The sequence below is a fragment of the Hemitrygon akajei genome, unplaced genomic scaffold (genome assembly GCF_048418815.1).
Source record: "Hemitrygon akajei unplaced genomic scaffold, sHemAka1.3 Scf000059, whole genome shotgun sequence".
Taxonomy (NCBI): domain Eukaryota; kingdom Metazoa; phylum Chordata; class Chondrichthyes; order Myliobatiformes; family Dasyatidae; genus Hemitrygon; species Hemitrygon akajei.
This window is the reverse complement of record NW_027331945.1, coordinates 3,625,275-3,697,363: the sequence shown is the minus strand read 5'-3', so window position 1 is coordinate 3,697,363 and position 72,089 is coordinate 3,625,275. Positions and strand designations below refer to the sequence as shown.

Genomic DNA, 72,089 nt, shown 5'->3' with positions numbered 1-72,089 from the left:
TAGGTCAGTTGTTGAGAGCGCCCTCTTCTTTGTGGTGGCGTGTTGGGGAGGAAGCATTAAGAAGAAGGACGCCTCACGTCTTAATAAGCTGGTAAGGAGGGCGGGCTCTGTCGTGGGCAAAGTGCTGGAGAGTTTAACATCGGTAGCTGAGCGAAGGGCGCTGAGTAGGCTACGGTCAATTATGGAAAACCCTGAACATCCTCTACATAGCACCATCCAGAGACAGAGAAGCAGTTTCAGTGACAGGTTACTATCGATGCAATGCTCCTCAGACAGGATGAAGAGGTCAATACTCCCCAATGCCATTAGGCTTTACAATTCAACTGCCAGGACTTAAGAACTTTTTTTAAAGCTATTATTAATGCTTTTTTGAGTTAGTGATTTTAGATGCATATCTTATTATTACTGAGTTAAGTATTGTATGTAATGAGTTTTTGCTACAACAAGTGTATGGGACATTGGAAAAAAATGTTGAATTTCCCCATGGGGATGAATAAAGTATCTATCTATCTATCTATCTAAATTAGCAGCCTTATGACAGGCCCCTGTGGATAAAATTAAAATGGCCTGGGAGCAGGATTTAAATACCTCCTTATCTGATGAGAGCTGGGACTCAATTCTCAAATCGGTTAACTCAACCTCTCTTTATGCTCGCCATTGGCTTTTACAGTTTAAGATAGTTTAGATTTAGACATATGGGCTCTATGAACAATCTCGATTCTACCCTAACATTAGTCCGCTCTGTGATAAATGCAAGAGGGGCGAGGCCTCTCTCATTCATATGTTCCTGGTTCTGTCCTAGCTTGGAGAAATTTTGGAAAGATGTCTTCACTACGTTATCATATATTCTGAATCAGCACCTAGAACCAAACCCCTTAATTGCTTTGTTCGGTTTCTGGGGCGAGACAGATTTACGTCTGAGTCCGACCAAATGCCGAATATTATCCTTTGCCTCTCTCCTGGCTAGACGCTTGATCCTCCTTAGATGGAGAGATGTTGCCCCGCCCACTCATGCTCAATGGCTTAATAACATTATGGCCTGCTTGGACCTCGAAAAAATTCACTATTCAGTTCTTAATTCGGATCTAAAGTTCCATAAGGTCTGGGGACCTTTTATCGAGTACTTTCATAACCTTCCTCTTGACTAGGGTTTTTTTTCTTTTTCGGTCCCTTGCTTTCAGCTCCCTTTTTTTTTCTGGTAGTAGGCATTATTATCCTCTGTTGCTAAGTGTATTCACAGTCTGGGAGTTTGATTGTCCTGATTTATATTCTCTATATTGTGTTGTGGTTGGTCTGGAGTTTTTTTTTGTGTTGTGGGGCTTGGGGAGGATACTAAGTTTACTTGTCTTCAATTTAGGTGCTTTTAAAAAAATTCTCTTTCTTTGTAACATATTGTCATTGTATGCTTAATTTTGCACTGCATTAATGTTCCTCATTGTGATTTGGGTTTTTTTAATTTGTAAACTGTATAAAAAAACTAATTAAAAAAAAAAACATATAACACTTAATTTAATAATATGACAAAGTATTGCACGGTTGCATTCACTAATTATCATAAAATATAATTACCAAGCAAGTGAAATAACGTCGTTTGCTTCGAAGCCATAGGATTGTTAGTGAGAAAAAATTTACTTTTGCATTAGCGAGTAATCCACGGACCACCACAGTCACAGCTGCAGGATTTCACCAAAAACGATCAAATATCCTATCCTAATGTTATTAGTGGTATTCCCCCCCATCCACGAACCCCTATCCCCAACCCCCGCTTCCGTAAAATTCCCTCAATTTAATATGCAGCAGCTGTTAAATTCCCCGCTTGTTTATTTTGATTTTTTTACAGAGGTGCTGGAGTGGTGCTCCGGTGAGCTCCGGCAGCACTGCACCCCTGTTTAGATCCAAGTAACATGGACCCGGGGATCAAGCTGCCCGGGTTTACGAGGTGTTGAGCGAGTATTTCTGGTCTGGGATCAAGTGGTTTTTTTTCTGGAGTTCCTTTGGAAGCAATGCTGCTAATCTGAGGAGAGAATGAGTTTATATTCCATCCCTCTCAAGGAGAGGCTGTGAGTAAATGGGCTGTTCTGTGTTTGAACCAGTAGAAATAGACCTGGGGGGTTCAGTGTTTGAACTGTGTTTGGAAATTCCTCCTCGCTGTCACCTGTCTGTCAGACAGTGGAAATCAAACAGAAATTCAGGTTGCTGGAGATCTGCACTAAAAATGATAAATTCTGAATCCATTCTGACAAATGATTGTGAACCTGAATCTTTAAATTTATTGCTGTCCCCACAGCAGTTACTTACCTTTTGAGCGATTCTGGTGAATCCAGTTTCTTTTTATTGCATTCACTCTGGAATGGTTTAAATTTCCTGATTGTCTGTTATGCTTGGGAATGTGTTCAGTGCAGTTGTTGGTAACAAGGTTCACGTGAATAATCTCAGGAATGATCGGCTTTATGTATGAGGAGCATTTGATGGTTCTGGACCTGTGCTCAATAGAGTTCAGAGGGACGGTAGGAGTTGTGGAGGGATGTGTGGTTAAGTAAACCTACTGAATGCTGAAAAGCCTGGATACAGTGGACATGGAGAGGATGTTTCCATTAGACTGAGAGTCTGTGATCTGACAGCACAGTCTCAGAATAAAGATGCTTCCCTTCAAAACTGTGATGAGAAACATTTTTTCAGCCAAAAGATGGCTGATCTGTGGAATTTGTTGCCACAGAGGTTGGTTGAGGCTGCCATTTGGGTATATTTATGACAGAGATGAATATGTTCATGATTGCTAAGTAGCTTCACAGTTACAGGAGGAAGGCAGGAATATGGTGTTGGAATAAATCTCAGCCATGGTTGAGTGGTGGAGCAGACTCGATGGATCGAATCACCTAATTCTGTCCCTGCATCTTATATCTGACCATGACTGAATGATGACTCCTTGTCTGGGACGTGTTCAAAGCGCACTTGTCAGGTGAGACAAAAGCAGCATTGAAAGCTGAAAACACGGACATTGCAGTCATCCCCGGTGGTTTGATCTCCGTGCTCCAGCCACTAGATGTCAGTTTAAACAAACCAAAGAATTCATGCGTTGAGAGTGGAACGAATTTGACTCAAAAACAACCAATAAATACGACCTGTCTTCCCTGTATTCGTTTTTCCAAAGTTGGCACCCTCTGTATCAGCCGACCCCATAATTTTAGGACCAAAATTTGGGGCCTAATTCTCGGCTTATACACTGGAATTTATGGTATCTGTACAAAATAAAGTAGGGAATAGATGAGGTGAGAATGAATGTATCACTTAAGTCTGTCAGACCCAGTTGCAATAATGTACTGTCAGTATCCCAGCTCTTTAAAGTCACTCACATTCCCTCAGTGTTTGCTCATTTGAAGAACTTGCATCTTCTGAAGTAGCTTTTGGTTGGTTCTGAGTGTGGAGAGGGAAAGAGGGGTGTTTATATTTACTATCTTGCAAAAGGAGGTAATTGTTTGCAATTACTTGCTGCAAACTCACTACCCATACCCTGTACATTCTCAACCAGATTATTGACATAGATGACAAGTAGCAATGGGTGTCACCCTGGGGAGCTCCAGAAGGCACGGTCCTTGACTCCAATAAACAGCCTCCCATCATCACCAACACACACAAAATGCTGGTGGAACACAGCAGGCCAGACAGCATCTATAAGGAGAAACACTGTCGACCTCTGGTGCTTCCCCCCTCCCCCTTCCTTTCTCCCGAGGCCTCCCGTCCCATGATCCTTTCCCTTCTCCAGCTCTGTATCACTTTCACCAATCACCTTTCCAGCTCTTAGCTTTATCCCACCCCCTCCAGTCTACTCCTATCATTTCACATTTCCCCCTCCCCCCACTACTTTCAAATCTCTTAGTATCTTTCCTTTCAGACAGTCCTGACGAAGGGTCTTGGCCCAAAACGTCGACAGTGCTTCACCTTATAGATGCTGCCTGGCCTGCTGTGTTCCAACAGCATTTTGTGTGTGTTGTTTGAATTTCCAGCATCTGCAGATTTCCTCGTGTTTGCTCCCATCATCACCATCTGCTTCCTACCATCGAGCTGTTCCCAGACTCTGGGCTCTGTGACAAACACAATGGTAGCAGCAAGATTAGACAGTGATTAATATAAAGAGATATTTGTTGCTTCCTGAAAGCTGTCTGATGCAATGGACCAGATCCTCCCTTGCTCACAACTAAATCTGCCCTAGGACGCATTCTCCCGCGTCACACTGTGTCTGATAACCCACATCCCCAACCTCCCTCCACCCCATCGGTAGCCCCACAACTTTCCCACCATTTACCCCACACCCGTACACATAAACAGATCCTCATCACCGGCATCCACTCTCACAGCTTGGGGAACCACAACAAACTGATCCTACATTCCCGGCCCTGACAGTGCAGCCGTCTGGCTGGGTCCCGGCCCTGACGGTGCAGCCGTCTGGCTCGGTCCCGGCCCTGACTGTGCAGCCGTCTGGCTCGGTCCCGGCCCTTTCCCACTGCAACCGCCCTTCAATTTACACAAACCCGAGATCAGCTCCTTCCTCATCGCCGCCCAACCAGGCTCAGAGCTCGTTAAGGAGCCTCATGTGTGGTACTTTGTCAAAGGTCCGAAAATCCACGTACACAATATCTACCAATTCTCCTTTGTCCACCCTGCTTATTATTTCTCAAAGCATTCCACCAAATTTATCAGGCAACCGTTCATTGCCTATTCCAGTGGGAGTGATCCTGAGGCTGAGCCAGGATCCTCAAGTGTGGCACAAGGTCAGCCAAGTAGCAACAACCACTCCAACCCTCGTCCCCCCTCGAGAACCCGTCTGGTAGGGTGTGGTTCCATGACGCTGCCCTGTTCTTTCTCCCGGCAGCCAGGGATAGGCCCCGTTTCCACAAACCCAATAAGTTCCAATTAGTGGTTCAGGGGTATCATATTTTGACTCTTGGTACAGTTACTACTTCCCACTTGATAGGGTGCACTCTCATCCTGGTTACACCAACAAGTAGTACTAGCCACTGCTGGAGATGTAACTCTTATCCCCGGCCATAGTTTGGAGGGGTCTTGTGGAGGAGATCTAAGTCTCCAACCCTCAAAACAACACCATCCCCAGTCTCGCCTTCCAGACCTGGATATGGTGCAATTGACAATGTTACCATTACGGCTATCAGAAAACACCAGAACTGAATTTACTTCGCTAGTATTCAGGGGCACCAGTGACATGGGGATCGTAGTCTGACCCTGTTGGGGAATTTCGTCACTTACCCAACATGCGCCCCGCTCTACGTGCTTGGCGTAGGTGTGGTAGAGGGACAGGAAAGTGTTAAACTGGGGGCCTCCCGAGACAGGGGCAGGTTCCCTTAGGGTCATTAAAATCAGCATTAACCAGTACATTATTCAGCCCTTATCAGTTCTGCCAGTAACGTGTTTACAGTCCGTTTGATGTATCTGCCGGAGCTGCCCTTCCACCATCACTGCAGGAGGTGTTGTCAGTAGCACTTGGTACAGTCCTCTCCACCTCGGTCCCAACTTCTGACCATCCCAGTTCCTGAGCAGGACAAAATCTCCAGTCTTGATGGTGGAGTGGTGACCTTTAGTTTGGGTTTTGTCCTCTCGATAGGCCTGTCATACCTGTGAATGCAAGCTTTGGAGAGATTTAGTTAATTTGCATAAGTATTTTCCCATCTCCTCCCCCAAGGTGTGCATATCCAATGTTGCAGGTAAGCTCTCAGGGAGGAGCGGCAAACGAGGTCGGGGTCCCCATGGGTTCTCATTGGCTTCCCGTAGATAATTTCTGCAGGTGACAGCCCCGTCTTACTTGATGGTGTGATTCCCATATGGAATAGGACTAAGGGTAAAACCTTCAACCAGGTCAATCCAGTTTCTTGTGTAAGTTTTGCCAACTTATCTTTCAACTGGCTCCTTCCACTATGTCGCTGCATTCAGATGATAGGTGCAGTGGAACTGCTGTTTTATAGCAAGGAGTTTACAGATTTCCTCATTTATTTTGGCCCATTGTCCTAGCTGATCATTTCTGGAAGTCTATAGCAAGGAGTTATTTCTTTTAGCAATATGATCACAACAATTATAGTTGTAGGAACAGCTTCAATCCATCTGCTAAATCCATCTACTATCACTGAGCAATACCTATAACAGTGGACTCCAGGTAATTCTATAAAATCAAGTTGCAAACAAGAAAAAGGTCCACCAGGCAAGGGGGTAGTTCCGGAACCACAAGGCATCCCCTTTCCAGCATTTGTGTTTTTTTACAGTTTAAGCATGCTTTGGCTCGCTTTTCAGCTGCTTTCTGGAAATCAAGTTTGTAATAATGTATTAACCATCCCCTCCTTGCCCAAGTGTGTACAATTATGTACATGATCTACCAAAATAGGTAAGAACACGGAGGGAACACAGACCTTTCACGCAGGGGTCACCCATAAATTGGTCTGAGGTTCGAGGTGGCAACCCATTTGGGACCATAGTTTGCTCTCTCCTTCAGGGGCGTCCCCCTGTTAGTTACGTATTTCCCACAAGTCCGGCATACCCGTCCTTAGATTTTGTCTAATAGTAGCTTGCTGGGTTCCCGAGGGGAACTAAACGTGTGGTATTCAAGGCTGTCTGTTTGGCAGCTGCATCAGCCCTAGCATTATCCTTAAACATCTCATCACATTCCCCAGTATGGGCTGCACATTTAATAATAGTCAAAACTCGAGGTAGCTGTAGAGCGGTGAGTAAGTTGTTCACAAACGTAGCATTACTAATGCGGTGGCCAGAGGAAGTCAGGAATCCCCAAAGCCCCGTAGTCAGTTCATAACTGGAGTCCGTGTAAAAGTCCGCACATTAGTCTGTTGCTAGGATACAGGCAGAGTCAGAGCAAACAGCTCAGCCTTCTGGGCGGAGTCAGCCGATTCAAAAGAGTCCTCCTCAATTACAATGGCATGCAAAAGTTTGGGCACCCCTGGTCAAAGTTTCTGTTACTGTGAATAGTTAAACGAGTAAAAGTTGAACTGATTTCCAAAAGGCATAAGTTAAGATGACACACTTTTAAAATATTTTAAACAAGAAAACATTTTTATTTCCATCTTTTACAGTTTCAAAATAACAAAAAAGGAAAAGGGCCTGAAGCAAAAGTTTGGGCACCCTGCATGGTCAGTACTTAGTAACACCCCCTTTTGGCAAGTATCACAGCTTGTAAATGCATTTTGTAGCCAGCTAAGAGACTTTCAGTTCTTGTTTGGGGGATTTTCGCCCATTCTTCCTTGTGAAAGGCTTCTAGTTCTGTGAGATTCTTGAGCCGTCTTGCATGCCCTGCTCTTCTGAGGTCTATCCACAGATTCTCGATGATGTTTAGGTCGGGGGACTGTGAGGGCCTTGGCAAAACCTTCAGCTTGCACCTCATGAGGTGGTGCATTGTGGATTTTTAGTTATGTTTAGGATCATTATCTTGTTGTAGAAGCCATCCTCTTTTCATCTTCGGCTGTTTTTTTTACAGACAGTGTGATGTTTGCTTCCAGAATTTGTTGGTATTTAATTGAATTCGTTCTTCCCTCTACCAGTAAGTGTCCCCGTGCCACTGGTTGCAACACAAGCCAGAAGCATGTTCGATCCATCCCCATGATTAACAGTTGGAGAGGGGTTCTTCTCATGAAATTCTGCACCCTTTTTCCCCCAAACAATCCTTTGCTCATTGCAGTCAAAAGGCTCTATTTTAACTTCATTGGTCCACAGGACTTGTTTCCAAAATGCATCAGACTTGTTCAGATGTTCCTTTGAACCTTCTGAATAGAACTCTGGGCAAACCACAACCACTACTCTTGGCTTTAACCCAGGGCAAACTGAAACAATGATATGGGGAAGCACCAGTCCTGTCTGTTGCCAAAGGAAATCCGGAACTTCAGGCAGTAATGTGCTGCCCTCTTTTCCTTTAACCTCCCCAATCACCGTAACTGGGAACTCCTGTCCCTCGAGGGGTGCAAATACTGGCTTTCCTCAGTTGAGCACCCCGGAGGGTCATAGCACAGAGTCACATGAGTGTCGGCCACTGGCAGAAGGGGTTCAAACGCAGTGGAGTCCAGATTAAGTGCCCAGCACCGGGGGGGGGAAGGGGGGGTCGGTAACTGGGGAAGATGTTGGTTGTTCGCTAGTTCCAGGGTGATACCCTTGTCCGCGCAGAGAATCTCGACTTCCAACGGACAGAGCAAGTCACTCTCTGCTAGATTACACCCCCGACTGGTGGTGACTGTAAATTAAACCTCACACTGGGTCCCCTGGAATTCCACCTGCAGTGGCTGGGTACGTGAATACGTATGTGCCCTGCCTTTGAACCCAAACAGAATGATTGTCTGATAGCTGTTTTCCATCTTCTGATACTATTTCCTGATCGACAGTGGTTGTGGTTGCAATCAATCATAAACGGAACAGGAATTCCAGCAACTTGCAATATTACATTGGCCTCTTCCTGAGGGGTGGTACTCATGGTAGGAAATATCTTTGCTTGTCTACCCTAGCAGGGATGACAGTGGAACAACAATGGCAGGTATTTCTGGGAATAATACAGAAGGTGCAGGATCAGTTCAAAGAGGAGGAAAGATTCTAACTGGAGTAAGGGGCGACCGTGGCTGTCAAGGGAAATCAAAGATGGTATAAAAATAAAGGAGAAAAAGTATAACATAGCAAAGATGAGCAAGAAGCCAGAGGATTGGGAAACTTCTAAAGAGCAACAGAAGATAACTAAAAAGGCAATACGGGGAGAAAAGATGAGGCATGAAGGTAATATAAAGGACGATAGTAAAAGCTTCTTTAGGTATGTGAAGAGGAAAAAGTTCAGACCAAAGTTGGGCGCTTGAAGACAGAAATGGGTGAATTTATTGCGGGGAACAAGGAAATGGCAGACGAGTTGAACAGGTACTTTATATGTGTCTTCACTAGGGAAGACACGGACGATCTCCTGATATAATAGTGGCCAGAGGTCCTAGGGTAACGGAGGAACTGAAGGAAATTTATATTGGGCAGGAAATGGAGTTGGGTAGACTGATGGCACTGAAGGCTGATAAATCTCCAGGGCTGATGGTCTGCATCCCAGGGTACTTAAGGAGGTGGCTCTGTTATTAGTGATCATTTTCCAATGTTCGATAGATTCAGGATCAGTTCCTGAGAATTGGAGGGTCGCTAATGTTATCCCACTTTTTAAGAAAGAAGGGAGAGAGAAAACAGAGAATTATAGACCAATTAGCCTGACATTAGTGGTGGGGAAGAAGAGTCAATTATAAAAGATGAAATAGCGGCCCATTTGGATAGCAGTAACAGGATCGGTCCGAGTCAGCATGGATTTACAAAGTGGAAATCATGCTTGACTACTCTGGGATTTTTTGAGGATTTAACTATGAAAATGGACAAGGGAGAGCCAGTGGATGTAGTGTACCTGGACTTTCAGAAAGCCTTTGATGAAGTCCCACATAGATTAGTGGGCAAAATTAGAGCACATGTTATTGGGAGTAGGGTACTAACATGCATAGAAAATTGGTTGGCAGACAGGAAACGAAGAGTAGGGATTAACGGGTCCTTTTCAGAATGGCAGGCAGTGACCAGTGGGTTACCGCAAGGCTCGGTGCTGGGGCCACAGCTATTTACAATATACATTAATGATTTAGATGAAGGAATTAAAAGTAACATTACCAAATTTGCAGATGACACAAAGCTGGGTGGCAGTGTGAGGAGGATGTTATGAGAATGCACGTTGACTTGGATAGGTTGGGTAAGTGGGCAGATGCAGTTTAATGTGGATAAATGTGAGGTTATCCACATTGGTGGCAAGAACAGGAAGGCAGATTACTATCTGAATGATGTCAAGTTGGGAAAAGGTGAAATACAACAAGATCTGGGTGTTCTTGTTCATCAGTTACTGTAAGTAAGCATGCAGGTACAGCAGGCAGTGAAGAAAGCTAATGGCATGCTGGCCTTTATAACAAGGGGAATTGAGTATAGGAGCAAAGAGGTCCTTCTGCAGTTGTACAGGGTCCTGGTGAGACCACATCTGGAGTATTGCCTTCAGTTTTGGTCTCCAAATTTGAGGAAGGACATTCATGCTATCGAGGGAGTGCAGCGTAGGTTCACGAGGTTGATTCCCGGGATGGCGGGACTGTCATATGCTGAAAGATTGGAGCGACTGGGCTTGTATACACGAGAATTTAGAAGGATGAGAGGGGATCTGATTGAAACATTTAAGATTATTAAGGGATTGGATACGCTGGAGGCAGGAAACATATTTGCGATGTTGGGGGAGTCCAGAACCAGAGGCCACAGTTTAAGAATAAGGGGTAGGCCATTTAGAACCGAGTTGAGGAAAACTTTTTCACACAGAAAGTTGTGGATCTATGGAATGCTCTGCCTGAGAAGGCAGTGTAGACCAATTCTCTGGATGCTTTCAAGAAGGAGTTAGATCGAGCTCTTAAAGATAGCGGATTCAAGGGATATGGGGAGAAGGCAGGAACGGGGTATCATTGTGGATGATCAGCCATGATGACAGTGAATGGCTGTGCTTGCTCAAAGGGCCAAACGGCCTACTCCTGCACCTATTGTCTATTGGTTGCACCCAACAGTCTGAGGGATTCAGAGGAATAAATTTGTAGAGAGATTGCAGACTATGCCAAGAAACAAATGTTGATATAGTAAATGATTTTAACTTTCCAAATATTGACTGGGTCTCCCATACTGTAAAAGGACTAGCTGGTGTAGAGTTTCACAAATGTGTCCTTAATCAGCACGTAGAATTCCCGATGTAGAAGTGTGCAATAAGCTGTTAGGAAATGATCCAGGGTTAGTGACAGAAATTAGTGTATGGGAACACTTTGTAACTAGCGATCATAATGCCATGAGATTCCAAGTAAATATAGAAAAAGAGAGGTCTGGACCATGGATTGATATTCTAAATTGGAGAAAGGTCAATTTTGATGGTATCAGAAAGGATCTGACAAGTGTGGTTTGCGACAGGCTGTTTTCTGGCCAAGGAGTACTTGGTAAGCGGGAGGCCTTCAGAAGTGAAATTTTGAGGTTGTGGAGTTTGTATGTGCCTGTCAAAATAAAAGTTGAAAGGTAACTGGTGCAGGGAACCTTGGTTCTCAAGAGATATTGAGGCCCCGGATATTTTGTTCTTCTAAATACCTCAGACTGTTAGGTTCGATCAAGACTCATCAGTAACTACAAATCATAATTCAATGTCCTGAGCATATCTGATTTTTTTATTTAGTTGTCTTCTGTTGGTTTCTAAAAACTTTCCTGTAGTTTTTGTTCTATTATTTGCCCTCTCTTTGGCTTCTCATTCCAGCCATGGTTGTGTCCTCCTGCCTTTCCAGTGCTACATTGGGATGTATCTACTATGCACCTCCCAAATTGCTCCCAGAATCTCCAGTCATTGCTGCTCCATCGTCATTCCTACCAGTTTCCCCTTCCAATGAAGTTTGGCCAGCTTCTCTGTCATAGGGATTTGATGAAGTTCCGTGAAACAGGTCATTCCACCCATCTAGACTGCTGAAAATATTAAACTCTCTGATGCAACGATCTGCACTGGGATCATGGCCCTCCGTACCCCTACCATCCAGGTACCCATCCAAACTTCTCAAATGGTGAAAGTGATCTGGCATGAACCACTTTTGCCGGCATCCCATTCCACACTCTCACGACCATTTCAGTAAAGAGCCTTTTCACATGTTCCCCTTGAATTTTCATCTTCCCCACTTACCCATGACCTCTGATTGTCATCCCACCCAACAGTGGAAAAAGCTGCTTGCATTTACCCCATCTATACCCTCATAATTGTGTATATTTGGAGCAAATTCTCAAAGCAATGTATAATTTCCTTGTTTATGTTTAGAGCTTTTTGAGGTGTATAAGATGATGAGGGTATTGATCGTGTGGATAGCCAGTGGTGTGTTTCCCAGGGTTGAAATGGCTAACACGAGGGTGCAATGGAAATGTGTACCAAGGGGATGTCAGGGGTAAATTTTTCACACCGAGAGCAGTGGATGCATGCAATGCGCTACCAGTGGCGGTGGTGTAGACGGAATCAATAGGGTCTTTTAAGAGGCTCTTGCATAGGTACATGGAGCTCAGAAAAATAGAGGGCTGTGCGTTAGGGAAATTCTCGGCAGTTTCTAGAGTAGGTTACATGGTCAGCACAACTTTGTAGGCTGAAGGGCCTGGAATATGTTGTAGACTTCAATGTTCTATGTTAAGCAGCGAAACAACATTTGCTGTACTCCAATCCTCCGGTACCTCCCCCTGTCACTAATGATGATTTAGTTATCTCTGCTAGGGCCGAGACAATATCTGCACTTGCTTCCCCTGGCGTCCGAGGGAGCACCTTATCATGCGCTGAAGATTTATCCACTCACACCTGCCTTGGGAGAGCAAACATCTCCCCTTCCTTAATCTGAGAAGGGTGCACGATGTTAATGCCACTTTTCTCACACTTTCATCGACTCTGTGTCCAACTCCTGAGTACATAGATATGGAAAAAGCATTTAGGATCTTCCCCATCTGTTTTGTTTCCCAGCCCGGTCTTCCAGAGGACCAACTTTGTGCCTTGCAATCCTTTTGCTGTTAATCTGTCTCTAGAATCCCTGAGGATCTTTTCTGCGAGGGCAACCTCATGCCTTCTTTTAGCCATCCTGATTTATTTCTTATGTGTTCTCTTGCATTTCTTATACTCCATAAGAACCTGCCTGCCTATCCCTGTTATGAAACTCCATTTTGTGCTTCACCAGGGTCTCAATATCTCTTGAAATCCAAGGTTCCCTACAGTTTCTATCTTTGCCTTTTAGTCTGACAAGCACATACCCTATTTGTACTTCCAGAATTTCGCTTTGAAGGCCTCCCACTCACCAAGCAAACCTTTGCCATAAAGCAGCCTGTCCCAATCCACAGTTGCCAGATCCTAGTATCATAATTCCAGGTGTTGATTGATGCCCTGAACACATCCGCCTTTCCTGTGATGCTCCTTGTATTGACATATACGGACAGGGCTCAGCATATTCACTGCACCATGCTCAACTTTTTACTTCCTGACTTTGTCTGAGAACAGAACAACATCTGTCTCTGCAACCCCTCCACTATCTGTTCTGTCATTCTGTCCCATTCCCCCTGCAACTTTAGTTTAACCACCCCGACCCTCACCTCCCACGATGCAGCTCTATTATCCATTTGGCTTTCATCTCTCAGATCAATGAAAAGTAGGTGCATACCAGGTACAGGCAGATAGGAACAAATGGGGTACTTATGAAGTAAAAGAAATTCAAGTGAATACTTATGAAAGAAATGAAAGAAGGCATGAGGTTGTTCCAGCAGACAAGGTGAAGGAGAATCCTCAGGGATTCTGCAGATATGTTAAAAGCAAAAAGATTGCAAGGAACAAAATTAATCCTCTGGAAGATCAGAATGGTAATCCATATGAGGTAACAAAACAGGTGTGGGATGTTTTTTTTGCATTCGTATTTACTCAGGAGGTGGACACAGAGTCTATAGAAGTGAGGCAAAGCAACATCACCTTCATGGAACCTGTACAGATTACAGAGGTGGAGGTGTTTGCTGTCTTAAGGCAAATTGCCATTGATCAATCCCCAGGGCCTGACAGGTTGTTCCCTGGGACCGTGTGGAAGACAAGTGCAGAAGTTGTCGGGGCCCAAGCACAGATATTTAAATCATCCTTAATGACTGGTGAGGAACTGGAGGATTGGACGACAGCCAATGTTGTTCCGCTGTTCAAGAAAGCCTCTAAAAATAAATTAAGAAATTTTACGATATGTAAGTATTTGGATAGATGTGGACAGATTAAGGATAGACAACATGGCTTTGTGCATGGTAGGTCATGTCTAACCAATCTTATGGAGTCTCTCGAAAAAGTTATCAGGAAAGTGAATGAAGGCAAGGCCGTGGATTTTTGTCTACATGGACTTCAGCAAGACACTTGACAAAGTCTCATATTGGAAGTGGGTCAAGAAGGTTCCATCACTCAGCATTCAAGATGAGATAGTAAATTGGATGAGCCACTGTCTTTGGGAGAAGCCAGAGTGTAGTAGCAGATGGTTCTCTCTCTGACTGGAAGCCTGTGACTAGTCGTGTGCCACAGGGATCAGTACTGGATCTGTTGTTGTTTGTCATCTATATCAGTAATCTGGATGTTAACATGGTTAGCTGGATCAACAAATTTGTGGATGGAATCAAGATTGGGGATTCAGCGGACTGCGAGGAAGACTATCATGGCTTGCTGATTTGGACCAGCTGGAAAAATGCGTTGAGAAATGGAAAATGGAAGTTAATGCAGACAAGTGTGAGGTGTTACACTTTGGTAGGACCTACCAGTGTAGGTCTTACACAGTGAATGGTAGGTCATGGAGGAGTGTTGTAGAAGAAAGGGATCTGGGAATACAGGTCTGTATTTCACTCAAAGTGGTGTCACAGTTCGATAGGGATGGAATGAAAGTTTTTGGCATATTCGCCTTCATAAACCAAAGTACTGAGTACAGGTGATGGGTGTTATGTTGACGTTGTACAAAGCATTAGTGAGGCCTAATTTGGAGTATTGTGTGCAGTTTTGGTCACCAACCTACATGAACGTTGTAAATGAGGTTGAAAGAGTTCAGAGGAAATTCACAAGGATGTTGTCAGGTGTGCAGGACTTGGGGTACAAGGAGAGACTGAACAGGTCTGGGCTTTATTCCTCCCAATATAGAAGATTGAGGGGAGATTTGATGGAGGTGTTCCAAAATTATGAGGGTGAGATGGAGTAAATGCAAGCTGGCTTTTATCACTGAGATGGGGTGGGTCTGCAACCAGAGGCCATGGGTTAAGGGTGAAAGGTGAAACGCCAAGGGGAACATGAGGGGAAACTGTGTGCTGGGGCAGCAGGCTGAGGGTAGCAGACACCAACAGAATCAACAAACTCATTTGTAAGGCCAGTGATGCTGTGGGGTGTGGAACTGGACTCTCTGATGGTGGTATCTCAAAAGAGGATGCTGGCCAAGTTACATGCCATCTTGGACAATGTCTCCCATCCACTCCATAATGTACTGGTTAGGCACAGGAGTACATTCAGCCAGAGACTCATTCCACCGAGATGCAACACTGAGCGTCACAGGAAGTCATTCCTGCCTGTGGCCATCAAACTTTACAACTCCTCCCTCGGAGTGTCAGAAACACTGAGCCAATAGGCTAGTCCTGGACTAATTTCCACTTGGCAGAATTTACTTATTATTTAATTATTTATGCAAAATATAAATTTTTATATGCTATATTTCTACCTATTCTTGGTTGGTGCGACTGTAATGAAACCCAATTTCCCTCGGGATCAATAAAGTATGTCTGTCTGTTCACACAGACGGTCATCCGGGTGTGGAATGAGCAGACAGCCCAAGTGGTGCATGCGAGCTCAATTTCAACATGTAAGAGGTTTGTATAGGTACCTGGGTGGTAGGTGTACGGGAGTGGACAGTTTAAATAGTTCAACACAAACTAGATGGTCCAAAGGGCCTGTTTCAGTGTTGTACTTTTCCATGACTGTGACAAGAATAATACTAACATTCACTCGAATTCCGTTTAACAGCTGTGCAGACCTACCATACATCTGAGTAGGAGACATTTAAGGAAAGTTTCTCTGGTTATACAATTTCCACGCCTCTCTCGAACTGCTTACGAGGCATTGCCTTCTGCCGGGTGAGTTTCCAAAGAGATCACCAGCTCGTAACCCAGCACGGATGGAAAGCGTGCAGGAGAGCCGGCTGGGTTCGAACTCGGGACCTTTCGTCCCGAAGTCAGGCACTGATGCCACTATGCCACCATCCATGTCAGGAGATATTTACATTGCATTGAAACTGTGGCGCTTTAAATTAACAGTACATAAAAGAAAATCCCCAGCTGCATGTCAACAAAGGGTATTTGCATGAGAGTGTTTCAGTTACTGTGGGGCCAGGCACCCATGCAGCTTAGCTGGAGCAGGGAATAATAGCAATGGGGACTGAGCCAAGTCACGGATGGGAGACGGCAGAAATGCCCCATTCTCATAGAGACAGGAAGAGCATCAGAGAATTTGATGGTCAATCCAGATACCAGCACTGTGCCCAGTTAGAAGATGATTTTTCTCTCCAACTTGGGTTGAACTTCACTGTAACAGTGTGATGCCAGATCACACCTTGGCAACTAAAGTGATCTCATCTGACATGTTGTCCTTCACCCATTGATGGATTTTGTAAATCTTTTTACAGGTTAAAAATGACAAGGAAGTTATCTACGTGAATCTCAACCACAACACACCAGTTTTGCTGTCTCTGTCCAGATATTTAAGAATTGGAGCAAGGGATTCAATCAATCATCCTTCCTGCTCAGACTGTGGGGAGGTATTCACTCTGTCATCTGACCGACTAGCACGCCCGTCATTTTACACACAGGGAGAGGCCGTTCACCTGCTCAGACAATGGGAATGGATTCACTTGGTCATCTCAACTGAAGATACATCAGCAAGTTCATCCTGGACAAGGCCATTCACCTGTTTTGTGTGTGAGAAGGGATTGAGTCGATCTTCCCACCTGTGGAACACCAGTCAGTTCACATTGGGCAGAGGCTGGTCATCTGCTGAATTTGTGGGGAAGGATTCACTCTGTCAGCTGACCTAATGGCTCACCAGCGAGTTCACACTGGGGAGAGGCCGTTCACCTGCTCAGACTGTGGAAAGGGATTCACTCAATCATCCAATCTACAGATTCACCAGTGAGTTCACACTGGGGAGAAGCCGTTCAACTGCCTAGACTGTGGGAAGGGATTCATTCAGGCAGCCAGCCTACTGAAACACCAGCGAGTTCACACTGGGGAGAGGCCGTTCACCTGCTCAGACTGTGGGAAGGGATTCACTCAATCATCCCACCTACAGAGTCACCAACGTGTTCACACAGGGGAGAAGCCATTCACCTGCTCAGACTGTGGAAAGGGATTCTCTCAGTTATCCAATCTACAGAGTCACCAACAAGTTCACACTGGGGAGAAGCCATTCACCTGCTCAAAATGTGGGAAGGAATTCACTCAGTCATCTGATCTGCTGGCTCACCAGCGAGTTCACACTGGGGAGAGGCCGTTCACCTGCTCAGACTGTGGGAAGGGATTCACTTGCTCATCTCAACTGAAGGTACATCAGCGAGTTCACACTGGGGAGAAGCCATTCACCTGCCCAGAATGTGGGAAGGGATTCACTCAATCATCCAACCTACAGATTCACCAGCGACTTCACACTGGGGAGAAGCCTTTCACCTGCCCAGACTGTGGGAAGGGATTCATTCAGGCAGCTAGCCTACTGAAACATCAGCGAGTTCACACTGGGGAGAAGCCGTTCACCTGCTCAGACTGTGGGAAGGGATTCACTCAGTCATCCCACCTACAGAGTCACCAACGAGTTCACACTGTGGAGAGGCCGTTCACCTGCTCAGACTGTGGGAAGGGATTCACTTGCTCATCCCCACTGAAGGTACACCAACGAGTTCACACTGGAGAGAGGCCGTTCACCTGCTCAGACTGTGGGAAGGGATTCACTTGCTCATCTCAACTGAAGGTACATCAGCGAGTTCACACTGGGGAGAAGCCTTTCACCTGCTCAGACTGTGGGAAGGGATTCACTCAGTCATCCCACCTACTGAGTCACCAACGAGTTCACACTGGGGAGAAGCCGTTCACCTGCTCAGACTGTGGGAAGGGATTCACTCAGTCATCCCACCTACAGAGTCACCAACGAGTTCACACTGGGTAGATGCCGATCACCTGCTCAGACTGTGGGAAGAGATTCTCTCAGCCAAGTCAACCAAATGTGCATCATTGAGTTCACAGTGGGGAGAGGCCGTTCACCTGCTGTGAATGTGGGAAGCGATTCACTCAGTCGTCTAACCTCGTGACACACTCCCGGGTTCACAGTGGGCAGAAAGCTTCAATAAGATGCATGCTGGATATTTGTCCATCACCGTTGCTGAATGCAATTTCGAGAGTGACTGTCGGTGCTGAACTCTGCAATTATTGCTGCTGCTCACCACGCCCAGTTCTGCACCCTGGTCACTGGGCATGGGAGGAGTTTCTTCTGCTGCACATTCACCTTTAATGGGACTGGAGTTTAATATTCTGGATCTCTAGACAAATAAATCAGTTCTGTTTTGAACTCTGTCTCTGGTACTTAAGTAAATTTCTAACACAGCTAGTGTACAGTAGAGAGTCAACTCAGGCCAGCTGGACCCTGCCAGTGATTCTTTTCCATGACAGTCCTTTTAAATCCTCCCCTGTTGTTCATCTCTCGCTCTCCCTGTGGTGATGGGTTCCAAACAGTCACCACTCTGTGGGTGAAGAATATTTTGCAGACTGAAGAAGGCGAGCTGACTGCAGTTCTGTCTGAGATGTTCTTTGCCCCTCAAATCTCTGGGCTGAGGAAGAATGACAATGGGAGTTAACCTAAAAAAACAAACACGAGGAAATCTGCAGATGCTGGTAATTCAAGCAACACACACAAAATACTGGTGGAATGCAGCAGGCTAGGCAGCATCTATCAGAAGAAGTACTGTCGACGTTTCGGGCTGAAACCCTCTGGCGGGACTAACTGAAAGCAAAGATAGTAAGAGATTTGAAAGCATGAGGGGGAGGGGAAAATGTGAAATGATAGGAGAAGACTGGAGGGGGTGGGATGAAGCTAAGAGCTAGAAGTGTGATTGGCAAAAGGGATACAGAGCTGGAAAAGGGAAAGGATCATGGGACGGGAGGCCTAGGGAGAAAGAAAGGGGGAGGGGAGCACCAGAGGGAGATGGAGAACAGGCAGAGTGATGGGCAGACAGAGACAAAAAAAGGGGGAGGGGGAGAAAACTAAATATATCAGGGATGGGGTAAGAAAGGGAATTAACGGAAGTTAGAGAAGTCCTTCCAGGTAAGGCGACACTTCACCTGTGAGTCAGCTGGTGGTATACTGCGTCCGGTGCTCCCAGTTAAGACCTTTATATATTGGTGGGACCCAACGCAGACTGCGATACCGTTTCGCTGAACACCTACGCTCTGACCGCCAGAGAAAGAAGGATTTCCCAGTGGCCACACATTTTAATTCCACGTCCCATTCCCATTTTCATATGTCTGTCCATGGCCTCCTCTACTGTCTAGATGAAGCCACACTCAGGTTGGAGGAACAACACCTTATATACCGTCTGGGTAGTCTCCAACCTGATGGCACGAACATTGACTTCCATAGAAGAAAAAGTGAATTACAGAGAGAAGGGTTGTCCAAAATTGTTTAGAAAAGAACAATGGCAGGGATGACGACAGAATGGCTGAAATTTCTGGAAGCAATTCGGAAAGCACAGGATAAGCCATATGTACCAAAGAGGAAGAAGTATTCCAAAAACAAGATGATACAAGTGTAGCTAATGAGAAGGCAAAGCCAACATAAAAGACAAAGAGAGGGCATATAACAGATCAAACAATGGTGGGAAGTTAGGGGATTAGGAAGCTTTTAGAAAGCAACAAAAGGGTACTAAGAAAGTAATTGAGAAGGGAAATATGGAATGCGAAGTTAAGCGAGCCAGTAATAAAGAGGATACCAAATGTTTCTTCTGATACATAAAGTGTGAAGGAGAAGTGAGAGTGGATATCGGACCACTGGAAAATGAGGCTGGAGGGGTAGTAATAGGGGACAAGGAGCTCGCGGATGAACTGAATAAGTATTCTGCATCAGACTTCACTGTAGAAGACATTAGCAGCGGAAGTCCAGATGTCAGTGGTCAGAAGTGTGTAAAGGTATATTACTCGGGGAAGGTTCCTGTGAAACAGAAAGGTCTGAAGGTAAATACGGCACCTGGACCAGATGGTGTACACCCTAGAGTTCTGAAAGGATGGCTGAAGAGATTGTGGAGGGGGTCAGTAATGATGTTTGAAGAATCAATGGATTCTGTTGTGGTTCTGGAAGTCTGGAAATTTGGAAATATCACTCCACTCTTCAAGAAGGGCAAGAGGTGGAAGAACAGAAATTTTAGGCCAGTTTGACCACACTAATTGGGAAGATATTGTAGTTGGTTGTTGATGATCTGTTTTCAGGGTATTTCAAGGCACGTGATAAAATCGGCAACTCTCAATGTTGTCTTCGAGGGAAAATCTTGTCTGACAAGTATGTTGAAATTCTTTCAATTCATTGAAGTAACAAGTAAGATAGGCAAAGGAGAATGGGGTGATGATGTGCTTTCAGAGGTGGATTTTCAGAAGGTCCTTGACAAGGTGCCTCCCATGGGTCTGCTTAACAGGCTATGGTGTGATATTACAGGAACGATTCTTGTGTGGATCATGCAGTGGCTGATTGGCACGAGGCAAAGAATAGTAACAAGGGGGACCTTTTCTGGTTGGCTGCCAGTGACTTGTGGTGTTCCACAGGGATCTGTGTTAGGACCGATTCCTTTTGTGTTTTATGGTAATGAGTTAGATGGCAGAATCGATAGCACTTTTGCAACGTTTGCTGAAGATACCGAGATAGGTCGAGGGACAGGTACTTTTGTGGAAGTAGAGAGCCTAAAAAAGGACTTTGACCGATTAGAGGAATGGGCAAAGAATTGTTAGATGGAACACAGTGTAGAGAACTGCATAGTCATGCACTTTGGGAAAAGAAATAAAAGTGGCAGCTGAAATGCAGTGTAGGGACTGCGGGTCTGCAGTCAGGTTCTCCGGTTACCTCAGCATAATGTTGCACGAACATTATTAGCAAAATACTCCGATACAATATGGGTTTCAATTTGATACAGACAAAAGTGCCATTTTGGAACTACAAGTAAAGTACATTTTCACGGTGGTAGAGAAACACTCAAACACCCCGCACCATCTCTGAAAACTTTTCCGAGCCCTATAGCACTCCTAATTTCTGTAAACCCCGCTGACCCCGACAGCACTCGCCATCTCTGCAAAACCCATCACCAACCACACTGGTATATTCAGCTGACCCGAGAAAGACACTGGCCATGGCAGATGGCAGGGTTTATAAAACACCCTCATGCTTTTTGTTTATAAACCTACCAATCTGTATGGTTATTGTGACTAACCCTCTTCCAACCTTGCCTCCTGTAGAAAAGCTATTTCTTTTTTATAGTTCCTTCATCCCCGCTACATTTTTTGACAGAATGAGGTTTTCCTTTCCAGGTCGTCAGAAATGTCCTCCTGCTTCAAAGATCGCAGTTTCCCTTCCACCACCATTGATGCCGATCTCACACCTGAGACTGACAGATACAGAATGAAACCCACACTCTCACACTGTAGCAGAGACTGACAGATACAGAATGAAACCCACACTCTCACATTGTAGCAGAGACTCACAGATACAGAATGAAACCCACACTCTCACACTGTAGCAGAGACTCACAGATACAGAATGAAACCCACACTCTCACACTGTAGCAGAGACTCACAGATACAGAATGAAACCCACACTCTCACACTGTAGCAGAGACTCACAGATACAGAATGAAACCCACACTCTCACACTGTAACAGAGACTGACAGATACAGAATGAAACCCACACTCTCACACTGTAGCAGAGACTCACAGATACAGAATGAAACCCACACTCTCACACTGTAGCAGAGACTCACAGATACAGAATGAAACCCACACTCTCACACTGTAGCAGAGACTCACAGATACAGAATGAAACCCACACTCTCACACTGTAACAGAGACTGATAGATACAGAATGAAACCCACACTCTCACACTGTAGCAGAGACTGATAGATACAGAATGAAACCCACACTCTCACACTGTAACAGAGACTGACAGATACAGAATGAAACCCACACTCTCACACTGTAGCAGAGACTGACAGATACAGAATGAAACCCACACTCTCACACTGTAGCAGAGACTCACAGATACAGAATGAAACCCACACTCTCACACTGTAGCAGAGACTGACAGATACAGAAGGAAACCCACACTCTCACACTGTAGCAGAGACTCACAGATACAGAACGAACCCCACACTCTCACACTGTAGCAGAGACTCACAGATACAGAATGAAACCCACACTCTCACACTGTAACAGAGACTGACAGATACAGAATGAAACCCACACTCTCACACTGTAACAGAGACTGACAGATACAGAATGAAACCCACACTCTCACACTTTAACAGAGACTGACAGATACAGAATGAAACCCACACTCTCACACTGTAGCAGAGACTGACAGATACAGAATGAAACCCACACTCTCACACTGTAACAGAGACTGACAGATACAGAATGAAACCCACACTCTCACACTGTAACAGAGACTGACAGATACAGAATGAAACCCACACTCTCACACTGTAACAGAGACTGACAGATACAGAATGAAACCCACACTCTCACACTGTAACAGAGACTGACAGATACAGAACGAAACCCGCACTCTCACACTGTAACAGAGACTGACAGATACAGAATGAAACCCACACTCTCACACTGTAACAGAGACAGACAGATAAAGAATTAAACCCACACTCTCACACCGTAGCAGAGACTGACAGATACAGAATGAACCCCATACTCTCACACTGTAACAGAGACAGACAGATAAAGAATTAAACCCACACTCTCACACTGTAGCAGAGACTGACAGATACAGAATGAAACCCACACTCTCACACTGTAGCTGAGACTGACAGATACAGAATGAAACCCACACTCTCACACTGTAACAGAGACGGACAGATACAGAATGAAACCAACACTCTCACATTGAGGGAGAAACTGATAAGTCAGTAATGAAATGCATAGACTCACTGTGGAGTTAGAGAGTGTGTGTCTGTGTGTATGTGTGTGTGAGAGAGTGAGTGTGTCTGTGCATGTGTGTGTTTGTGCGTGAGAGAGTGCATCTGTGTGTGTATGTGTTTGTGGGTGTGTGAGAGAGTGTATATGTATGCGTGTGTCATGGTCCGGTCTGTGAAATCCACATTCTGGTTCACGATCTGGTCAAGTTCCTTATTTCAGGTTTTCAGATTTTCTCCAGTTTCTGTTGAGGCAGCTGATTCTCGTTTGGGCTGGCTTCATAAATAGATACAGGATTCCTCTGTCTGTAGCCCTTCCCTTCACCTTCTGCCTGGAGCCTTGCCTCGCCTGGAAACTCGCCTTGCCTCGCCTGGAGCCTTGCCTTCACTGCTGTCAAGTTCAACCACCGGAGCAAGATAGGGAACAGTCTTTCGTTGTTTTCAACAGTCTCTGTGTCCTCGCCTTCGCTAGGTAGGTCCGGCCATCAGCCGCTACCTTGTGTTAGAATCCGTCTCATCATAGTCTGCATGCTGTGTAATGAGTCCTGGCCCATGTCCTGTACCCAAGTAGGGGTCTCAGCTCCGGTGCTCTGTAATGAGTGCCGGCCCCATGTCCTGTACCCAAGTAGGGGTCTCAGCTCCGGTTCTGTTTAATGAGTCCCGGCCCCATGTCCTGTACCCAAGTAGGGGTCTCAGCTCCGGTTCTGTGTAATGAGTCCCGGCCCCATGTCCTGTACCCAAGTAGGGGTCTCAGCTCCGGTTCTGTGTAATGAGTCCTGGCCCATGTCCGGTACCCAAGTAGGGGTCTCAGCTCCGGTGCTGTGTAATGAGTCCTGGCCCCATGTCCTGTACCCAAGTAGGGGTCTCAGCTCCGGTTCTGTGTAATGAGTCCTGGCCCCATGTCCTGTACCCAAGTAGGGGTCTCAGCTCCGGTTCTGTGTAATGAGTCCTGGCCCATGTCCTGTACCCAAGTAGGGGTCTCAGCTCCGGTGCTGTGTAATGAGTCCTGGCCCCATGTCCTGTACCCAAGTAGGGGTCTCAGCTCCGGTTCTGTGTAATGAGTCCCGGCCCCATGTCCTGTACCCAAGTAGGGGTCTCAGCTCCGGTTCTGTGTAATGAGTCCTGGCCCCATGTCCTGTACCCAAGTAGGGGTCTCAGCTCCGGTTCTGTGTAATGAGTCCCGGCCCCATGTCCTGTACCCAAGTAGGGGTCTCAGCTCCGGTTCTGTGTAATGAGTCCCGGCCCCATGTCCTGTACCCAAGTAGGGGTCTCAGCTCCGGTTCTGTGTAATGAGTCCCGGCCCCATGTCCTGTACCCAAGTAGGGGTCTCAGCTCCGGTTCTGTGTAATGAGTCCTGGCCCCATGTCCTGTACCCAAGTAGGGGTCTCAGCTCCGGTTCTGTGTAATGAGTCCCGGCCCTACGTCCTGTTTCCAAGGAAGGGTCCGGGCTCTGTGTTCCATGTTCCTGTCTTGCCCTCAACCAAGGCTCTGCATTCCTGTGTCTTCGTCGATCAAGTCAAGGCCTCGGGATCTCGTCCAGTCCTAGCCACGTCCAAGAACCTTGTCCTGTCCAAGCCACGGCTTTCTGTTGTCATCTTGTCCATGTGCCTCACCCGGCACAGGAATACCTTGCCCAGCCCGATGCTCGGGTTCCCTCGTCCTGTGGTGGACTTCCCTTGTCCTGTCCAGGAGTCTCACGTCCAGTCTTGTTGCCTCTCCTCGGCGTGTAGCCACATGTTGTCCTCGCCTGGTTCTGGGTCCTCGCCCGGTCTCTGGCTCGGAGCCCAGACCCAAGCATCGAAGATCCCAAGCCTCGCCATGTTGTCGCCTAGTTCCGGGGTCCGAGCCCGAGTCAAGACCCAGGCTTTGGGTCCCTGTCCAGTATCTGGCTCGGAGTCCTTGTCCAGGTTCCTAGTTCCCAGTTCCCAGTTCCTTGTTCCTCGTCCAGGTCCCACTTTCCTACTCTAGTCCTAGCCCAGGCCCGGAATCCCTTGTCTTGTCCAGGGCTTGTGTCTGATATAGCTTTATTTGATGGTGTGGCCTGATGTTACAGTTCTGTGAAGGGCACTGCAAAGAATATGCCAACGACACGGGCATTTTATGTTAAACAATGAGATCAAATCGGATTAGAATCTATACACGGCCGAAAGTATTTTGTTAAATCATGCTGTATTTACACCATGGAGAAACCTGTTGATGGCTGTGCTAGTAACCCACAGGAGAGCGAGTGAGAGCCTTATCAGCCCATTAGATTCCTATAGCTAATTGAACACCACAGTATTTCAGTATCTAACTGTTCGTCAGGCGGATTCAAGAGCAGCTTTGTCTGTCACTTTACCGTTTCTAAGTCCACAGCACGACTAAGAAATTTTATGCATATAAATTTTAAGATACATTAGAGTTACACACGAACACACGTACACATGCGCACACACGCAGCCACACCTATACACACATCCACATGCACGTAAACACACACATTCACACATGAACACACACACAAACACACACGCACAAATACACATAGACACATATGCACATAAATATACATACACACAGATAATACAGATGGGGAGAAGATAGTTCAAGAGATGGAGGGGACCATGGACAGTTCTGGACTTAGCGAAGATATCGAAAATGAACATTATACTGGGGAGGCTGATCAGAATGACCTAAATACCGATGTCGTCCAGGGCTGATGGAGAACTGGACAGGGTGTCTGTGTACACAGCGGGTATGTTTTATATCTGGTGGCACATAGTGGGACGGGTTGGGGTGGGTTTGGTGCCTGATGGGGAACTGGACAGAGTGTCTGTGTACACAGCGGGTATGTTTTATATCTGGTGGCACATAGTGGGACGGGGTGGGGTGGGTTTGGTGCCTGATGGGGAACTGGACAGAGTGTCTGTGTACACAGCGGGTATGTTTTATATCTGGTGGCACATAGTGGGACGGGGTGGGGTGGGTTTGGTGCCTGATGGAGAACTGGACAGAGTGTCTCTGTACACAGCGGGTATGTTTTATATCTGGTGGCACATAGTGGGATAGGGTGCGGTGGGTTTGGTGCCTGATGGGGAACTGGACAGAGTGCCTGTGTACACAGCGGGTATGTTTTATATCTGGTGGCACATAGTGGGACGGGTTGGGGTGGGTTTGGTGCCTGATGGGGAACTGGACAGAGTGTCTCTGTACACAGCGGGTATGTTTTATATCTGGTGGCACATAGTGGGACGGGGTGGGGTGGGTTTGGTGAAAGTGGAGCTGCTGAATTACGAAAAGCTGAACGATATTAACTGAAAGTTGCAGGTGGAGACAGAGAGAGGTTTCATGTGCCCCTGGATCCAGAGCACATTGAGGAGAAACGGATGTCTTTGTAGATGAAACAGCAGGTGTGCCAAAGTTGCTGAAAATGCTGGAAACATCGATTCCGGATTGCTTGTGGAAAGAGAACCACAGTGAAAGTATCAGGTTGGAAAACGGAAACAGTCATGACTGTTGCCAATGCAACTGTGGAAAATGAACCCGCTCATTGTTCACTTACTGGTCACATTGCACATTTTGGTCAACTAACACATAGGAATCTGTATGAGGTAATGTCAATAATATTGACGTGTTCGTGTTACATCCCCACTGAATTTACACCTGAGACACTTCCGGTGATGTAATACGCTTGTTCGGTAACAATGGTCGGAGTTGGGACCATGTCACTGGAGATTGATCCCCCATATAAAGCATAGCGTGTTGCAGCCCAGAATGTCTTCCCATGCTGTGGAATTCAGAGCAACAGCGTTCACTGCGTCACTCAAATGGGATATCCAGTAATCTGGCGGATTGAAGACATTTACTACCCTGTTATTTCAGCCGTTGGAATTCCCGGGAAGCCGTTGTCACACCTGCAAACGGCAGAAACTGAGAGTTAATTCCGATGTTCTGAAGTGTTTCTCTCGCTACTTGTTTCCACAGCCGCCTGTCTATTTTCGTGACTGTCAATAATTCCTCTGTTTCCCTCCTTTTCTCTTGCAGTTTAATTGGTTGTGATTGTTATCCTGTTTCGAGGAAAGTGCGGTCTCTCCAAATGTATCACTTGCTACCTGCTGGGAATGGCAGTGGCCGATTATCACTGATTTATGATTTAATTGTTATCTCTGACCCTCTGCTGAAGTGGACTGTTTACATATACTTCAAGTCTTCCTTCCTCTATAGGACTCCCGTTTGCAGGGTCATTTATTGCCTGCTTTTAGCAAGCACCGGGGTCTCTGTCTTGCTGACAGTCGTGTTCACCTGTAACAGATTTGTGGCCATTTGTTGTGACAAGCTGAAAAACAAAACATTGCATCGAAAGAACGGCGGCTGTGGTTATCGGGGCAGTGAGTGTTCTGTGCTGTTCACAAAGTTTCCCTTTTTACTTTACATTTGAGCTTTTGATGATAATTAGTGGAGTTTTCTATGGCTGTGCGAGCAAAGCGAGCTTCCATACGTCGCCTTCGTGGATCGCATTTCACATGTTTCTTCGCATTTTTATACCTTGTCTCCCGTTTGTTCTGATTTTATTGGTCAATGCTCGGACAGGTAGATGGAGTTTTTCCGCCAATGAAGTCCGGATGGGGCTCCGGGGCCGCAGCAACGGAAAGAATGACAAGGACCCGGAGATGGAGAACCGTCGTTTTACTATTGAGTATAACTTGTAGTTTTGTATTTCTGTGGTTAACACGGCTGGTATTCGATATCTACCGACGGGTTGCAAACATCACCCTTTATTTGGGCATGGATCCGATTAATATCGTGGGCTCCACGGCGATGATGCTGTAGATCCTCAGCTCCTGCACCAACACATATATTTACGCCGTGACTCAGAGCAAGTTCAGAGAACAGCTGAAGAACGCGGTGAAATACCCCCTGAAACTATTAACTAATTTCATTAGAACGACCGTTGGTCTCTACAGTGGAATGACATCAGTCGCCATTTTCCTACATAAGGTATCCGCTTGCCGATATGTAGAACCACGGTTAACAATTGAGCGCTCTGAAATACGCATGCATTTCCTGGTGATATATTTCACTCGCCGACTACCCTGTACAGGTGAAATTCGTCCTTCATCAGATATGCAATATGTAAGCATCAGCTAAGCTGTAATTCACCCCGTTGAACGCTCTGTAGAAGACGGGAACTGACGGGGACGGTTCACTCATGCCCCGCCCGTTTTATTTTCCTTCTCTTTGTTCGGTCTCATCCTTCGTCCTGGTGATGCTCACGGTGTTTTACTCCGGGCTGGTCCAGTCAGAGTGGATCATCTTCCTTTTCAATATCCTCCCCACTGTTTCTCATTTTCCTGTTCAGTGATACTCTCGATATTTTGCTCCCAATCTCTCAGTCGATCCCCTCGATTCCAGCGTAAACTCCACATCGCCTGTATACAAATTTTGAATGATGAGTTGCAGCATGAGGAATCAACACAGATGCCTTGTGCAGGAAGGCACAGAGTCGACTGTACTTCCTAAGAAGGTTGGCGTCATTCAATGTCTGTAGTGAGATGCTGAAGATGTTCTATAGGTCAGTTGTGGAGAGCGCCCTCTTCTTTGTGGTGGCGTGTTGGGGAGGAAGCATTAAGAAGAGGGACGCCTCACGTCTTAATAAGCTGGTAAGGAAGGCGGGCTCTGTCGTGGGCAAAGTACTGGAGAGTTTAACATCGGTAGCTGAGCGAAGGGCGCTGAGTAGGCTACGGTCAATTATGGATAACTCTGAACATCCTCTACATAGCACCATCCAGAGACAGAGAAGCAGTTTCAGCGACAGGTTACTATCGATGCAATGCTCCTCAGACAGGATGAAGAGGTCAATACTCCCCAATGCCATTAGGCTTTACAATTCTACCGCCAGGACTTAAGAACTTTTTAAAAGCTATTATTAATGCTTTTTGAGATAGTGATTTAGATGCATATCATATTTTTTACTGAGTTAAGTATTGTATGTAATTAGTTTTGCTACAACAAGTGTATGGGACATTGGAAAAAAGTTGAATTTCCCCATGGGGATAAATAAAGTATCTATCTATCTATCTATTATCGGACCTTCAAACAACGGATTCATATGTGCTTTGTTTTCTTTTTCAACATTCTCTCCATCTCCAGACTGCTCTCTCTTTGTCCTTTCATATCTCCGTCTTTTCTATGTTCACCTCCCAAGGCCCCGTGACAATCTGCTTCCTTACTTCTCCCTCTGTTGTCTGTTTCTCTCTGTCCACACGCCTGGTCCCCTGCTGAATAGCTCATTGCAGTATGTAGGAATATATAATTACACTGATAATAAATGTGCGTTGAACGTTAAAGAACCAAAGCAACAGGAAAATATATTTGATTTTTTTCTCTCTCTCTGTGGAACTAACTGGATTTTATCTGGGTATGTAATTGATTTTTGGGGAAAAAAAAAGATACCGGAAATCCTAATAAAACGAGTCAGCTGTAATTACCTTTCATCATGAGGGGGAAAAAACACAATACCTCGTCTGCTGATTGGAGGAGTCTATCTTTTGCATTGATCATTTGATGAGGCAAGCCACACGTAGAAATATCGCAGAATTGCTTTAAATATTGCTCTACTACTCTCTGCGGAACATTACTCAGTTTGTAGAATTTCCTGTTCCGTCCAACTGAGGACCCGTCTTCCACCCAAACGGAGTCTTACAACATCACTGAAGTAAGAGTTGAGACGACGGATAACTTTTCGAGCACTTGCTGATCCTCCACCTGTCTACGTATAGTCCGCAGTCTTGGATGCAGATCCATCAATTTCATCATGGTAAAATGAAGCTGTCCCAACACATCCCTGTGGAAAACTACTAGTCACCGGTAGACAGTCAGAAATTCATCCCTTTGGTCCCACACTTTCCCTACTATCAATCAGCCAATACTCTATGTATACTGCGCGGATTCATGTGAGGAATCTTTTCAAATTTCTTCTGAAAATTGAAGTGTACAACATCCACTGATTTTAATTTGTTCATCCTGCTTGTTATTTCCTCAAAGAATTCCAATGGGTTTCCCTTTCCCTTAATCCTCTGCATGTCTGCCCCCGCTCCCTGTATATCTGGAATGTGGATCTGAGCAAGTGGACATGTAAGGACAATATAAAGGGCTGGGGAATATTTAGTTCTAAATGGTCTTGGAGTTAATTGGTTGAAGGGTCTATTTCTATGATGAGTCTCCCTCTGCCTCCCTTGCAAAATCTACCCTGCTGTGTCCTCTGGTGTTCTGTCTGGTTCAACTAGATGACCTCTGATTCTATAATCTTTAACCATTTGTGATAGGACAACACCTTTGATCCAGGAATTCGCTAAGGTAATATCTTCTGGAATGTCAACGTGAACGTTTTCTCTCTGAAGTAAGGGATTCAGAGCCGTACATAATTCTCGAGGTGTGGCTGTCCTAATACTCTGCACAACTTTATTTCCAAACTCCAGCCCTGTTGTAATAAATACAATTGTACCATTTGCTGCCTTCTCTGCTGGATGCACCATCAAACAATTCTATATCTCATACGCAAGAACATCTCAATCCCTTTGAATTTCACCCGAGTAACCTTCTCTACTTGATTCCTCTTCCCTCACATTTTCCATCACTAACATCCATGTACAGACTTTTCCTTTGCTCTTTCCATCTATCAGTAAGCAAGTCCAAATTTGTGCGTTTTATCCGGCCCTCTCACCTCCTTGAGTTGTCAGAAAACTTGGAAACACCCTCTAAGTCATGCTTGCAGGTGGAAATACAGACGATGTCCGTGTCGGTACTGGCCGAATCGAAGCGACGAAACCCGAGTCCGAGGCTGTATGGAAGAACAGAGAGCGAGGAATGTCACAAGGTTTTGACGATTTAAGGAACCGGACGGATGGAAATGGCCCGTTGTCGGAGTCGCAGGCGAGGGATTGTCCGGCACTGCTCGCTTCTCCGCGGGCTGAGCTCGTCTCTGTGCTGGCCTGAGACTGTGACCTGCAATTGGTGGATTCTCGCCCGGCTGCAGTGATGCCTGACTCTGTGACCTTCAGTTGTGAATACTGTTTCCGTGCTTTTATTTTGTACGATATATTTCTCTCTCTCTGCACACTGGGTGCTCGTCAGTCCTCTTTTGTTTTAATGAGTTTTATTGGGTTTCTTTGCTTCGTGGCTGCCTGTACGGAGACGAGCCCAAGGTTGTATAAAGTCTGCACACTTTGATAATAAATGAAGGGACCGACGCAGAGAGAGTGAAAAAGCGAAACGAATCGCTATCGTATGTTTTGCCGACATTCACGCCAATCGTTCAGTCCCAAGATATTGTGGTGGCATTAGCAGTGATCGTTAGAGAAACACAATATTTCCAACAGTTTGGATAAATGGAAACGTGTTTCACTCTTTAAGAAGGGGAGGGAGAAGCCAAAGAAAGAACGTTAGCTGGACGTCAGTGTTTCAGGTGATGTTACAGTCCATTATTATGGATGGAGTGTCGCGGTACTTGGAGGCACATAATAAAACAGACCAAAGCCAGCATGGTTTCCACAAGGGGTAATCTAACCGGATAAATTGTTTAGAATTCACTGAGCAAATAACAGGCAGAATAAACAAAAGAGAGTCACTGAATGTCGCTTACTTGCAGAACTCGTTGACAAAGCGCCTGGCTTGAGTCTGCTAAAAAAAATATAAAAGCCCCTCATAATACAGAAGAGATGCCGCCATATCTAGACGAATAGCTGACTGGGTGGAGACAAACTGTGAGAAAAAAGGGGGACTTTTTTTCTGGTCGACTGCTGGTGACTGGTCGGAGTTAGGGCCGCATCCATGCACATTATACGACAGTGAATCAGGATAATGAAACTGGGGGCTTTGTGGCCATATTTGCGGACTATCCAAATATTGGTTGAATGGTAGGTAGTCTTGAGGAAACAGAAAGTTTGCAGAAGATCTTGGACAGATCAAGGAAATGGACAATCGAGCGGCAGAAGGACTATTGTCATCGTCGTTGGTCGCATCTGGAGTTTATATCTGGCGGACGATGACCCTCCACGCCGCACTGACACACTGGGAAATCATGTACATGGCAGGATACAGCAGTGGTTTGCCTTTGCATTCTGCCGCGTGAGTTTAAAGAGATCACCACCTCTTGCAGTGGATGACCAGGACATCTAAATGCCTTGCCGTGCTCTTAGCGCTCCACCAACGCCTGCTGGCCTGCCTTCTTGACCATTGGATCATTAATTGTTCTCTTCCACACCATCTGCCACGGTCAGACTTCACCCGCTGGGACAGACAGATCCGCTACCTCACCCAGGGTCGAAGATGCATTGGCTACCTCACCTGGTTTATCCCGTCTGCCGAGACGGTTTACTGGGGTGTGGGCGCTGGTCCTGTTACAACTACTTGGAGCCACAGGTAAAAACTGAACGGCAGGTGGGGACCAAAGGTGGACGAGCTGCCCTGAAAAAGGCACCCCCCCCCCACCAGAGGTGCTACCGCTCCCTAGATACCCCATACACCCTAGATGGACTATATTGCAGGGAATTGTCTACTCGGGACAAAATCGGGAAAGAAGAGCCCTAACAGGAGTTCAGAAACCTAGTGCGGGATTCTCTTGCTCCTGTCCCACTGAACTCATTTCTGCATACCTTGACACTGTCTTACCCCCCCCCCCCCACTTGTTCAATCTCTTCCCACCTATGTTCGTGACACTTCTCATGCTTTGATTTTTTGTCAATGGTTTTAAATTCCCGGGCCCCCACCGCCTTATTTTCACCATGGACGTCCAGTCCCTATATACCTCCATCCCCCACCCGGACGGTCTCAAAGCCCTTTGCTTCTTTTTGGATTCCAGGCCTAAACAATTCCCCTATACCACCACTCTCCTCCGTCTAGGGGAATTAGTTCTTACTCTCAATAATTTCTGCTTTGGTTCCTCCCACTTCTTCGACCCCGCTCCTCTTGAAGCCCCCGATTACCACCCCCTCCCCCGCTGAATTCCCCTCCCGCAGCCCATGAATACTCTCCCCACACACAGTCCCCCCCCCACCAACGTCACCATCTCACGGAATCCCCTCCCGCAGCCCGCGAACACCTACCCCAGTCACCAACTCTATCTCCCACCCCCCACTGAATACCCCCCCCCACGATGCTAGACTTAGAACTGATAGTCCTAAGAACCTTGGAACGAGGTTACTCGTACACGAGTCGACCAATAAACTGGCAGCTCCTTGTGGTCACAGGATTTTTATACTGCAGTTGCTGATAGAAAACACGTGTTTGTAGTTGGTGGAACCTGGGAATGATTGGGAACTAAATGAGATGATTAAGGCCCAATTCCTGAGGAAGTAGCCGGGTGTCAGAAGGGACCATGACACTCCTTGGGCAAGAATTTTTTAATCCCCCTTTGAAGTTTGGAAGTCAAATTCTTACCACCGTTTTGGAGTCTGTATACAACTCCCATCACTGTCGTTTTACCCTTGCAGTTCCTCCCCTCTATTCGCAAAGAATCAGCGTCTTCCAACCGCATGTCTCCTCTTTCGAATAATTTGATTTATTTTTCACCAACAGAGCAACGCCGGCCACTCTACCTTCCTGCTTTGTTTTGATATAACGTGTATCCTTGGACATTAAGCACCAGGCTATTTTTTTTTCAGCCACTATTCAGTTCAGCCCTGTATCCACCCTTTTAGATTTTCCAGAGACGCCAATAACATCATTCCGATTGGCAACTGTGCTGCAAGTTTATCTGCCTTAGTCTGTATACCGTCCCATTCAAATATAACATCTTCATTTCTGTATGCACGCTTTTCGATTTTGTCCACCATTTATGTTGCATCTTGTTGACTGCAATTTTGCCCTATCGACAGCCTCTCCTCACTACACGTTGCCTCTGTCTGCCCAACCAGCTCCCTCATCTCCAGCTCGTTACACAACTTGCCTCCGTTACTTCCTGTATTGAAATACATGCAGCTCGGGTCAGTAGTCGCACCATGCTCAACCTTTGATTCCTTGCTCTGTCTGCAGTCTTCCCAACATCCGCCTCCACAACTCAACATTAACTCTTCTCGCATTCTGGTTCCCATCTCCCTGCAATTTAATACAGTGTATTGTGGCTAAGGATACCTTGGACACGCCGCTCATCCGGGTCTTCCAACAGATACAGTTCTGTTCCGCCTCAGGGGCTGCGTCTAGCACTATGACAGAAAGAATTGAGTTAAATACTATCACAATGAAATAATAATTAGCTGACACGTGCATCCTCATGAGCGCAAATGCCGTATCTGCTGCGCTGCCGAATCCGTGGTCGTGACAGGGCCCCTGGCTAATTATTATTTCAGTGTGATAGCACTAAAATCAATTATTTCTGTCATAGTGCTTGTCGAGACTTGAACCAAGCACAATAACTCATCGCTGCCTGTTTGCTTTCGGCCTTGCCTGAGAAATTGGAGAGTTTGAGGAAACTGACTCCCGATATTCATTTTATATTAGCAAACACGAGGAAATCTGCAGATGCTGGAAAGACAAACAGCAACACACACAAAATGCTGGTGGAACACAACAGGCCAGGCAACATCTATAAGGAGAAGCACTGTCGACGATTCGGACAAAGACCCTTCGTCAGGATGAAGGGTCCTGTCCTGACGAAGGGTCTCGGCCCGAAACGTCGACAGTCCTTCTCCTTATAGATGCTGCCTGGCCTGCTGTGTTCAACCAGCATTTTGTGTGTGTTTGTTGTTCATTTTATATTAAGTTATTCCTTTCAACCGCACTGTAGGCTTCATTTCCCTTTTGAGAATTTTAGTTAATGGCCCTGTTTGGCGTAGCGTTTATTCTTTTCTCTAACTCTGTTCGCATTAAAGTGTGTGAACTATCGACCTGCTTCAGTGTCTCTTGCTCCGCACTCGGGCCATATCCGAACCTATAGATATATATATATATATATATATATATATATATATTTCACAACCAGGCGGATATTATGCTGATCCTGATTGTTGCAGGATGTTTATTCCCAAATGCGAGCTGACATTCCATGCCCAGCCTGGTTGTTTTGGTGACGGTGGGCAAAAACTGGCGTACATGGTCTATCTTCCAGGTGGACCTCCACTCAGCCTGTTCGACATTTTACGGGGGCAGTTAAATTCCGCACGTCTGCAGGAGAGAGGGGTTTGCATCAGAGATCTCTCATCACTGCCTTCCAGTGTGGACTGAATGCAGGGGTCCTACGGGAGATCGCAGTCCGGGACCAGCAGGATAGTCTGGATGAAATGATTAATCTGGCTGTTCCACTTGACGGCTGGATAACCGACTGGCTCCTCCCTCGCCACACAGCATCTAGTCCATGGAGGAGGTTATGCAAGTAGAGCGCGTGCGCCTGTCTCAAGAGGAATCAGAGTGATGCAGGAGAAGTTTCCTGACTCTATTGTGGTGATCCAGGATAATTCCGGGCGCATGTTCCAAGCGTTCTGTAAAAGAGAATCCCCGTCAGCAGGGAGGGGAATCCTGACGGATTGTTTCTCTCAGCAGTCAGCTTCCTCTAGTTGTGTAATGCTCTCAGATCTCATAGACATCTCTCCAGCTCAAAGATGGGAAGTTCAGATTCAGGAATGAAGAGAAAGAAATCAACGTCGAGGCTCTGTACGGTTGATCTCTGTGCACCGGCCATATCCACTCCTCCACCAAACCCCTCCAACTGTGAGGAAATTCATAAACACGACAAAATCTGCAGATGCTGGAAATCACACAAAATGCTGGTGGAACTCAGGCAGCATCTATCGAAAAGAGTCAACAGTCGACGTTTCTAATTGAACCCTCCTTCAGGACTGAGATAGAATGGGGGAAATAACTGAATAAAATCGGGGCGGGCGAAGAAATGGCTGGCTGGATGATGACAGGTGAAGCCAGGTAGATGGGAAAGCTGAAGAGCAGAAGAAAATAGAATCTAATAGGAGAGGAGAGTGGCGAATAGGAGCAGTGGACCCAGAGAGACGTGCTAAGCACGTGAGAGGACGTGAAAAGTCAGAGAGGAAGAGAGGGAGTGGGAGGGAGGGAGATTTGTTCACCGGAAGTAGAAATCGATATTCATGCCATCAGTTTGGGGGGAGGGGCTACCCAGACGGAATATAAGGTGCAGCTGCTGTACCCTGAGGGTGGCCTTAACTTGGCAGAAGAGGAGGGGATGGTTGACACGCCGGGTCGGGAATGGGAAACGGAATGAAAATGTTTGGACACCGGGAAGTCCCGCTGGGAGCGGATAGTTCAAAGGTCAGTTTATTATCAAAGGAGGTATCCATGAACAACTCTTGCGTTTTTTTTTCCCCAGAGAACCACAAAACAAAGAAAGAGCATGAAAGTCTTTCAGAGAGAAAAATCAAACTCCCATCCCACCCCCGCATCAAAAACAACGACATCCGGATCATCAAACCCCGAAAACCACACCTCCCGCACAAAAGGGAACAATAACAACGATCCGCTCCCCCCCAAAAAAAACAACCCTACCCCGCACAACTGCGGAGGAGCCGGTGTCACCAGTGTAGAGGCGGCCGCATCGGGAGCAGCGGACACAATAGGCGACCCCGGAAGATTCACAGGTGAAGTGTCGCCTCACCTGGAAGGATGTTTGGACAACGGAGAGAGTTCGGCCGTCCGGCCCTTTCACTGTGACACCCCGAACTCCACATCAAATCCATCCAAACGAATCTGGGCGAACTTTAATGACTAATAAATATAATTCCTCTCAGCGATCAGCTGTCTGAATGTATAACTGACTTTAAAGAGGAAGGGGTATCTATGGTCCATATTGTCAGGGTGTTGAGTTTACCAGGAGACAAAGACTACAGGGACGAGAGGTTTTCTGTTGACTAATACACTGTGTGTGGACCCCGCTGGCAATTCTGCTGTTGTGACCCGAATCGAGACAAACACCACGCTGCCCACTCCGCCAACAACACGGCATACCCGTACACATAACCGGGGACTTTACATCTCACAACACTGGATTCAGTGATGAAACCCGTGATTAATGTTGTTGTCCCACTGAAATCATCAGAAACGTCCATTCAGGTGTTTTTAATTACAAGCGCTCCCCCACAGGTGACGTCACACAGGCGAATCCACGCGCCTTACGTCACACATGGGCTCCCCACACCAGGACCTGCCATCGCATGCGCGGTGTCTTACGTCATCCACGCGCTGGAGAGCTCGAGCTTTATCGGTTTAACGGCTGAACTATCAATCACGTGATCACCCCTCCCCACCGCTGAAAACCAAAGCTTCAGGGCCTGCTCTACTCCCATTGGTGCGATGCGATGTCAATCACTGGTTTCAACCAATAGCGGAAGCGTACCAGCTGTGAGGGCGTTACCCCCGCTGAAACCGTTTCCCGCTCAAGTGTCGATCTCCCCTCAGAGCGGAACAAATCTCAAAGTAAATGTCCGTTTTCTGATTTATTTCCATTTCCCTCCGAGGGAAGTTGGGGAGTTTGTGAAGCGTCTCCTGCGCCCGGAATCTGATGTATCGCTGAGAGGTAGGAGGAGACCGCTCGGCCCATCGTTTTGATACCGTTTCCCCAGGGAGGGAGGGAGAGGGGGATTTTATTGAAAGGATGAAGATGGTGAGAGACGGGTCGGACAGGATGTTCGTCCCGGTGGGGACAGGAGGGGCTCATCTGTGGAAATGTCTGAGCCCACGGTGGTGGCAAGCAGAGGGATTCACCACATTGGGGGGCAAACACCGGCAGACTGTTGCCCTGCAAGCGGGGCCAGTGATCCGGGCAAAGTGACAATTATTTGGGATTTGTTGAGACTGTCCCTGGAATATGGTGTAAAATCCCGCTCCCCATACTAACACGGGTTATACAGACCAAAGAACAAACTGCCGGAGGAACTCAGTGGGTCGGGCAGCATCTGTGGAGGGAAATGGACCGTCAACATTTCGGGCCGAGACCCTCCCTCTGGACTGAGAGTGGACGGGAAATAGTCAGAGAAAAGAGGTGAGGGGTGGGGATGGGGCAAGAGCTGGGGAGTGTGAGGTGGATCCAGGTGTGGGGGGAGGTGGGAAGGTGGAAATAGTGACAGGGGTGGGAGGTGAGTGGTTGGGGCAACACCGGGCTACAGAAGATAAATTAATTCCAGAGAGAATGAAAAAAGCGGTTAGAGAGTATTTGTTATAGAGAATGCAATGAAATGGAAGAGGAGCCGCCATCTTGTTGATGGTTAGAGGGGCTGAATGGCACAGATAGAAAAGAGCAGACAGATCGAATAGACCTGCGGGGCAATCTCAATACGCAGAGGCAGTGATTACCTGGATTAAGCTGTTCGGTGTTTGCATCGTTGGTTATCTACCTCGGGTTCAGTATCCTCACCATGTTTGGGAATTCCCACTCACTGTCGTCTGTCTGTGAGCAGCTGGAAATTAAAGAAACACTCAAGATGCTGGAGACCTGAAATCACATCAGAAATTGTTTGAAGCCATTCCGACACAGGGTGTTGGAGCTGAAACTCTAACTTTGTTCGTCTCCACAGATGTTCTTCATCCATTGAGTGTTTCTTGTATTTGCAGGGGTTTTTTTAGAACGTTTCATTGGAATAATTTAAATCTCCTGCGAAATTGGACTGGTATAGGACGAACAATGTAATTCATTCTCTTACAGCAGAGAATCAGGGCTTTCAGCCCATCTGGTCTTTGCCATTCTCTGCCTGAGCCCAGCCATGTGCACCCAGAATCTAGATGTCAATACCTCTCTCATCCATGTACCCAGACAAACTTCTCCTCAATGCTGAAATTGAACCTGCATCCATGTTCGCATCACCTTCTGAGTGAAGTAAAAATCACAACGAACAGGGTTGTTGGAAAAGATCGGTTCAGAACACTCCTGGGTACCGGCTTCCAGAGAGAATACGCTTCTCACTCTACCAGCACCCTCTGCCTCTGTGGTCAGGTCATTTCAGTATCCACAAAGCCAAGTTCTCCTGGACCTCTGTTTCCTGCCACCCTGACCCGGACTAATTTGGGGAAAGTTATCAAAATTCTCACTAAAATCCAGTTTGTTCTTCTGCATGAATTTCAATAAATACTCCTGAATACCTGAAGTGCGGTGAGCAGTGAAAAGATAAGCACAGAATATATCGAAAAGTGAAAAAGACCAAAAAAATGAAGTTCCATTTGGACAAATAAATTGAAAAACGTGTGTGTGTGTGTGTGTGTGTGTGTGTGTGTGTGTGTGTGTGTGTGTGTGTGTGTGTGTGTGTGTGTGTGTGTGTGTGTGTGTGTGTGTGTGAGAGAGAGAGAGAGAGATCCTGTGAACGTATGTATTTTTGTGAGGGAGAAATTGACAGAAACATAGATGGAAGATAGAAAAATAGATAGATGGACAGAAGCACAGATAGACAGAGATATTTCCCCATTGCAGGAAAATTCACTGCTGTAACATGACAGAAAAAAAGAGATCGGTGTGGACAGAAACACCGGCATTGGACATCGTAGACCTCACTACACACATCGATGCTGTGAAACTCCATGGACAAGGTGGAGTGAACTGCCCGCTTACATGAGCAGAATATGTTGATTGCAGAGGGTCATTGTCTGGAAGGGCGGGACAAGAGGAACTGTATCGCTATTGCTCCACTGCCTTTTCTTACCAGATTACTCCCTCTCCAGCCCGTTACCTTTCATACTCACCGGGCTTCATCTGTCACTTTCCCCTCCCCATGAAATTTTATTCTGGCGCCTTCCCCGTAACTTTCCAGAACTGAAGAAAGGTCTCGGCCCGATATGTCCACTGTTGATTAATTTCATAAATGCTGCTCGACCTGCTGAGTACCTCCAGCAATTTCTGTGTGTGTTTCTTTGGATTTCCAGCATCTACAGAAATCCACGTGTTTAGGATATTGAAATGTACATACCTTTTGAAAATTGGAAATGGATGGAGACACATGGATGAGTGAATCCATAAGACCATCAGATATAGGAGCAGAAGTAGGCCATTTGTCCCTTCGAGTCTGCTCCACCATTCAATAGTGAGCTGATCCAATTCTTCCAGTCATCTCCACTCCCCAGCCATCACCCCATACCCTTCAATGCCCTGGCTAATCAAGAACCTATCTATCTCTGCCTCAAATAAACCCAATGACTTGCCCTCCACGGCTGCTCGTAGCAACAAATTCCACAGATTCACCACCCTCTGACTAGAGTGATTTTTCCGCATCTCAGTTCTAAATGGATGTTCTTAAATTCTGAAGTCGTGCCCTCTTGTCCAAGAATCCCCTACCATGGGAAATTAATAAATCCCCTACCATGCAGATGATACTAAGGTAGGTGGTGTTGTGGATAATGAAGTAGGTTTTCAAAGCTTGCAGAGAGATTTAGGCCAGTTAGAAGAGTCGGCTGAATGATGACAGATGGAGTTTAATGCTAATAATTGTGAGGTGTTATATTTTGGTAGGAATAATCCAAATAGGACATACATTGTAAATGGTAGGGCATTGAGGAATGCAGTGGAACAGAGAGATCTAGGAATAATGGTGCATAGTTCCCTGAAGGTGGAATCTCATCTGGACAGGGGGGTGAGGAAAGCTTTTGGTATGCGGCCTTTATAAATCACAGCATTGAGTATAGGAGTTGTGATGTAATGTTAAAATTGTATAAGGCATTGGTAAGGCCGAATTTGGAGTATTGTGTACAGTTCTGGTCACCGATTATAGGAAAGATGTCAACAAAATAGAGAGAGTACAGAGAAGATTTACTAGAATGTTACCTGGGTTTCGGCACCTAAGTTACAGGGAAAGGTTGATCAAGTTACGTCTTTATTCTTTGGACTGTAGAAGGTTGAGGGGGACTTGATAGAGGTATTTAAAATTATGACGGGAATAGATCGGGTTGACATGGGTAGGCCTTTTCCATTGAGAGTACGGGAGAGTTGGGGGCAAAAATTTAAGGTTAACACTAGGGGAATTTCTTTACTCAGAGAGTGGTAGCTGTGTGGAACGAGCTTCCAGTAGAAGTGGTAGAGGCAGGTTCGGTATTGTCATTTAAAGTAAAATTGGATAGGTATATGGACAGGAAAGGAATGGAGGGTTATGTGCTGCGTGCGGGCCAGTGGGACTAGGTGAGAGTAAGCGTTTAGCATGGACTAGAAGGGCCAAGATGGCCTGTTTCTGTGCTGTAATTGTTATATGGTTATATGGTTATGGTTATTAACTTTACCATATCTAATCTGTTCAGGCCTTTTAACATTCAAAGTGTTAGTATAAATCCCCCTCATTCTCCTGAACTCCAGGGAATACAGCCCAAGTGTTGCCAGATATTCCTCATACGGTAACCCTCTCATTCCTGGAATAACTCTCCTGAATCTTCTCTGAACCCTCTCCAATGTCAGTATATCGTTTCTAAAATAAGGATCACAAAACCGCACACAGTACTCCAAGTGTGGTCTCCGGAGTGCCTTATAGAGCCTCAACATCAAATCCCTGCTCTTATATCCTATACGTTGAGTAATGAATGCCAACATTGCATTTGCTTTCTTCGCCACTGACTCAACCTGGAAGTTAACTTTAAGGGTATCCTGCACAAGGACTCCCAATTCCATTTGCCTCTCTGCATTTTGAAGGATCTCCCCATCTAAATAATACTCTGCCCGTTTATTTCTTCCACCAAGGTGCATGACCATCCATTTTCCAACTTTATATTTCATTTGCCATTTCTTTGCCCGTTCCCCGAAATTATCTGAGTCTCTCTGCAGTCTTTCTGTTTCCTAAACACTACCCGCTCCTCCACCTATCTTTGTATCATCGGCAATTTTAGCCACAAATCCATTAATGCTGTAGTCCAAATCATAGACATATATCGTAAAAAGTAGCGATCCCAAAACTGACCCCTGTGGAACTCCACTGGTAACTGGCAGCCAGACAGAATACGATACATTTATTCCCACTCTCTGTTTTCTGCTGACCTAGCAATGTTCAACCACGGTAGTAACTTCCTGTAATTCCATGACCTCTTATCCTGCTAAGCAGCCCCATGTGCGGCACCTTGTCAAAGGATTTCTGAAAATCCAAGTACACTATATCTATTTCATGTCTTTTGTCCACCTGGCTTTTAATTTCCTTTAAAATTTGCAGTAGGTTTCTCAGGCAGGGTTTTCCTTTCAGGAATCCATGCTGGCTTTGGCATCTCTTTGGCTTTGGCATGTGTCTCAGGTACTCCGTAATCTCATCCCTAAAAATCGATTCCAACAACTTCCCAAACCACTGATGTCAGGAATCCATGCTGGCTTTGGCATCTCTTGTCATGTGTCTCAGGTACTCCGTAATCTCATCCCTAAAAATCGCTTCCAACAACTTCCCAACCACTTTTGCCGGGCTAACAGGACTATAGCTTCCTTTCTTCTTCCTCCCTCCCTTCTTAAATTGCGGGTAACATTTGCAATTTACCAGTCATCTGGTACAATGCCAGAATCTGTCGTTTGCTGAAAGATCATCGTCAAGGCCTCTGCAGTCTCTCCAATTACTTCCTTCAGAACCCTAGGGTGCATTCCATCAGGTCCAGGAGATTTATCCACACTCAGACCATTATCTTCCTAAGCACCTCCTCAGTCATAATTGTCACTTCCCTGATACTCTTGAATGTCTGATATACTACAGACATCTTCCACTGTGAAGACTGATGCAAACTACTCATTCAGTTCCACTGCCATCTCTGCATTTCTCATTACAATATCTCCAGCATCATTCTGTATTGGTCCTATATCTACCCTTGACTCTCTTTTACATTTTGTATACTTAAAAAAGCTTTTAGTATCCTCTTGGATATTAGTCCCATGCTTACTCGCATCATTCATCAGTTCCTTCTGAATGACCTTCCTAGATTTCTTCTGCAAGTTTTTAAAAGCCTGCAATCCTCTATCTTCCCATTAGCTCTGGCTTCCTTGTACACCGTCTTTTGCTTTTGCTTTGGCTCTGAATTCACTTGTCAACCTTGCTCTTTTCAATGTTTTGGGTGATTTTCACTAATTTCAAAGGACTGTGCCTCAGACAGCTGGGCTGTTGCAATGCATCTCTAAAGTCTGACAGCAGAGTAAGGAGTGAATCTTCGATGGAGCAGAGTCAGAAACCAAAGAGTTGCCAGCCTGAGTCAGGGCTTTGGGGCTCCAGAAAGAGATGGGGCCTGGAGTTTACAAGGAGGAGGAAGATGAGGAATCAGACCAACGGGATGTCGTTACAAATGAAAGATCAGAAACATTTGGAAACTGGTTGATCGAAAAAAAAGGTGGTTTATTTCTGCAAAATACTGGTGGAAATCAACAGATCAGGAAGCAAATGTGGAGAGGAATAAATAGACAACATTTAGGCCGAACCCCTTCAGCATGTCTGGACTGTGTACTCCTCTGCTTAACTGCTGCATGCATTGCAGAGTTCCTCCTGCATTTTATGTGTATGTGTCTACATTTCCAGCAACAGCAGAATCTCTTGTGTTTCATATCTGCATTTTTAAGAATATTCTACTTTGGCATTAAACGCGCAGAAAGTTTGCTGATATTAATTGTATTCATTATGGGGGCTGCTTTCTGTGTTAAAAGAGCTGCTGAGTTTTCTATACACCAAAAAATTGATATGGACATGTAACTGGTGCCTGCAGAAACCTTTAATGGCACCTTGATTACCCAGAAAGCGCTGCATTTGAAAAATTCGGCATCTTTGACGCCTGCGCTGAAGCCCGATTGAATGCGCAGGCGTCAAAGATGCCGATGTGCCCGAATGTTGCGCATGCGCAGTTCACAAAAGGCCTCGGAAACTCGGCGCAGGTAAGAACGATTTTCTGGGTCAGCCTTTACAATACCGACTGAGGGACAATTGCAGTGAGTCCAGTCACTCGACCCTCAATCCCGGCACAGTCCTGCTCTCGTCCCTCTTTCTCAGCCCCACGATCCTTATTCGGGCCCCGGGGAGCTTCCGGCTGATGAGGGAATGGGAACCGATGTGTCTCTCAGACAGAGCTGAGCTCCAGCTATCTAAATGTAAGGATTGGGAACTCGGAGATAGGGCACAACAATCTTTTACATCAGCTGTTGAGAAAATCACATTTGTTTTAACTCCAATCCCAAACAGGAGAAAATCTGCAGATGCTGGAAATCCAAGCAACACACACAAACTGCCGGCGGAACTCAGCATTAGTACTCTTTTCCATAGATGCTGCCTGGCCTGCTGAGTTCCTCCAGTATTTTGTCTGTGTTGCTTTGTTCCACCTCCTCCTGGTCTGAACTTTTCTGCCCGTGAGAACATGTTTTGATTCATTCTCTCTGGGAAGGTAATTATATCAAACAGCTTTTTGCCCTGGGCAACGATTAGCTTTCACATCACAAATGTGCCAGATGTCTCCAATGAGACAGACTACTGCCCTTCCCTTCAGATTCATTGGCATTGCCATCAATGAGTTCACCTAGGGGAGGGTTCGGGGAAATATTTATGTACAATACAGAAACTGGTATTATCTGTGTCTATTGTGGAGATGCAAAAGTTGCTGGAGAATTTACAAGTGGGAAAAAGTGGAGTGATACTTGGATATGTGACTTTTTGAAGTGTAATTTAGCAAGAAAACCACATATGGACAAAGTGCAAAAGCTCTGGTGAGAAAATCCTTCATTACCCGTTACAGGCCTGTTACATAGGTTGTGTGAGAGTGCAGGTGAACTTGATCAGACCCAGAGGAGATCAAAGTTCCTATCGACAGTGATTTGCTATCTGTTAAAATGAATACCTCTCTATATAAAATTCACTGTGCACATGTTGACACTGGATTAAAAAAATGCACAATACAGGCTTCATGTGCACACTGGTCATTAGAAATTAGAGGGGACATTGGTGGGAAGATGGGGCGACCTCCATTGTCCCTGTTGCCCTCACCTACAAGATGTGCATCCAGATGCAGCTTGTAACCCTGCACTTAAGGAGTTGGAGCTGGAAATGGATGAATTCCGGATCATCCAAGGAGTTGGAGGAGGTGATAGATATGATATGAAGAGAGGTGAGTTACACCCAAGGTGCAGGACACAGGAAACTGGGTGAGAGTCAGGAAGGGGAATGAGGTTAAACAGCCCTCACAGAGTACTCTTGTGGTCAACCCCACAACAACAGGTAGACCACTTTAGAAACTGGTTGGGGGGGTGGATTACCTGGCAGAGGTCATTCAAGGGGTTGATAGAGGATTTGTTAGTTAGGGGAACAGAACAAGAGGGGACTAATACCTTTGTGGTAAGGCTTACTACAGCTAGTGTCGGGGGAGGGGGGGCTGATGTGGTTAAAATAAGTTGTAAGGGGAATGGGAGCCAGAATGAGAGAACAGATAGTGGAAAGGGTGAATTAAATTGAATTTATTACATACATCCTTCATATACATGAGGAGTAGAAATCTGTTGGTTATGTCTCCATCTAAATGTGCAATGTGTAATTTGTAGTAATTCATAATAAATAGTTTGCACTTAGGACAGTCAATATAACATAGAAATCAATTAATCAGTCTGATGGGCTGGTGGAAGATGATGTCTTGGAGCCTGTTGGTCCTTTTGCTGTGGTACTGTTTCCTGGATGGTAGCAGCAGGAACAGTTTGTGGTTGTGGTGAATTGGGTCCCCAGTATCCTTTGGGCCCTTCTTCCTCAGTACAGCTGTTCACCCTCTCAACAGCAAAGGGATTTACCCTGTCTCCATTCCTTCTGTAATCCACAACCAGCTCTTTAGTTTATATGACATTGAGGGAGAGGTTGTTTTCTTGACACCAGACAGATGTTGTTCAGACCTGTTAATTTGTAACAGCTTCCCAATATTTTTTGCTCTATTATTTACCCTCTCTTTAGCTTTTATGTTGGGTTTGGCTTCTCATTTCAGCCATGGTTGTGTCCTCCTGCCATTCTAATGCTTCACTGGGATGTATCTACCGTGCACCTCCCGAATTGTTCCCGGAAACTCCAGCCATTGCTGCTCCATCGACATTCCTACCAGTTTCCCCTTCCAATCAATTTTGTCCAGCTTCTCTGTCATAGAAACCTGGAGAAGTTCAGTGCAGAAACAGACCATTTGCCCATCTAGACAATGCTGAAAACATTTAGGCTGTCTGATGCAATGACCTGCACTGGGATGATAGCACTCCATACCCCTACCATCCAGCTGCCTATCCAAACTTCACTTAAATGGTGAAATCGAGCTCACATGCACCAGTGCTGGCATCTCATTCCACACTCTCACAGTCGATTCAGTGAAGAGCTTTCCCACATGTTCCCATTAAATTTTCACCTTCCTCACTTACCCATGACCTCTGGTTGTCATCCCACCCAACCTCAGTGGAAAAAACCTGCTGCATTTACCCTATCTGTACCTTCATAATTTTGCATACTTCCAACAAATCCTCAAAACAATGTATAGTTTCCTTGTTTATGCTTAGAGCCTTGTTTAGGTGCATAAGATGATGAGGGGCATTGATCAAGTGGATAGTCAGAGGCTTTTCCCAGGGCTGAAATGGCTAACAGGAGGGGGCATAGTTTTAAGGCGCTTGGAAATAGATACCGAGGGAAAGTCAGGGGTAAGTTTTTGCATAGAGAGTGGTGTGTGGGTGGAATGCACTGCCAGCAGCGGTGGTTGAGGCAGATACAATAGGGTCTTAGACAGGTACATGGAGCTTAGAAAATAGAGGGCTCTGCGCTAGGGAAACTCTAGGCAGTTTCTAGAGTAAGTTGCATGGTTGGCACAACATTGTGGGCTGAATGGTTTGGAATCTGCTGTGGATTTCAATGTTCTGTGTTGAACAGTGAAATAACTTTGGCTATCCTACAACCCTCTGATAACCACCCTCCCCCCACCCCCCATTCACTAAGGATGATTTGGTTATCTCTGCTAGGGGCCCGACAATTTCTGCACTTGCCTCCTGTAGGGTCCGAGGGAGCACCATGTCATGTCCTTTTCCACACTCCCATAGACCCTGTGTCCATCTCCTGAGAAAATAGAGATGAAAACATATTTAACATCTCCCCATCTGCTTTGGTTGCACACGTGGATTGCCATTCTGGTCTTCCAGAGGACCCACTTTGTGCCTTGTAATCCTTTTGCTCTTAATCTATCGCTGGAATCCCTGATGATTATCCTTCATCTTTTTTGCGACAGCAACCTCATGCCTTCTTTTAGTCATCCTGATTTATTTCTTATGTGTTCTCTTGCATTGCTTATACTCTGTAACAACCTACCTGCCTATCCCTGTTATACAACTCCATTTTGTGCTTCACCAGGGTCTCAATATTTCTTGAAATCCAAGGTTCCCTACAGTTTCTATCTTTACCTTTTATTCTGAGAAGCACATACCCACTTTGCACTTTCAAAATTTCACTTTGAAGGCCTGCCATTTACCAAGCACACCTTTGCCATAAAGGAGCCTGTCCCAGTCCACAGTTGCCAGATCCTAGTGTCATAATTCCAGGTGTTGATCCATGCCCTGAACACATCCGCCTTTCCTACGCTGCTCCTTACATTGAGATATGACAGTGAGAGTAGGAATGGAATTAGGTGGAGGATGAATGCGTGGTTGAGGGATTGGAGCAGGGGGCAGGGATTCAAGTTTCTGGATCATTGGGACCTCTTCTGGGGCAGGCGTGACCTGTTCAAGAAGGACGGGTTACACTTGAATCCTGGGGGGACCAATATCCTAGCGGGGAGGTTTGCTAGGGCTACAGGGCAGACTTTAAACTAGTAAGATGGGGGGGCGGAAATCAATTTGAGGAAACTATGGGAGAGGAGGTTAGTTCACCAGTAGAGCAAGTAAGTAGACAGTGTGTGAGGGAGGAAAGGCAGGTGATGGAGAAGGGATGCGCTCAGCCCGAAGTTGTAGGGGAGAAGAAAGAAAAGGATAATAAATTTGAATGCATTGCTAGGGATGAAAAGAGAGGAGGAGGTGGAGAGTATCTTAAATGTATCTATTTTAATGCTAGGAGCATTGTAAGAAAGGTGGATGAGCTTAAAGTGTGGATTGATACCTGGAATTATGATGTTGTAGCTATTAGTGAAACATGGTTGCAGGAAGGGTGTGATTGGCAACTAAATATTCCTGGATTTAGTTGCTTCAGGTGTGATAGAGTAGGAGGGGCCAGAGGAGGAGGTGTTGCATTGCTTGTCCGAGAAAATCTTATGGCGGTGCTTTGGAAGGATAGATTACAGAGCTCCTCTAGGGAGGCTATTTGGGTGGAATTGAGGAATGGGAAAGGTGTAGTAACACTGATAGGAGTGTATTATAGGCCACCTAATGGGGAGCGTGAGTTGGAAGAGCAAATGTGTAAGGAGATAGCAGATATTTGTAGTAAACACAAGGTGGTGATTGTGGGAGATTTTAATTTTCCACACATAGATTGGGAAGCTCATTCAGTAAAAGGGCTGGATGGTTTAGAGTTTGTGAAATGTGTGCAGGATAGTTTTTTGCAACAATACATAGAAGTACCGACTAGAGATGGGGCAGTGTTGGATCTCCTGTTAGGGAATGCGATAGGTCAGCTGACAGATGTATGTGTTGGGGAGCACTTCGGGTCCAGTGATCACAATAGCATTAGCTTCAATATAATTATGGAGAAGGACAGGACTGGACCTAGAGTTGAGATTTTTGATTGGAGAAAGGCTAACTTTGAGGAGATGTGCAGGGATTTAGAGAGAGTGGATTGGGTCAAGTTGTTTTATGGGAAGGATGTAATAGAGAAATGGAGGTCATTTAAGGGTGAAATTATGAGGGTACAGAATCTTTATGTTCCTGTTCGGTTGAAAGGAAAGGTTAAAGGTTTGAAAGCGCCATGGTTTTCAAGGGATATTAGAAACTTGGTTTGAAAAAAGAGGGATGTCTACAATAGATATAGGCAGCATGGAGTAAAGGAATTGCTCGAGGAATATAAAGAATGTAAAAGGAAACTTAAGAAAGAGATTAGAAAAGCTAAAAGAAGTTACGAGTTTGGTTTGGCAAATAAGGTGGAAGTAAATCCGAAAGGCTTCTACAGTTATATTAAAAGCAAGAGGATAGTGAGGGATAAAATTGGTCCCTTAGAGAATCAGGGTGGTCAGCTATGTGTGGAGCCGAGGGAGATGGGAGAGATTTTGAATGATTTCTTCTCTTCGGTATTCACTAAGGAGAAGGATATTGAATGGTGTAAGGTGTGGGAAACAAGTAAGGAAGTTATGGAACTTATGACAATTAAAGAGGTGGAAGTACTGGCGCTTTTAAGAAATTTAAAAGTGGATCAATCTCCGGGTCCTGACCGGATATTCCCCAGGACCTTGAGGGAAGTTTGTGTAGAGATAGCAGGAGCTCTGACGGAGATCTTTCAGATGTCATTAGAAACGGGGATTGTGCCGGAGGATTGGCGTATTGCTCATGTGGTTCCATTGTTTAAAAAGGGTTCTAGAAGTAAGCCTGGCAATTATAGACCTGTCAGTTTGACATCAGTGGTGGGTAAATTAATGGAAAGTATTCTTAGAGATAGTATTTATAATTATCTGGATAGACAGGATCTGATTAGAGAGTAGCCAGCATGGATTTGTGCGTGGAAGGTCATGTTTGACAAACCTTATTGAATTTTTTGTAGTTACGAGGAATGTTGATGAGGGTAAGGCAGTGGATGTAGTCTATATGGACTTCAGCAAGGCCTTTGACAAAGTTCCACATGGAAGGTTAGTTAAGAAGGTTCAGTCGTTAGGTATTAATGCTGGAGTAATAAAATGGATTCAACAGTGGCTAGATGGGAGATGCCAGAGAGTAGTGGTGGATAATTGTTTATCGGGATGGAGGCCGGTGACTAGCGGGGTGCCTCAGGGATCTGTTTTGGGCCCAAATGTTGTTTGTAATATACATAAATGATCTGGATGATGGGGTGGTAAATTGGATTAGTAAGTATGCTGATGATACTAAGGTAGGAGGTGTTGTGGATAATGAGGTGGGTTTTCGAAGCTTGCAGGGAGATTTATGCCGGTTAGAAGAATGGGCTGAACGTTGGCAGATGGAGTTTAATGCTGAGAAGTGTGAGGTTCTACATTTTGGCAGGAATAATCCAAATAGAACATACAGGGTAAATGGTAGGGCATTGAGGAATGCAGTGGAACAGAGAGATCTAGGAATAACAGTGCATAGTTCCCTGAAGGTGGAGTCTCATGTAGATAGGGTGGTGAAGAAGGCTTTTGGAACGCTGGCCTTTATAAATCAGAGCATTGAGTACAGAAGTTGGGATGTAATGTTAAAATTGTACAAGGCATTGGTAAGGCCAAATTTGGAATATTGTGTACAGTTCTGGTCACCGAATTATAGGAAAGATAGCAATAAATTAGAGAGAGTGCAGAGACGATTTACTAGGATGTTACCTGGGTTTCAGCACTTAAGTTACAGAGAAAGGTTGAACAAGTTAGGTCTCTATTCATTGGAGCGTAGAAGGTTGAGGGGGGATTTGATCGAGGTACTTAAAATGTTGAGAGGGATAGATAGAGTTGACGTGAATAGGCTGTTTCCATTGAGAGTAGGGGAGATTCAAACGAGAGGACATGATTTGAGAGTTAGGGGGCAAAAGTTTAAGGGAAACATGAGGGGGTATTTCTTTACTCAGAGAGTGATAGCTGTGCGGAATGAGCTTCCTGTAGAAGTAGTAGAGGCCAGTTCAGTTGTGTCATTTAAGGTAAAATTGGATAGGTATATGGACAGGAAAGGAGTGGAGGGTTATGGGCTGAGTGCGGGTAGGTGGGACTAGGTGAGATTAAGAGTTAGGCACGGACTAGGAGGGCCGGAATGGCCTGTTTCCGTGCTGTGATTGTTATATGGTTATATACAGGGCTCAGCATATTCACTGCAACATGCTCAACGTTTTTCATTCCTGACCTTGTCTGAGGTCTGAACAACATCTGTCTCCACAACCTCTCCTCTGTCTGTTCTGTCATTCCCCCTACAACTTTAGTTTACCCACCCCCCCATGCCCCACCCCCCACCATGCAGCTCTATCACCCCTTTGGCTTTCATCTCCCAGATCAATAAAAAGGAGGTGCATACCAGGTACAGGCAGATAGGAACAAATGGGCTACTTATGAGATACAGGAAATTCAAGTGAACACTGATGAAAGAAGGCATGAGGTTGCCCCAGCAGACAAGGTGAAGGAGAATCCTCATGGATTCTGCAGATATGTTAAGTGGAAAAAGATTTCAAGGGAAAAAATTAATCCTTTGCAAAATTAGAATGGTAATCCGTATGAGGAGACAAAATAGATGGGGGAGATTTTTTCTGCATTCGTATTTACTCCGGAGGTGGAGGCAAAGCAGCATCAACTTCATGGACCCTGTACAGATTACAGAGGTGGAGGTGTTTGCCGTCTGAAGGCAAATTGCCATGGATAAATCCCCAGGGCCTGACAAATTGTTCCCTCGGACCCTTTGGAAGACAAGTGCAGAAGTTGTCGGGGCCCAAGCACAGATATTTAAATCATCCTTAGTGACAGGTGAGGTACTGGAGGATTGGAGGACAACGAATGTTGTTCCGCTGTTCAAGAAAGGCTCTAAAAATAAACTAAGAAATTGTACATTGGTGTGCTTGACATCAGTAGGGGGAAAGTTATTGGAACTTATGTGCAGGAAATGGATATATAAGTATTTGGATAGATGTGAATTGATTAAGGATAGACAACATGGCTTTGTGCTTGGTAGTTCATGGCTCACCAATCTTATAGAGTTTCTCGAAGTTATCAGGAAATTGGATGAAGGCAAGTCAGTGGATGTTGTCTACATGGACTTCGGCAAGGCACTTGACAAAGTCTCATATGGGAGGTTGGTCAAGAAGGTTCAGTCACTCAGCATTCAAGATGAGATAGTAAATTGGACGAGACACTGGCTTTGGGAGAAGCCAGAGTATGGTAGCAGATGGTTGCCTCTCTGACTGGAGGTCTGTGACTAGTTGTGTGTCATAGGGATCAGTGCTTGATCTGTTGTTGTTTGTCTTCTATATCAGTAATCTGGATGATAGTGTGGTTAACTGGATCAGTAAATTTGTGGATGACACCAAGATTGGGGTGTAGTGGACAGCGAGGAAGACTATCATGGCTTACAGTGCGACCTGGACCAGCTGGAAAAATGGTTTGAGAAATGGAAAATGGAATTTAATTCAGACAAGTGTGAGGTGTTGCACTTTGGTAGGACCTACCACTGTAGGTCTTATACAGTGACTGGTTGGGCACTGAGGAGTGTTGTAGAGGAAAGGGACCTGGGAATACAAGTCTGTAATTCACTAAAAGTGGTATCACAGTTAGGTAGAGACGGAAAGAAAGATTTCAGCCCATTGGCCTTCATGAACCAAAGCACTGACAACAGTAGATAGATGAAAGTTGTAAAAGAGGTTCCGAGAGTTCAGAGAAAATTCACAAGGATTTTGCCAGGTCTGGAGGACTTGGGTTACAAGGAAAGATTGAACAGGTTAGGACTTTATTCCTTGGAATGTAGAAGATTGAGGGGAGATTTGATTGTGATAGAGGGGCATAGATAAAATGCAAGTTGGCTTTTACCACGGAGATGGTGTGGAACTACAACCAGAGGCCATGGGTTAAGGGTGAAAGGTGAAATGTTAAGGGGAACATGAGGGGAAACTTCTTCACACAGATGGTCATCTGGGTGTGGAATGAACAGCCAACACAAATGGTGAATGCGAGCTGGATTTCAACATTTAAGGAGTTTTGTGTAGGTACCTGAATGGTTGGGGTGTGGGAGTGGGGAGTTTAAATAGTTTAGCACAAGCTAGATAGCCCAAAGGGCCTGTTTCTTTGTTGGTACTTTTCTGCAAGAACCTTTAACAGCTGTGCGGACCAACCATTCATCTCAGCAAGAAATTTTTATAAGGCATTAAAATTGTGGCACTTTAAGTTAATAATACATATAAGAAAATCCCAGCTGCACGTCAAGAAAGACTATTTGTGTGAGAATTTTTCAGTTACTCTGTGGCCAGGCACCCATGCAGCTCAGCAGGAACAGGGAATAATACCAATGGAGGGAGCCAAACTGAGCCAAGGCACAAACTGGAGACCACAGAAATGCCCCATTCCTATAGAAACAAGAAGAGCATCAGGGAATTGATGGTTATTTCAGATACCAGCACTGTGCCCAGTTAGAAGATGATTTCTCTGTGCAACTTGGGTGGAACCTCACTGTAACAGTGTGATGCTGGATCAAACCTTGGCAACTCAAACCTTGGCAATCTCATCCGAAGTGTTGACCTACACCCATTGATGGATTTTGTAAATCTTTTTACAGGTTAAAAACGAGAAGGAATTTGTCTCCCGGAAGCTCAGACATGGCACACCAGTTTTCCTGTCTCTGTCTAGATATTTAAGAAGTGAAGCAAGGGATTCAATCGACCATCCTACCTGATCAGACTACGGGGCAGGATTCACTCAGTCATTTGACCAACTGGCACGCCCGTCATTTTACACAGGGGAGAGCCCATTCTTCTGCTCAGACATTGGGAATGGATTCAGACAGTCATCTCAACTGAAGGTACATCAGCAAGTTCACACTGAGCAAGGTCATTCACCTGTTCTGTGTGTAAGAAAGCACTTAGTCTGTCATCCCACATGTGGACACACCAGTCAGAAACTGGTCATCTGCTGATTTTCTGGGAAAGGATTCACTCTGTCATCTGACCTGATGGCACACCAGCGAGTTCAGACCGGGGTGCGGCCGTTCACTTGCTCGGACTGTGGGATGAGATTCACTCGGTCATCCACCCTACAGAGACACCAGAAAGTTCACACTGGGGAGAAGCCGTTCACCTGCTCAGTCTGTGGGAAGGGATTCACTGAATCATCTAAACTGAAGGTACATCAGCGAGTTCACACTGGGGAGAAACCGTTCACCTGCTCAGTCTGTGGGAAGGGATTCACTGAATCATCTAAACTGAAGGTACATCAGCGAGTTCACACTGGGGAGAAACCGTTCACCTGCTCAGTCTGTGGGAAGGGATTCACTGAATCATCTAAACTGAAGGTACATCAGCGAGTTCACACTGGGGAGAAACCGTTCACCTGCTCAGTCTGTGGGAAGGGATTCACTGAATCATCTAAACTGAAGGTACATCAGCGAGTTCACACTGGGGAGAAACCGTTCACCTGCTCAGTCTGTGGGAAGAAATTCACTTTGTCATCCAGCCTGCAGAGACATCAGTCAGTTCACACTGGGGAGAAACCGTTCACCTGCTCAGTCTGTGGGAAGGGATTCACTGAATCATCTAAACTGAAGGTACATCAGCGAGTTCACACTGGGGAGAAACCGTTCACCTGCTCAGTCTGTGGGAAGGGATTCACTGAATCATCTAAACTGAAGGTACATCAGCGAGTTCACACTGGGGAGAAACCGTTCACCTGCTCAGTCTGTGGGAAGAAATTCACTTTGTCATCCAGCCTGCAGAGACATCAGTCAGTTCACACTGGGGAGAAACCGTTCACCTGCTCAGTCTGTGGGAAGGGATTCACTTGGTCATCCCACCTACAGATACATCAGCGAGTTCACACTGGAGAGAGGCCGTTCACCTGCTCTGTCTGTGGGATCGGATTCACTCAGTCATCCACCCTGCAGAGACACCAGAAAGTTCACACTGGGGTGAAGCCGTTCACCTGCTCAGTCTGTGGGAAGGGATTCACTGAATCATCTAAACTGAAGGTACATCAGCGAGTTCACACTGGGGAGAAGACGTTCATCTGCTCAGACTGTGGGAAGGGATTCACTCGGTCATTTGACCTAATGGCTCACCAGCGAGTTCACACCGGGGAGCGTCCGTTCACCTGCTCAGTCTGTGGGAAGGGATTCACTGAATCATCTAAACTGAAGGTACATCAGCGAGTTCACACTGGGGAGAAACCGTTCACCTGCTCAGTCTGTGGGAAGAAATTCACTTTGTCATCCAGCCTGCAGAGACATCAGTCAGTTCACACCGGGGAGAAACCGTTCACCTGCTCAGTCTGTGGGAAGGGATTCACTGGATCATCTAAACTGAAGGTACATCAGCGAGTTCACACTGGGGAGAAACCGTTCACCTGCTCAGTCTGTGGGAAGAAATTCACTTTGTCATTCAGCCTGCAGAGACATCAGTCAGTTCACACTGAGGAGAAACCGTTCACCTGCTCAGTCTGTGGGAAGGGATTCACTTTGTCATCCAGCCTGCAGAGACATCAGTCAGTTCACACCGGGGAGAAACCGTTCACCTGCTCAGTGTGTGGGAAGGGATTCACTCAGTCATCCAACCTGCTGAGTCATCAGTCAGTTCACACTGAGGAGAAACCGTTCACCTGCTCAGTCTGTGGGAAGGGATTCACTTTGTCATCCTACCTGCAGAGACATCAGTCAGTTCACACCGGGGAGAAACCGTTCACCTGCTCAGTGTGTGGGAAGGGATTCACTCAGTCATCCAACCTGCTGAGTCATCAGTCAGTTCACACTGGGGAGAAGCCGTTCACCTGCTCAGTCTGTGGGAAGGGATTCACTGAATCATCTAAACTGAAGGTACATCAGCGAGTTCACACTGGGGAGAAACCATTCACCTGCTCAGTCTGTGGGAAGGGATTCACTTACTCATCCAGCCTGCAGGGACATCAGTCAGTTCACACTGGGGAGAAACCGTTCACCTGCTCAGTGTGTGGGAAGAAATTCATTTTGTCATCCAGCCTGCAGAGACATCAGTCAGTTCACACCGGGGAGAAACCGTTCACCTGCTCAGTGTGTGGGAATGGATTCACTGAATCATCTAAACTGAAGGTACATCAGCGAGTTCACACTGGGGAGAAACCATTCACCTGCTCATTCTGTGGGAAGGGATTCACTCAGTCATCTAACCTACTGATACACCAGCGAGTTCACACTGGGGAGAAGCCTTTCACCTGCTCAGAATGTGGGAAGGGATTCACTCAGCCATCTAACCTACTGATACACCAGCGAGTTCACACTGGGGAGAAGCCTTTCACCTGCTCAGAATGTGGGAAGGGATTCACTCAGTCATCCAGCCTGCAGAAACATCAGCGAGTTCACACTGGGGAGAAACCGTTCACCTGCTCAGTCTGTGGAAAGGGATTCACTTCGTCATCCAACCTGCAGAAACATCAGCGAGTTCACACTGGGGAGAAACCGTTCACCTGCTCAGTCTGTGGAAAGGGATTCACTTCGTCATCCAACCTGCTGAGTCATCAGTCAGTTCACACTGAGGAGAAACCGTTCACCTGCTCAGTCTGTGGAAAGGGATTCACTCGGTCATCTAAACTGAAGGTACATCATCGAGTTCACACTGGGGAGAAACTGTTCACCTGCTCAGTCTGTGGGAAGGGATTCACTCAGTCCTCCACCCTACAGAAACACCAGTCAGTTCACACATTTTGAACTATTCACCTGCTCAGAATGTTGGAAAGGATTCATTCAGTCATCCCAACTACTGGCACACCAGTCAGTTCACATTCTTATTAATTCCTTACTTTTGCTTGCTGAGGACATTCATTTTAAGAGAGCGAGTGATTAAGAAGGCAAATCAGTCGGGCTTGCAGCTTGTTTACATCGCTCACAGCTTGTTTAGTTTTAACCGAGGACTCAGACACTCAGAGTCAGATGGAGATGAAGGAGGAAAAATGGAAGGATCGAAACCAGGGAACTAGTAGCCAAGGGTCACTGTTTAGAGCTTTCCTATGCCCACAAGGGTGGGTTAAGTGTTGATTCACCATACATCGAATGTGTGGTTATCACCTCATTTGATCCATAGGTGTGGATCGGATTTGGGGTATCCTGTGAAGACTACTTATGTGTTAACGCTTGGCTGGGTGTGGTGTGATAATTCACTTGAAGGCGATACCCATTGTGACAAGTCACTTTCGGTGATAATTCGTATGTGGATTTGAAACGATGAAGCATAAAATCTACAGCAACTGTTCTCTCGTTTCACCACAATGGAACCTTTGGAAATCGACGTAATTGCCTTCTCTCGACATTTACCCTGGATTACAAATATCTCTCTCTCATCACCTATTCCGTGGATGAACTGAACTTCCATACTTTACCATCTCAAGACTCTAAGCCTTGTTTCCCCCGAGCTCAATAGTTTGGGAGTTATATTTTGTTACGCCTGTGCCCCAACTCTGAGGGGCTGAAGGGTACAAAGTAGCCCCCACCTTTTTGAGAATCGCAAGATCGCTATTAATTCAGGTCAGGAGACGCAGGAAATGAGAGAAAGACACGCAGAATCCACATGGGGTTTGGAACGTCCTGGCCCCTCAGCAATACAAAGCCACGGGAAATGGCCATTGTCTCTTGGAGACGGAATTGTGTATTGAGTGCTGTACTATTTATTTGAAGCCCTCAGGGAATGAGCCGAGGGGGCTGGCTGAGAGATTGCATCATCCCAACCTGATTGACATCTGAGACCCCATGAGTAAGGATAAAAGAGGGTCTGGGGAACAACCCCTTTAGACGCACCAGGAGAAACGATAGAAATCCCGTGACAGCGTTTAATAGTGACTGCCGGTGGTGACTTGTATGTGTGTCCATCCTTGCTCGGATGACGAGTTTTCCACGGAACGGCTTAGCTAAAGGACCGACTACAAAAACAGAACTCTCGAAGGATCGACATCATAAAAAGGAAAGCAGGCAAGTTTAAAACATCTGTCTCTCTTGACTCCAACAAAAGGCTGCAGCCTGCATGAACTTGAGTGACTTTTATATTTCCATCGGACAATACATTATCCCGTACACAACGATAGAGTTATTTCTTATTGATTATTATTATACCCGCGCTTTTAGATTTAGTATTGATGACGTATATATCTATGTTTGCATTGAGATTATTTTTGTGTATTTTTATCAATAAATACTGTTAAAAATAGTACCATCAGACTTCAACGGACCTCTCTATCTTTGCTGGTAAGTGACCCAGTTTTGGGGTACGTAACAATTTACACACATATATACACATAAAACTGTTAACTTTTGTTTATCTTGCTTAATTTACTTTATTATAAGTAAATACTAATAAAGATAGTGGTTTTAACATCAAAACTAGGCTCCAGGAGTAGTCTATTGTTGCTGGTTAATTTCTAAAGCTTTAGTTTCTAAATATTTGTTCATAACAAAATTGGGGCCTGCATCTGGGATATGAACAAATTTGAGGGCGTGTTGATTAATTAATTATTGATTTCATTGGGGAAATCCCTTTTGATTTATTTGTGTGTGCAAAATCAGCAGCAATGGATGTTGATAAATGTCTGGAAGCACCAACCTCTGAGGCATTAGAGGACGCCAGAAGGATCATGTTGTTGTGTATTGTGAAAAGGTTTAAACTTGCTAAGGTGAAATTGACAATCAGGAAGGCACAGATGCAGAGGATTAGATAGATAGATAGATAGATAGATACTTTATTCATCCCCATGGGGAAATTCAACATTTTTTCCAATGTCCCATACACTTGTTGTACATACAATACTTAACTCAGTAATAATATGATATGCATCTAAATCACTAACTCAAAAAGCATTAATAATAGCTTTAAAAAAAAAGTTCTTAAGTCCTGGCAGTTGAATTGTAAAGCCTAATGGCATTGGGGAGTATTGACCTCTTCATCCTGTCTGAGGAGCATTGCATCGACAGTAACCTGTCGCTGAAACTGCTTCTCTGTCTCTGGATGGTGCTATGTAGAGGATGTTCAGGGTTTTCCATAATTGACCGTAGCCTACTCAGCGCCCTTCGCTCAGCTACCGATGTTAAACTCTCCAGTACTTTGCCCACGACAGAGCCCGCCTTCCTTATCAGCTTATTAAGACGTGAGGAGTCCTTCTTCTTAATGCTTCCTCCCCAACACGCCACCACAAAGAAGAGGGCGCTCTCAACAACTGACCTATAGAACATCATCAGCATCTCACTGCAGACATTGAATGACGCCAACCTTCTAAGGAAGTACAGTCGACTCTGTGCCTTCCTGCACAAGGCATCTGTGTTGGCAGTCCAGTCTAGCTTCTCGTCCAACTGTACTCCCAGATACTTGTAGGTCTTAACCTGCTCCACACATTCTCCATTAATGATCACTGGCTCCATATGAGGCCTAGATCTCCTAAAGTCCACCACCATCTCCTTGGTCTTGGTGACATTGAGACGCAGGTAGTTTGAGTTGCACCATATCACAAAGTCCTGTATCAGTTTCCTATACTCCTCCTCCTGTCCATTCCTGACACACCCCACTATGGCCGTCTCATCAGCGAACTTCTGCACATGGCAGGACTCCGAGTTATATTGGAAGTCAGATGTGTACAGGGTGAACAGGACCGGAGAGAGTACGGTTCCCTGTGGCGCTCCTGTGCTGCTGACCACTGTGTCAGACCTACAGTCTCCCAACCGCACATACTGAGGTCTATCTCTCAAGTAGGCCACTATCCAATCCACCATGTGAGAGTCTACTCCCATCTCCGTTAGTTTGTGCTTTAAGATCTTGGGCTGGATGGTGTTAAAGGCACTAGAGAAGTCAAGGAATGTAATCCTCACAGCACAACTGACCCCATCTAGGTGAGAGAGTGATTTGTGCAGCAAATACGTGATAGCATCCTCCACTCCCACCTTCTCCTTATACGCAAACTGAAGCGGATCCCGGGCGTGCCTGGTTTGTGGCCTCAGATTCTGTATTATCAGCCGTTCCTTGGTCTTCATCACGTGCGACGTCAAGGCAACAGGTCTGAAGTCATTCAACTCCTTTGGTTGTGGTTTCTTCGGTACCGGGACAATACAAGATGTTTTCCACTGTCTGGGTACTCTTCTCTGATCTAGACTCATGTTGAAGATGCGCTGTAGTGGTTCTCCCAGTTCAGTTGCACAGGCCCTCAGTAATCGTGGGGAAACTCCATCCGGTCCAGCCGCCTTGCTGGTACAGATCTTCCTCAGTTGACCTTCCACCTGTGCAGCCGTAAACCTGGGCGTGGGCCAGGTCTCCTGTGAGTGGATATTTTCCTGTGAGGGAAGTAAGCCTGGTGTGGAGTTCTGCAGTGAGGGTGAGATTGTGCTGTCGAACCTATTGAAGAAGCTGAACATCATGTATCTGAGGTGTGTTTAAAGTGGAGGAGTTGGAGGTGTTTCCTGAAAGTAAACCTAGTGAGCTTGAGCTCCATTACAAGTTAGAAAAATTAAAGATGGAGCCTGCGGAAAGGCAGAGGCAGTTTGAGGCTAGAGAGGCAGAAAAACAGAGGGAGGAAGCAGAAAGACAGAGGGTGTTCGAGCTGGAAAACATAGAGAGATTGCAGAAAAGGGGTCTAGCGTTAGACTCTGGTGATAAGTTTGAGGACAGTCGGGAAGTTAAATTGGTACCTCCACTTGACGAGGCAGAGGTTGATAAATACTTTCAGCATTTTGAGATGGTTGCTCGGAGTTTAAAGTGGCCAAAAAAGGGTTGGCCTATTCTCTTACAATGTGTAATTGAGGGGAAGGCTCAGCAAGCCTATTCTGCTTTGACAGTTGATGAAGCAGCTGATTATGACATAGTGAAACAGGTTATGCTCAAACTTACAAGTTGGTCCCAGAATCATACAGGCAAAAGTTTAGAAATTCAAGGAAATCTGTGAACCAGACTTATATGGAATTTTCTTGTGAGAAGTTTGTGTTTTGGCTGGTGCAGATATAAAAATATAAATGATGATTTTAACAGCTTGAAAGAGTTGGTTGTAATTGAAGAATTCAAAAGGTGCGTCCCTGATGACATAAAGACGTATTTAGATGAAAAAGATGCTGCTACATTGCAGGAGTCTGCTAGATTAGCAGATGAGTTCGCTTTAACTCATAATGTTAAATTTACCCAGAATAAGAGTTTCCAAAAAGAGTAGCAGGGATCACTAGGGTAAACCAGAAATTAAAGCTGGGACTAGTGACACGAGTAAGGATGTAGGGAAGCAGTTGAAGGAGAAATATTCAGGTCTTACTTGTTACTATTGTAAGAAGTTGCTCATATGATGGCTAACTGTTCTATCCTGAAGAAGAAAAAGAAAAAGGAGGCAGTCCCAAATGCCTGTGTTCAGTATGTTGAAGCACCTATAACCCCACAGGGTTCTGAACATTCTGTTGAGACTCAGTTAAGGACTGAGAGGTCTGACCGAGTTAAGAAGGTATTTGATTATTTTATGTCTGATGAGTTTGTATTAGTAAAGGAAGGGTCTACGAAGGTACCAGTGAAAATTCTTCAAGATGCTGAGGCTTCTCAGTCACTTATATGAGACAGCGTTCTAAAGTTTGGTGATGAGACTGACACTGGTGAGGTAAATCTTATTAAATGTATTGGGGGCGGCGTGGTTTTTGTGCCATTGCCCAAGGTACCTTTACAGTCAGGGTTGGTTTCCAGACCTGTTAAGATCAGATTGTGCTCCAGTTTACTGGTGGAAGATGTTACTTTGCTGTTAGGGAATGACCTGGCAGATGGTAAAGTTGTTCCTGTAGTGCAGTTGACAACTAAACCAACCACTGACGACCCACAGATGGATGTTAACATTTATCCTTCCTGCGCAGTAACTCACAGTATGGCTAAAAAGTCTGCCGACGCAGACAGTTCTGTGCAGCATGATTCTGATACCAGTGATAGCCAAAATTGGGATTCAAATTATGCTGACTTGTCAGGGACTTTTCTGTCGTCATTGTTTCAACAGGATTCATGTAGACAGTCTGATGAGAAAGACTTATCCCTGTCTCGGAAGGAGTTTATAGCAGAACAGAACCGAGACCCTGAGATTGAAGCTTTAAAAGAAACAGCTCTCTCTGATGATGAGATTAAGAAAGTGCCAGTCGGGTATTATCCCAAGGATGGAGTGTTAATGAGGAAGTGGATGCCACCTGCTACACCTGTGAGTGAGAAATGGGCAATTGTTCACCAATTTGTAGTTCCTAAATTTTCAGTCCTGTAAACTTTAACTTCGCCCCACAGTATGTCCTTAGGTGGCCATTTTGGAGTGAATTAAACTGTAAAAAGGATTATGAACGAACTTTACTGGCCTAATTTGAGGAAAGATGTTGTGACCTTTTGCAGAGCCTGTCACACTTGTCAAGTTGTGGATAAACCTAATCAGGTCACCCCAGTGGCCCCACTCCGGCCTATACCTGCATTCAGTGAACCCTTTTCCAAAGTTATAGTGGATTGTATTGGCCCATTGGCAAAGACTAAAGCTGGCCATCGGTATTTGCTAACTATTATGAGTACCTCATCCAGATTCCCAGAGGCAAAACCTCTCAGGAATATTAAAGCTCAAACTGTGACAAAGGCTCTTACTAAGTTTTTTTACTCTATTTGGTTTGCCTAAAGCAATCCAGACTGATCAAGGAAGTAATTTTACATCTGGTTTATTCCAGCAGGTGGTTTATGAACTGGGAGCTAAATGAATTACATCATCTGCATACCATCCGGAATCACAAGGGGCTTTAGATAGATTTCATTCCACCCTCAAAACAATGAATAAGACATACTGTGTTGAAAATGGAAAATACTGGGATGAAGGAATATATTTGTTTTTGTTCACAGTAAGAGAGTCAGTACAGGAATCACTGGGCTTTAGTCCATTTGAATTTGTATTTGGTCACTGCGTGAGGGGACCTTTGACCTTGTTAAAGGAACAGTGGATTGATGGGATGTACATGTTAACTTCTTAGACTATGTTTTGAAGTTCAAAAACAAACTACACCAGTCCTGTAGCCTAGCAAGACAAAACTTATAGATTTCTCAAAGCAAAATGAAGTTTTGGTTTGATAAGCAGGCTTGTGAAAGAAAATACCAGGTGGGGGGTAAGGTGCTTGCCTTATTTCCAATGTGGATGAATCCAGTTAAGGCGAAATTCAGTGGACCGTATGAAATAGTCTCTTGTTAATGATGTGAATTATGTTATTAAGATACCCGACCGATGCAAACCAACACAGGTGCTACACATAAATATGAAACAGACTTATTTTGACAAGCAGGCACCATCTGTGGGTGTTGTTATCAAAACATATGAATCTGGCAACCCTGAGAATGAAACAATTGACTCATCTGAGACTTTTCACAAGCCAAACACGGTCCCAGTTAGGCTAATGAACTCGGTTGTTCAAGAAAACATTGATAATAAGTTGGCTCATCTGCAGCCAAAGCAACAACAACAGCTGAAGAAATTAATTCTGAAGTTTAAAGGTTTATTTCCCAATGTTCCCAAGCAAACCGCGGTCTCAGTACACGACGTAGATTTCGGACCAGCCAAACTGATTAAACAACACCCATATTGCATGAAGGTAGAAAAGTGTAAATTGGCTGAGCAAGAAATTGAATATATGCTGAACAATGGTATTATTAGACCTGTGATTATGGACTGTGCCTCCAAGAACCATGTCTGTAAAAGAGAGAGAGAGACGAGCACAAGCAGCTTGTTACAGAGACAGATAGAGCGGAGGGCCTGCATGATGGACAGCTGGTGTTCAGCACAATGGTATTTAAAGGAGTGTTGCTGTTTGTTTCATAGGACAGGCAGACACACGAAGGCTAGTGGGAAGAGTTGTCACTGAAGTTTTAAATGCCCACGGGGGGTGGGGGGGGGGGAGGTTGAGGATCAGTTAAGAGGAATCAGTCTGTGACTATTAGTGCGTGTAAGAGCGACCCTGTGAAATCTGCTAGAAACCCTTGCCTGGGTTGGTAGACTGTCACTTGAAGACGGTGCTCTTAAGTTGGTCATGTTTGGCTAACTTGGAAGATTTGGAGGACATCGGAAGAGGGTCGACAACACCTGTTTGGATGCCAGATCTCTCACTCACTTCAATCCCGTGAACTGAACTAAATATCCTTACCACACCAGCGTAAGACTGCATCATTTACCAGCTAAGTTTGGAAAATATATATTTACACCTATATATGCATAACACTGCTAGATTTTGCACTGATTATGGAAAGGTAAATGAAGTAACAAAAACAGATGCATATCCTATCCGTAGGTTGGACGATTACATCGATAAGGCTGGAAAAGCTAAATTTCTTACAAAGATTGATCTGTTGAAAGGGTATAGGTGTGTTCCATTGACGGACAAAGGTAGAGAAATTTCTGTGTTTGTGACACCTTCTGGGTTGTACGAATACAATGTTTTGCCCTTTGGAATGAAAAATGCTCTAGGAACATTCCGGAGAATGATTGATTCTGTAATTCGAGGGTTGGAACACACAGATACCTATACTAATGACGTAGTCACAGGGAGTGACACTTGGAATGACCGTATCTCTGCAGTAGAAAAGCTGTTTGACAGGCTTTCCCAGGCCAGCCTTACAGTTAACTTACCTAAGAGTGAATTTGGCCATGTCACTGTGACATATCTCGGCAATGTTGTAGGTCAAGGCAAATTGGTTCCTGTTCAGGCAAAAGTCCAGGCAATTTTCTGAATTTTCTATTTCGACTGGTAACAAGGCTCTTGGAAGGTTTCTGGGAATGGTTGGATATTATCGTAAGTTCTTTAAGAACTTTGCTGGTATCGCTCTTCCGCTAACTAATCTCCTGAAGAAGGGTGAAAAGTTTGTTTGGACCGAGCCTTGTCAGAAGATTGATTGAAAGTTATTATTTGAGATTAGGCCAATCAGTGTAGTGTCGTCAACAAATTTAATTCGCAGATTGGAGCTGTGAGTGGCGACACAAGTCATGGGTGCACAGAGAGTAAAGGAGGGAGCCAGGGAGACAACCCTGTGGGGTATGTGTGCTGAGGGTCAGAGAGACAGAAGTGAGGGAGTCCACACTTAGCACCTGCTGGCGATCTGACAGGAAGACGAGGATCCAGCTACACAAGACAGGGTGAAGGCCGAGGTCTCTGAGCTTCTTGTCGATACTTCACACCTTGGTATGGCTACTGCTCTGGCCATGACTGCAAGGAACTGCAGAGAGCTTTGGAGAACAGAGAACATCAGAGAAACAAGCCTCCCCTCCATGGACTCTTCCTACACTTCCCCTGCCTCGGAAAAGCAGGATAAGAACTCAAAGATCCTCACAATCTGGACATTCTTGCAGCCAACCTGCTCTCCCTTCAAGGAAGCTATACAAAAGCCTTAAAGTGCATACCAGAAGGCTCAAGGTCGGCTTCCTGTCTGTGGTTATAAGCCAAATGAATGATAAAATGGATTCGACCTCACAATGTAACTTGACATGACACTGCACCATATGTCTATCTGCACTGCAATTTCTCTGCAGCCATAATGCTTTGTTACAGTTATTGTCTTGTTGTATATCAACTCAATGTACTGTCATAATGTATTGATCTGTGTGGATGGTACATCAGGCAAATTTTTCACTGTAGTTCAGTACATGATGATAATAACAATATCCCCATTTTAATTGTGTGGAAACATTAGACAGACTGAGCTTCTGCTTTGGAATCACAGAAGGAAACTTAACTGTTGCCTTTTCTGAGGAATGCAAATAAATGGAAAAGGCCTCAATCTCGCATTACGATCTGCGGTAACTGGGATCAGGTGACCGGTGGTGGGTCTCCAATATCAATATCAGAATCAGGTTTAATAGCACCAGCATATGTCATGAAATTTGTTGTCTCTGCAGCAGCAGTAGAACCTAACTCATAACAATAGATATTGACAATTGTGATTTAAAATAAGAATATACATATTAAATAGTTAAATTATATAAGTAGTACAAAAAATGTAATAAACTATTTTAATAGTGTGGAACTATTTGACAGACTGGGTTGTTGCTTTGGAAATTGTGGAGTGAAGCTTAGCTGAACTGTACACATTTATGAGAAGCTGAGATAAATCAAAAGGCTAAATTCTCACATAAATGGGTCACACATCCAGAAACATCGGCTGCACTTCAGCAGGTAAAACAGTGGAATGAAACATGCTGAACGAATTGCAGAAAAAAACATTGTCCACCCACCATGAGAGGAAGTGACAGATCTGGATCTCACTGCCTTGTCTGTACGGGTGAAAGATGAAGCTACACATACACGTAGAGCAGTGACCCACAGATGCTGCAGAGAAACGTGAACAGGAAACGGGATCAGCTGGCGGTTGGAGGGTCAACCACCTGAACCAGTGACTCTGCTCCTCACCCTCACACGCTGCCCGACCCATCCGCCGCATTTCCCACATTATTTCATATTTACACCAGATACATATTTAGTTTTTCCCTCCATGTCTTCCCCATCCCTTTCCCTCCACCGCCCTGGTCACAAAGTCATGGGCTCGATTCACATCCCGGTACAACACACAACTCAGACCCAAACAGAAAGTGCGCAGGTTTCATTTAAATCAGTTTATTCACATTCCTCCAGCCTCACTGGACAGGAACACTGAGACATCAAGTGAGAAACAGCAGGAAGAGGCCATTCAGCCCCTCTAACCATCAATGAGATGGTGTCTGCTCTCCCATCTCAGACAAATGTTTCTGCCCGATCCTCATTTCCTCGATCCCTTTGGTCTCCACACATCTGCTGGCTTCGGTTTTATGTGAGGACGGTCACTGAGGGTGGTAATTTACAGACAGTCGCCACCTTCAGAGGGGAGACATTTCCCCTCATCTCAGTCCCAGACAGTCCACCCCATTTTCCAGAGACTGGGATCCCTGGTTCAACTGGTAACGTTGTTGTGCATTTCAATGTGTTCACCTCTCAGTCCTCGATTCTCTAAATGAAAGGGTTATCACATTTGATCTTTCTCCATCTGATGACCCACCACTCCAGGGGCCAGTCTGGTGAATCTTCATTGCACTCTCTATAACAAATACTCTCTAACCTCTTTGTTAATCCTTTATGGAATTTATTTCCATCGTCTGCAGCCCCGTGTTGCCCCAAACACTCACCTCCCCCCCGTCACTATTTCCACCTTCCCACCTCCCCCCTCACCTGGATCCACCTCTCACTCCCCAGCTCTTGCCCCATCCCCACCCCTCACCTCTTTTCTCTGACTATTTCCCGTCCACTCTCAGTCCAGAGGGAGGGTCTCGGCCCGAAATGTTGACGGTCCATTTCCCTCCACAGATGCTGCCCGACCCACTGAGTTCCTCCGGCAGTTTGTTCTTTGGTCTGTATAACCCGTGTTAGTATGGGGAGCGGGATTTTACACCATATTCCAGGGACAGTCTCAACAAATCCCAAATAATTGTCACTTTGCCGGACCACTGGCCCCGCTTGCAGGGCAACAGTCTGCCGGTGTTTGCCTCCCCAATGTGGTGAATCCCTCTGCTCGCCACCACCGTGGGCTCAGACATTTCCACAGATGAGCCCCTCTGTCCCCACCGGGACAAACATCCTGTCCGACCCGTCTCTCACCATCTTCATCCTTTCAATAAAATCCCCCCTCTCCCTCCCTCACCCCGGGGAACCGGCATCAAACCAACGGGCCGAGCGGTCTCCTCCTACCTCTCAGCGATACATCAGACTCCGGCCGCAGGAGACGCTGCACAAACTCCCCAACTTCCCTCGGAGGGAAATAGAAATCAGAAAGCGGACATTTACATTGAGATTTGTTCCGCTCTGTCCAGACTCCGGCACCGCAGCGAGAGACGAACTCAGCGGGGTAACGCCCTGTCGGCTTGTCCGCTTCCGCTATTGGGTGTAACCAGTGATTGACATTCCTGCGCACCAATGGAAAAAGCGAAGCGCTTGAAGCTTTGTTTTTCAGCGGTGGGGGAGGGGATGGTCACGCGATTGGTAGCTCAGCCGTTAAACCGATAAAGCTCGAGCTCTCCAGCGCGGGGGTGACGTAAACACCGCGCACGCGAGGGCAGGTCCCGGTGTGGGGACCTATGTGTGACGTCAGTCGCGTGGATTCACCTGTGTGACGTCACCCGTGGGCGAGCGCTCCCATTTGAAAACACCTGAATGGACGTTTCTGATTATTTCAGTGGGACAACAACATTAATCACGGGTTTCATCACTGAATCCAGTGTTGTGAGATGTAAAGTCCCTGTTATGTGTCCGGCTGTGCCGTGTTGATGGCGGAGTGGGCAGCGTGGTGTTTGTCTCGATACGGGTCACACCACCAGAATTGCCAGCGGGGTCCACACACAGTGTATTAGTCAACAGAAAATCTCGCGTCCCTGCAGTCTTTGTCTCCTGGTAAACTCAACACCCTGACAATGTGGACCATAGACACCCCTTCCTCTTTAAAGTCAGTCATTCATTCAGACAGCTGATCGCTGAGAGGAATTATATTTATTGGTCATTAAAGTTCGCCCAGATTCGTTTGGACGGATTTGATGTGGAGTTCGGGGTGTCACAGTGAAAGGGCCGGACGGCCGAACTCTCTCTGTTGTCCAAACATGCTTCCAGGTGAGGCGACACTTCACCTGTGAATCTTCCGGAGTCGGCTATTGTGTCCGCTGCTCCCGATGCGGCCGCCTCTACACTGGTGACACCAGCTCCTCCGCAGTTGTGCGGGGTAGGGTTGTTTTTTTTTTGGGGGGGGGGCAGATCGATGTTATTGTTCCCCTTTGTGCTTGGGGGGTGGGTTTTGGGGGTTGATGATCGGGATGCCGTTCTTTTTGATGCGGGGGGTGGGGTGGGAGTTTGATTTTTCTCTCTGAACGACTTTCATGCTCTTTCTTTGTTTTGTGGTTGTCTGGAGAAGAAAAAAAAAACCGCGAGAATTGTTTATGGATACCTGCTTTCATAATAAACTGATCTTTGAACTATCCGCTCCCAGCGGGACTTCCCGGTGTCCAAACATTTTCAATTAGATTCCGATTCCCATTCCCGTCCCGACGTGTCAACCCATCGCCTCCTCTTGTGCTAAGCTGTGGTCACCCTCAGGGTCCAGGACCTGCACCTTATATTCCGTTCGGGTAACACCCCCCCCCCCCCCCACCACCTGTTGGCAAGAATATCGATTTCTCCTTCCGGTGAACAAATCTCCCTCCCTCTCACTCCCTTTCTTCCTCTCTGACTTTTCACGTCCTCTCACGTGCTTATCACGTCTCTCTGGGGCCACTGCTCCTATTCGCCACTCTCCTCTCCTATTAGATTCTATTTTCTTCTGCTTGAGCTTTCCCACCTACCTGGCTTCACCTATCACCTTTCAGCTAGATATTTCCTCGCCTGCCCCGATTTTTTCACATAATTCCCCCATTCCATTTCAATCCTGAAGGAGGGTTCACTTTTCGATAGATGCTGCCCGGCCTGCTGAGTTCCGCCAGCATTTGTGTGTGTGTTGCTCTGTATTTCCAGCATCTGCAGACTTCGTCGTTTGTGATTTACCTCTCCGTTGTCCCTCCGCCCTCCGGCCACAGGTGGTGATGTGCAGACCTACAGCCACTGGTGGCGCCATACAGACCTCCGGCCACAATTGGCGCTACGGTGAACCTCCTGCGTCTTGCCGACCGCAGCGTTTGCCGGTGTGTTTCCTATTCGGGCGGTGGCCAGCTCCGTGTTAAATGTTTAACCTTCACGGTGACTGAAGGAAGCTGCAGGTTCATGAGGGACTGTTACTGTCAGATTCGGCAGTTCTTCCGGCTGCTCATCGGACCCAGGACTGATGTTTAATATTGTGGATCTGTGAATGTTGAATCAGTTCTGTATCAAATCCCCTGTCTCAGGTACTTACTGTCTCTACCACACTCACAATGTACACTAGAAAGACCACTCGGCCAATCTGGTCCCAGCCCATATTTCTGTTCCGTATCAGTATATCAAAATCTATTCCTGCTGTTCACCTCTCACTCTCCCTGTGATGACAGGTTGCAACTGGTCACCAGTCCGTCGGAGAAGAGATTTCCCTTGAATTTCAGAGAATAACAGAAATCTACAACACATTACATGACCTTCGGCCCACAATGTTGTGCCGACCATGTAACCTACTCTAGAAACTGCCTAGAATTACCCTACCTCATAGCCCTCTATTTTTCAAGGCTCTATGTACCAATCTAAGAATCTCTTAAAAGACTCTATTGTATTAGTATCTACCACCGTCGCTGGCAGCGTATTCCGCACACAGACACCACTCTTTGTTTAAAAAACTTGGTTCTGACGTCTCCCCTGTGCCTACTTCCAAGCAGCTTAAAACCATGCCCACTCGTGTTAGCCATTTCCGTCCTGGGAAAAAAGCCTCTGGCTATCTGATGCACCATCAATAACTCTCAGAGACATGAGTCAAGGTAGGCTTTTACTGGCTGGAAGAAAGCACCGTCAGCAGCAAGCAACCACCACACAACATCCTGGAGACTGAACGAGGAGCAGTGCCTCCAATCGCCTTTATACAGGGGTTTGTGGGAGGATATAAGTCAAACTCAAGGCCCGCGGGCCAAATCTGGCCCGCGGTGGAATTATCTTTGGCCCGCGAGATAATATCTAATTACTATTAAAGCTGGCCCCAGTAATCGAAGCGCCTATGGCGTATGATATGGCTAATACTGAGTTTATTCAGGTACCAGGTTTTCAGGGTTTTTAAGTGTTTATTCGGCAGTCTTGCTCGGCAGTCTTCTTCATAAGAAACGGAATTTGTAAAGTGAAACACTTTGTAGTTATAGCAGAGACTGAGACACATGAGAGCAGGCTGAAAAAACGGAGGCAACGAAAGCTGCGTTCGCACGCGTCCGACTGATCCGGCTCTCATGAAGCTGCATTTTGCTCAATCTGGCCCGTGATCTCAAATGAGTTTGACACCCCTGAAGTAGAGCATAGAATTCAACAAACTCTGCAAATGCAAATATAATTAAATATCAATGAATAATGAAAGCAATGGGTGTAACCCTGGGGATCCTCACTAGGCTGGGCCTCGAGTCCAATTAACAGCCTCCCACCATCACTCTCTGCTTCCTACCATCAAGCCAACTGTGCATCCAGTGAGCCAGCTCTCCCTGGATCCCATGTGATCTAACTTTCCACAGCAACTTCCCATGCTGAACCTTAGCAAAGGCCTCACTAATGCCCATATCAGCCTCGATCCTGGGACAGACGTGTCACAGCTCAGCGAGCATAGATTGAAGCAGAGGATGAAGAGGTTTAGAGGGATCTGAGGAAGAGATTTTTCACTCAGAGGGTAGCTGAAATCTGGAACACACTGCCCGAGGTGGTGGTGGTGGCAGGTCCCTTCACAACATTAACGAAGTGGATGAGCATTGAAACTGCCAAGATACAGTCGGCTATGAACCAAGTGCTGATAAATGAGACCAGTGTAGACAGTGAGTGGATGGTTAGAACAGGTATGGCCGGCCAAAGGCCTGTTTCTGTGCTGTGTGACCCTCCACTCTGGACACACTAAATTAACGATGGTGGCACCACAAGGGATTGATCTCAAAACTCCACACCCCTGTCCAACCTGAAATAAACCAGACTGCACCCCTTTGTCGCCACTGCAAGTATCTGTTTCTCTCAAGGTAACATAGATTGGTCACTTCTGCTGAACAACTGGCAATTGATGAAGTTCCTGTGTCTTCTTCCATTAATATTGCTTCCTTACAGCAAAACTAACCCTCTCACTGTGACAGAATCAGTGACTAAATCTGCCCCCAAACACTGTGCTTTCATCCCTGCACATTGTAACTTGAACCATCTCACTGAGGGTCTGATGGAGACACAACACCTGCCCCTGCTTCTGACATTTTAAATACCCCCAGAATGGTTTTCTGATTCAGTCTGAAGGTGAAGGTACAGTCAGCTCATCATCAGACCTGACAAACCATGTCTTCCCACAGCTGGTCCCACCTGTTGGTGTGTCCTCTTTCCTCCACCTCCGGGGAAGCTGCATCTCCACACAAACTCCTCACTTGAGTCGACAGTCTGTACCCGTGACACAGGAAATCACATCACTGTCACTATTCCAGCTGCCACCATGCAGGAAGTGGTACCGCAACATAAAAGGCCGGACCGACAGGCTCTGGGACAGCTTCTTCACCAGGACATCAGACTGATGAACGCATGCTGATTTGAGTGTACTCTATATTACATTGTCGGTTTTATTTATTATAAACTATTATAAGTTACTATCATTGCACGTTGCACATTTCGATGGAGACATAACGTAAAGATTTTTACTCTTCATGGATGTAAGAAATAAAGTCAATTCAATTCAATTCCTGATTCTGTGTCTGACCTACTCGCCTCTGGGTATCCTCCGTCAAGAAGCTTCTTCCTCAGTCACCACCTGTGAGATTACACACAAAAAACAATCAAAACGATCTATGAGACAGCTCCTGTACACCTCCACCCCTGAACATGTTTAAACTCTCTCCTCAGCCCCTTCCCTATTACCTTTCCCATTCAGACTCCCGATGTGCCAGCAGATCTCATAGGAGGCTGTACAAACCCGTGACCTTCTCTGATGTACAATTCAGTGACCTCGTTCCCTATCCG

At 45.7% G+C, this 72,089-nt stretch overlaps 1 protein-coding gene, 1 long non-coding RNA gene and 1 pseudogene across 3 annotated transcripts in view; 2 read left to right on the top strand and 1 right to left on the bottom strand.

Moving 5' to 3' along the window:
• Nucleotides 1-16,624: 16,624 nt before the first annotated feature.
• Nucleotides 16,625-18,178, top strand: LOC140721657 (uncharacterized; annotated as a pseudogene).
• Nucleotides 18,179-43,526: 25,348 nt separating this feature from the next.
• LOC140721664 (uncharacterized) lies at nucleotides 43,527-65,454 on the top strand. Of its 2 annotated transcripts, XM_073036464.1 has the most exons (4): nucleotides 43,527-43,571; nucleotides 53,055-54,339; nucleotides 54,421-54,755; nucleotides 55,158-59,162. In XM_073036464.1, exons 2-4 carry the CDS (start codon nucleotides 53,448-53,450, stop codon nucleotides 56,163-56,165), a joined length of 2,235 nt encoding a protein of 744 aa, XP_072892565.1. In that variant the 5' UTR covers nucleotides 43,527-43,571; nucleotides 53,055-53,447; the 3' UTR covers nucleotides 56,166-59,162. The 2 variants fall into 2 exon arrangements, 1 of the variants encoding a protein (XP_072892565.1); XR_012097425.1 differs by lacking the exons at nucleotides 53,055-54,339; nucleotides 54,421-54,755; nucleotides 55,158-59,162 and adding an exon at nucleotides 61,442-65,454.
• A 6,215-nt stretch (nucleotides 65,455-71,669) lies between these two features.
• The window catches only part of LOC140721673 (uncharacterized), a 428-nt gene continuing 8 nt past the window's right edge, over nucleotides 71,670-72,089 (bottom strand). The window contains exons 1-2 of the long non-coding RNA XR_012097432.1: nucleotides 71,988-72,089; nucleotides 71,670-71,880 (exon numbers count right to left, since the gene is read on the bottom strand). The exon at nucleotides 71,988-72,089 is cut by the window's right edge and continues 8 nt beyond it. This is a non-coding gene — a long non-coding RNA (uncharacterized lncRNA). The remainder of the gene's footprint in view (nucleotides 71,881-71,987) is intronic.

Excerpts from the sequence above, each read along its gene's own strand:
- LOC140721664 (XM_073036464.1), top strand. The coding sequence starts at position 53,448 with ATGGCACACCAGCGAGTTCAGACCGGGGTGCGGCCGTTCACTTGCTCG. Across the intron at positions 54,340-54,420 it reads GCCGTTCACCTGCTCTGTCT|TCTGTGGGAAGGGATTCACT; the intron begins GTGGGATCGGAT and ends TCACCTGCTCAG. Across the intron at positions 54,756-55,157 it reads AGAAACCGTTCACCTGCTCA|AAACCGTTCACCTGCTCAGT; the intron begins GTCTGTGGGAAG and ends CACACCGGGGAG.